Source organism: Sprattus sprattus, assembly GCF_963457725.1.
Source record: "Sprattus sprattus genome assembly, chromosome: 3".
Taxonomy (NCBI): Eukaryota; Metazoa; Chordata; class Actinopteri; order Clupeiformes; family Clupeidae; genus Sprattus; species Sprattus sprattus.
In genome coordinates, this window is record NC_137922.1 from 4,756,415 (window position 1) to 4,828,503 (window position 72,089).

Consider the following 72,089-nt stretch of genomic DNA (forward strand, 5'->3'; position numbering starts at 1 on the left):
TTACTAATTAATCACACATTTTAAAATTAATTAATCACGATTAGATGAACGTAGATTAACATGTTAACGTCGACAGCCCTAACATATATACATTAGAAAGTCAACATGCAGTCCTCTAATGACCAGATTAATGACTTCACATCCTGTAATATAACTCTCCAGATGGGCCAGCGTAATCAAGAGGAACTAGAAGACAAGGTCAGTTTATCAGCCCTAGAAAAAGATGCAGCCATTTACATTGCTGCCTGTTCCTTACTTTATTGTGCACTTTCACAAAGCAGTTTAATGTTTTTGAAATGTTTAAATGTTTTAAATGTTTCACTGTGTGCTTAACCCATTTATTCAATATCTTTAGATCTATCACCCAGTCAGTCTTGCAAATAATAAATATAACATTGCACTGTAAGCAATCTAAATGTACCTTAATCCTGCGGATGCTGACAAGAGACTCGGAGAGCTGCTCAACAGCCGCCGGAAAGAAGAGTGTGACCGTGAGGCGTACAGCACTGTAGAGGGACACCGTCACAAACACACGACTGGCGGAGATAGTGTTGCCCAGCAACACATGCACAGTGAAGGTGATAAACAAAATGACCTTGCTGGCAGCAAAGAAAGAGGCCATGTTGAGGCCCCGCAGGTAAGAGCTGGACATTATCTTGGAGATTTCTTTCCTGAAAATATAGATAATCTTGTCACACAAAGACCGTCAGTCACTCTTAAAGTTTGGTAAGATAAAAAAAAAAAAAAAAAAAAAAACACAACAACAGTTGTACATGTTTGTTAGACAAGGACTGTTAGTCAATTAAAGTGTTGCTAGGGAATTTTCTGATTACATAAACAAAAATCTGCATAAATGTAACCTTAAATGTGATTTCCTGTAAGTCTAAGTATTATAAAATTGTGAGGTGGAGCAGCGTTTTAATTCAATTGGTAACCAAATCCAACAGGTGCTCAACTGGATTCAATCTGGGGAATTAAGATGGCGGGACAACAACCTGAACTCTTAAACATGTTCTTTAAACCATTCCCAAGCAATGTCTGCTAAGGTGAATCATTCTTGTCACAGCGGTTGTAGTTCGAAGTTTCAGGCCCAAAATCAGACAAGGACTCAGAAGGCGATCTCTAATCCTTTAAAAAGGATCAAAAAGGTAGGGAGATCTCGTATAGAAACTAAAACTATAATACTACGAAAACTGTATTAATTGAAGACAGAGGCACAACTACAGGAGCAGAGTCCAGGAGATGTAATGGACTGTGTTGGGACATGTTCCTTGTAATCAATACAACCCCATTGTCAGTTTGGGCCAGAGGAGATCCCTTTACCCTTACGCAATGATGAGCCTTGGGTACCCAACGCCCCAAATTGCCAGTTTCAGAAGTAACTTTTCCTTTGAAACTCAACCTCTGAGGCAGGCATTTTGAATTAATCTATTTACTGTTGAAGATGACACTGGGACACTAGGATCTAGAGTAGAAGATTTTGATCTTTTGTGTTCTCTTAAGATGGTATCAGACCCTTTGAATGATAGACAGTTTCTTGGCAGTCTGATGCATGGAATACCCTTCATTTTGCAAACCATCAATAAACTGACAATTTAGTCCTTGTTTGTAATGGGATGGTAAAAGTTAATAGAAGACCGTTGAAAGACAGAATGCCAGTACATTGCAATACAAGGAAGATTAATGACATTGAAAAGGATAATGAGTTTGAGGTATGCTAATAAAAAGGTCCCTCTACTCTCCACTTAACTGCTTACTGTATACATCTCCAGAATGTCCAAAAGTGATAGCCGTTGCAGCCATTCGCAACATCAGCTACAGTATATTGTATTGGAAAAGCTTCCTTGGTATACAAGAGACTCAAACCCATGTCTGCCAAAACCAACTGTCTGGGTGATTTCAACTTCTGAACACTAGTGTAACGTTGTACTGTCCCTAAATAAACTTGTTTCCATTTGAAGTAACTGTTTAATGCAGTATAACATTACATAAAACAATGCTACTAAATAAGAGACACAATATGAGCTCATTTTGAATCTCAAATTGGCTAAAAAAACGATTCATTTCAGAGTAGAAGATGGCACAACCCCAGTTATGTAACACTGAGAGAGTCATGTGCAGTCTTATAAAATGAGATCCTTATTGTCATAAGCGTTTGTGAGTTATTATCCATTGCTTCTCATCCATCACAGACACAGACAAATGTGCACACGTGATCTTTGAAAGGACAGAGCTCATAAAAGTTAATAATAAACATAGGATGATTCAGCTGAAATGCATGCACAGCTGAGATGTAAACAAGTGTAAAAAATGTTGGGGTGATCTTGTGCTGGTCGACACTGTAAGATAAGTCTGTTATTATGCATACTCGTTAGGAAAAAAAAAAACATTATTCTGCTGTAAAGCACCCTGAGTGCAAAAATAGATGTTCCTCCAACCAGAGGCTTGGTATTAATAGTCTGGGTATGTGGACCAGGACTGGTGGATGCCTGGAGTGGGACTGACAGGGGTTTTCAAAGGATTTCAGCAGTGGGTGAAGTATGGAATATTCCATTACCTTCTGACTTCGTCGACTAGAGCTGAAAAAGGCTTTTCCCAGGCGTACATCTTAATGATTCGGATTCCAGAAACGACTTCATTCATTAGACGGATCCTGTGGTCGGTTAGTGTTGCTGTTTTACTCCTGAAGGGAGAAAGACCGAGAGGTGTATGAGGGTCAGAAACATTGGTTGGTTGTCTGGTTATGCAGGATATCTCACCAAATACAGTATTTTCACAACTATTAAACGCACCATATAACTGCAGTATTTTGTGCAATTTTATAAAACAAACTTGTGTATTGTATTATGTGTATTAGGCGCAGTTTATTCAATGCTACCTCATGCCATGTAGTTGTGATGTGAGCTCTACTAGCCATTTAAAAGTTGTATGAAGTAGGGAAGGCCATTTCAACAAAAGTACTACAGCTACACCCCCTCCCCACATGTCCACGCTCACTCACAAATACCCCTTTCCCACTCGCACTGAAAACCATTTCTTGAGCGTTTATTTGGTGTTATTGTGTTGTGTGGGAATGAACACTTAACATTTAAGTCCAATTGGAAATGTATCCCCTGGCCAGTAAACTTGTGTAAGGAAGAGGCGGGCCAAAACCTCATTGGGCATAATACATTCTGATTACATGAACAAGGCTGTGGAACCAGATCTCTATAAAAGAGATTACCACTTCTTCCTGGTTTGCAACTTGCTGAGATTGTATGAGATGCTCCATAAAACACTCCAAAAACCTGTTTTTGCTTTGTCATTGTGGAGTATTGCATGTAGATTAATGAGTAAAATTGAACTGAAGAGAAGTCTGAAGTGTAACACGATTTGGTCTGAAATGCACTGTAAGACCCGAACCAGTCAAGGCCTGCTCCGGAAAGTCAAACACAATTTTCTAAGACGCTCAGCAGTATTCTGTACAGTGTCATACTGAGATCTGGTCAAACCAGGACTGATATTTTACTTGAATCAGTACTCAGCCATATATATACTGTAATTAAAACACTTTAATAAGAACCGTTTCTCTACTGTGAGGTTGGAAGGGTGAGTTGATGCTTGATTGAAAACAACATTCTCAATGATTTTAGCTATAAAAGGGAAGATCACTTCACTCTTTAAATGGAATAAGACTTGTATTTCATGGAATTCTTTGTGGTTTCCTGAAGCCTTTTATCAGTGCCAACAGTTCTGTTGTTGGTGTTTGTAATGTCAGTGCATAACTATTCAGTAGAAGATCCTTACTTCTGCCTTAAAGAATAAGCTAAAGGATCAATACTTTTCTCTTTTTCTTGCTAGTTTTGCTGGGACTGTCAGAAATGTGTTTTTTCTGCACGAAAAGATGTATTTGGTTTATTGATTGATAATGGAATAAAGTGCAAATTTGTATTCCTCCACTTTTTTCCATACTAACCTCTTCACTTAACTTTCCACTATATTTTACATGAATAGAAATGTCTTATGCTTGCTTTGATGCATATATAAGAGACTTAGATATTATAAATAATGTCAAGATCGTGGCAATGATTAGACTTTATTCACACTAGTTCACCGTTTCAGCACATCTAACCTTTAAGATGCAGCTGTCAACAGTATAGCACACAGCATGCTCACAGTGAGTCCTACATCTAAGACACCTTTTAGATGCAGCAGCTGTCAACAGTATAGCACACAGCATGCTCACAGTGAGTCCTACATCTAAGAAACCTTTTAGATGCAGCTGTCAACAGTATAGCACACAGCATGCTCACAGTGAGTCCTACATCTAAAAAACCTTTAAGATGCAGCTGTCAACAGTATAGCACACAGCATGCTCACAGTGAGTCCTACATCTAAAAAAACCTTTAAGATGCAGCTGTCAACAGTATAGTACACAGCATGCTCACAGCGAGTCCTACATCTTATCAAAAAACGTCTTGTCTAAAAAGTACTGCTCAAGTGAAATGTATCAACAACAAAACCACATCACTAGGAGTGTTTGGGTATAGTGTAGTGGAAGAGTTAGAGAGAGAATGTTTTACCTGAAGGATGAAAACAGACGACCAAACACAGTCTGTAAAGGCATGAGGAAAACCAGGACTGCCATTCCTGCTAGACATGATGGCCCAATCTCTTGCCACAGCAGAGCAGTGACGACCGCAGCCTGAAGAGGGCCCACCCACAGATAATGGAGGAAAATAGTCACCTATGGCAAAGGCAATAGAGAGAGGAAGGATAACAGGTGAGTTATGGTGATGCGTAGCAGTACATTCTGGGCTTACCTCTAAAAGTACTGAAGGCCCTCTCAAATACACTGTATTGAGTTAATACTAAGGGTGTCAAAGTCAGGTGTCTGTTCATTGTGTTTCCTGGTGGTCGTTACACCTTATGCCCACCTTGTGCTGTTGTTTATTTTCATAGCCGTGTGCTCAGCTCCACATATTTGGTGCCACCTGTTCCTGCTAAGTGCAAGGTAGTTGCTTCTGGTCCCCTGCTCTATTAAAAAACATCCCTCTTATAAATGTTCTTATATACTTTTGTCTTGCATGTCGTAACTGAATGAATGTCTTCACTGCATAAATGGTGTCAATAAAAAATTGATCACAAGAAAAAAAAAACATCCCTCTTCAAACTTGTCATCTGTCCACCTGTCTAAAACTTGGCCTCCTAAAGTTCCTGATCTGACTACGTCTCCCTTACTAGACATCTCTGGACCAAACAGAGCACATGTATAAATATAACCTTTTTTTTTTTGGTTAATTTTTTTTATTTTTGCAACATTTCTGCAAGGATTATATTTTGCACAATGGAACGATACATCAAACCCAGGAGTTAAAGTTTCCTTAACATATTTCCACACATGAAGGCTGGATAATTCACCAATCATCATCACTGTAAAGCGTAGGACTGTTAACCTTTATTCATCACACTACCTTAACTAACATGTGTCCTTTTTATGTTTTGCTTGTTTTATATGCAACTGAAGGCAAATTCAATAATTTTTCATGATTTCCCTGAATTTTACCCTCTTCTGACCTCTGTAGCACACAAAGTGCAAAAGAGAGTGCATTCCTTTTGTAGTTATACATGGGAGATGATGTTAAATTCCATCTGCTTTTAGTTGGGGACTTCCCACAGTGACTAATCCTCTGACTGTCACATGCAAGTACTTATATACTTATACCCTCCAACCTCACCTAACTAATAGAACAACTGCCCAACCATAGATCCTCAGCAGCAGGATACAACAGCAAAGCAAAACTGGCTGTTGACAGCCGCAACAGAAGGGACCGGTCATTTGAGATTTATAGTTAATAAGGATATGCCATAGTCAATAAGTCAATATTTCTTATACCTAGTTATAAATGTTACTTTTATTTGTATTTTACTAGCATGCAAACAATCCTGGGTGAAGTAACTTTGGGTTGACCTGAGGACAGAGGTGAGAAAGACTCACCTTCCCTCCCCCCCAAGTCAAGACAGAGTCTGTATCCATGGCCTATTTGAAAAGACGGTAACACCCCTAAATTCAGTGTACTGAACAGACTGTCCTTGGATGAGGAATTAAGATTACCTTGAGGTGAAGCTCTGGGCGATTGGACTTCAAGCTCTTTCTCACAATGGTGGCCACCATTGTACAAAGATTAAAACCTGGATCATGATTGACTAAATCCAAGACTGGTCTCCAATATATGGTAAAAACGAATTACTATTACAACACACGCCACATGTTGTACCCATAACAACACTAAATTAAAATCTATTTCATATAATAATCTTTCTTCTCTCTTCATTATTTAACTGTGTGTGTAGAGCCTGGTGGGGCATTTTGACAGGGGAGAACTTAAGAAAGTGCAGGAGAAATGCTTCCATAGGCTTAGACCTTACCTGATCAAACTTGTTGACATCATTTGAAAGCAAGTTGACAATTTGCCCTGTGGTGGTCTGGCCCATGGCACTACTGCTGAGGCAAAGAGCCTGGGGACACACATTTGACATTGGACTCAGATATAAAAACACTTACATTGACTGGACAGCTGCCAGTGCTAATGCCATTATTTACTAGTGAAGCTCTTTTTGCTAGGCATATTTTCACAGATTGTTGGAGGAAGTATAAGCAATGTGTATACCTTTTTATAGATAATGTGACACATAGCAACTCGAATCTTCATGCCTGCTCGCTGGACATGGTAGAAGTAGAGGTGGTGCATGACAGCGAGGCCAAAGGTGCACAAGGACAGACCTGCTGCGTACCCATACGCCTCATGCAGCGCCGCCGTGTCCTGGGGCTCCACCTGCTCAAAGTACCGGATGAGTTTGCCTAGGAACACTGGCTGGATGACCTTAATGGCTTCCTGGTGATGGATACATCAAAAAAAAAAAAACACACAGAACCACTGTTTAAAATGACTTGCACCAGAATATGTGGGGGGGGGGGGGGTGTTTTGGGTGACTTGAGGTGATTCTCTAAGGTCCTGGCTATGATAAACAGTACAACATGTTTTAGCCTCTGCATTCCAATGGACAGTTACATGACTATCTAAAAGGTATCGCAGTGAGAAGAGTGTGATGTGAAGAGGAGGGCTATATTTCTTCAGGTCCTCCCTCCCCTAAGACAAAGCCTATTCGAGACTGAATATCAGAGTGTCGATGAAGAATATAGGGGGGGGAAATGTACTCCACATTTTTTGTAACAAACTCCACATAAGTTGCAATTTACACTGACTACATAAACACTTCCAAAAATTTGAATTTTGAAATCTATGCAAGACTGGCTATATGTGTACCTCCACGACAGTAAATATTCCCAGGACTGCATATGGTTTCCAGTAGCATTTGATGATGGCTTTGGACAGTTTGGGCTCCTTCAGCTCCTTGGCAGCCTTCCGCACCTCATGATCCCAATGACTACAGTGAAAGAGATCTCAGTAGTTAAAGAGCAATGTATATTTATATATTTTATATATATACAGTACTGTGCAAAAGTTTTAGGCAGGTGTGAAAAAATGCTATGAACTAAGAATGCTTTGAAAAATGTAAACAATAAATGTTTTTTTTGTATCCATTTACATGGTAAGACTGAGCACAGCAACAAGACACAACGTAGTTATACTGCATCAGCAGGGTCTCTCCCAGACAAAGATTTCAAAGCAGACAGGGGTTTCAAAATGTGCAGTTCAAGCTCTTTTGAAGAAGACGTTGAGGATCGTAGACGCAGTGGTCAGCCAAGGAAACTTAATGCAGATGATGAAAAACACATCAAGCTTATTTACCTTCGAAAACGGAAGATTTCAAGCAGTGGCATCAGCTCAGAACTGGCAGAAACCAGTGGTACCCAGGTACAGACATTTACTGTCCAGGGAAGTCTGGCCAGAAGTGGTCTTCATGGAAGAGTTGCAGCCAAAAAGCTCTACCCCGACAAGGAAACAAGGCCAAGTGACTGAACTAAGCACGAAAACATAGAAACTGGGGTGCAGAAACATGGCAGAAGGTGCTCTGGACTGATGAGTCAAAATTAGAAATATTTGGCTGTAGAAGAAGGCAGTTTGTTCGCCGAAGGGCTGGAGAGAGGTACAATAATGAGAGTCTGCAGGCAACAGTGAAGCATGGTAGAGGTTCCTTTCCAGTTTGGGGCTGCATTTCTGCAAGTGGAGTTAGAAATTTGGTCAGGATGAATGGTGTCCTCAATGCTGAGAAATACAGGCAGATACTAATCCATCATGAAATACCATCAGGGAGGCGTATGATTGGCACCAAATGTATTCTGCAGCAGGAACATAACCCCAAACATACAGCCAATGTCATTAACAACTATCTTCAGCTTAAAGAAGAACAGAAAGTCCTGCAAGTGATGGTATGACCCCCACAGAGCCCTAATCTCTACATCATCGAGTCTGTCTGGGTTTACATGAAGAGACAGAAGAATTTTAGGAAGCCTACATCCAAAGAAGATCTGTGGTTAGTTCTCCAAGATGTTTGGAACAATTTACCAGCCGAGTTCCTTCAAAAACTGCGCAAGTGTATCTGGAAGAATTGATGCTATTTTGAAGGCAAAGGGTGGTCACACCATATATTGATTTAATTTAGAATTTTCTTCTGTTCCTTCACTGCATTTTGTTAATTTATGAAGAATTGATGAAAATAAACTGTTAACACTTCCATTTTTGAAAGCATTCTTAGTTTACAGCATTTTTTCACACCTGCCTAAAACTTTTGCACAGTACTGTATATATATATATCATATATTAGCACAATCTGTACGGACTTGAATTAGGCCATAAGGCCAGTAATAAGTGACAAGACAAAAAGTTAATTAAAAAAAACTACAAATTAACTTCTCATTCATTTTCAAAGATAAAGGTCAGGTATTTAGCAGACACGTTTAACCAAAGTCTGCCACTTATTAAGCAGTGACATTAACCACTGCTCCACCTCACCCTCATTATCCTTAAACAACACCATTCATATGAAGACCACTTATAATAGATCCAGTTCAATTGTAGAAGTAGGCGCCATCTTTTTTGGGAAGTGATACAGAACTCAGTCACAGGAGAGAAAAAAACCCACTTAATACAGACTATACTGAACAGAAATATAAACACATCATAAAACAATCTCAAAGATTTGACTGAGCTACAGTTCATATAAGGACATGAGTCAATGCATTACACAGTGCACTATCTTTTCCAAATGACCCTGACAGATATGGATTTTACAGATACAAACATGAATTGGTCTTTTATTACGGTTCATGAAACGGGACCAAAATGTGACATTTTGCAATAATATTTTTGTTCAGTGTAATAACTTGCCAATATTCTGAACTATACGAGATGGATCTCCTTGATATTTACTGATTTAAGAGACAGAGTACACGGTGTTTATTATATTCAAACCTTCCAAGTCAACTTGACCCCTTTGACTTCAGACAGAATGAATGATTAAAGGTTCAGTGAAGTGCAACGGTTTCTGTGCCAGCTAACATCCTAACTTCTCATGGCTATGTGACTGACAGCATTAAATCAGTTTCTGGGCCAGCTAACATCCTAACTTCTCATGGCTATGTGACTGAAAGCATTGAATCAGATTCAACAACGGACCATATATAGTGGTGCTAGATAGTATGTGAACCCTTTTTTTCCCTGTATGTCTGCATACAGTTTATCTAAAATGAGATCACATCTTCATCCACTAAAATTTGATAAAGGGGACCCAGTTAAACAAAAAAACTTTTACACATTTTTTTATAATTTATTTCTATCAATTCATTTGAAGGGTAATCGGAGTCAGGAGTTTCAATCAATGGGATGACAATCAGGTGTGAATAAAGTGGTCCCTGCCTCTTGAAAAATCATAAATCTGAGTCTTCACTATCAAAGTCTGGTCTTCACCACACAGCATTGTGGAGGTGTGCCAGGTGTGCGATCAAAAGAGGTTCCCAGGGAGCTCAGAAAACAAGTTGTCGTTAATCACATGGCTGGAAAAGGTTACAAAACCTTCTTTAAACAGTTTGGGCTCCACCAATCCACTGCCAGGCCAAAAGTCTACAATTGGAGGAAATTCAGCACCATTGTTACACTCCCCAGGAGTGGTCGTCCAGCAAAAAAAAAACATCTAAGGATCTACAGGCCTCTCTTGTCTTGGCTTATGTCAGTGTTTAAGAGCCCACCATCAGGCAGACACTGAACAAGCATGGTGTGCATGGCAGGTTAGCAAGGAAGAAACAGAGGGGAGTTTACAGAATGGCTCACTTCAATGCCACTACCTAGCTTTTAAAACCTCAGGGGTACTTAACCAGGCATGAGGGCAGATCTGCAACAAAAAGGAAATCCACGCACAAAAATATTTTCCCTTTTCCATAAATGAGTGTCTTCACACACTAAATGCCTTGAACCTGAGAGTGATCATAATACTGCCCTGTCATAGTGAGTTTGTTGGACTGTTCAATGGTCAATGAGTCACCTGTTAACCCAGGAGTCTTCACTAGAATGCTTTTAGAATGGAAATGATGCAATAACGAAGTCTTCATTTGACTCTCTATTCACATATCACACATGATTCTGTAGGAATAAAAGACTGACTGACTCCATCTGTGTGTGTGTGTGTGTGTGTGTGTGTGTCTATCCCTCAAATATTCTGGTGTCTCCTGGAGAGATTCTACCATGTAAATAACCCAAGCCATTTCATGATAGTCATACAAATGAAATACACTACCCTTTTCTGTGTTAGAATGGCCAGGTGAACCATCCTAAGCAGAAATGATGCAATAATGAAGTCTTCATTTGACTCACCTCTGCAGTTCCTCTCCTAGTCTGCTAGATCCGTCCTCAGGGAGAACATTGTACATGTCATCCTCCTCAAGTCTCCGCTTATAGCCAATTGAAAAGAGGGGATTGAGCCACCTGGTGAGAGAAATTAAAAACATAGTAGTCAGTGGACAGTTCACACGCCTATATTACACTATTATTTAGAAAAAGCGTTCTTTCCTATTCTTGCAGTTGAAGGTATGATTTCCATCATCATGCTACAAAGTAAGAGGAAAAGGATTGTGCCAGAGAATCAGGACAGTTACTAATAATCACAGGACTATTACACAGTTATGCACGCTATTTGAATACATCAAACAACGTTGTTGTTTTTGTATTATGTAGTAGTTTCTTGGTCTGAAATATAACACTTAAATACGACACTTCTCTAAAGTTCATAAGACACTGAAGTAAAAGCCAATTAACTAACTTCCTATTTAGTAAGTAACTTTTTTTCTTTTGACCATGAAAGCCTCCTACTGATTACTACATCACAAGCCTACGGCATGACCTTCAATAAATGTTTTAAAACAGCGTTTGTCTGAGGAAGGCTTAAAGCTATAGAAACCTCCAGACTGACGAGACAACATGACGTATCCTATTCCATATCTTAAAAAAGGTAATCGATGTTCCTGTGGTCGTCTAATCATTTCAAAGACAAAGAAAGACCAAATATTCTCTAATTTTGTAGGCTATGTTAGCGTTTTACTTGTCCAAGCGGATCGTTTTAATTACCTATTACCGTCGACTACGAAGGTGATTCTGTTTAGATTAAAATGTAACAGTGATTCATTTCCAGCGTAGAAGCGTAACGGTAAGCCATATGACAATAGCAATACTGGTGATGACAGGTTAACGCCAGGCGACAAAGATTGAGGAAGTGACTGTTTCGTATAAACCAGCAGCCAAACTAGATACTGGAACAAAGTACCAGCCTACAAATCCAAAACACCACTCTAAAGTTTTTTCTACTGTACAATAGGCTACTGTACGTAGGCTAAAACAGGTAACTCACCAGAAGAATATCTGAGATAACATATTAGCTTTTGCACATGGATTGTTCTTCACATCTTTACTTAGTGGCTCCATGGTGTCTGAGGACTTTTTAAGGATCTCCGCTAATATCAAACAGGCTGTCTCTCCTTTACCGGTACTTCCTACAGCTCAGGCGGATATCTTGTGGATAGTTGTGTAACTTCGGAGCACGCACATGTTGCCCAGGCAAAGGGCTCTCCAGCTGAAGTAGTTGGTCATTAGACAAGAGTTTCTGGATGTTGCTTGGCACCGCCCATAGACATACGGCACCGCCTATCAACCTTCCGATTGGATTTTAACAGAATTCCCGTCGATTCAATTGGTCGACACCCCTGGTTTTTACGAACAGGAAATTGTAGCCTTGGGTCTTTTTAGTAATTCTTTACTGTATTCACAAAACGCGTAATACATTTAAAAAGACGTATAAGTGGAGGGTAACGTGGAGGCCACATGGCAAACAAGTGAATGAAACAGGTGATGTTAGGAAATGTACGTCACTCTTTGTGGAAAACAATATATTTATAAATAGTGTGTCCAAAACTACGCTTGTGCCTGTGCGCACGAATTTCCGGAATAAAATAAAGGGCAGCTACTTAACTTCCACCTGTTGTTTATTAACACTCACCGGCAGAGATACCAAGCCTACCGCAACAAAAGGTAGCCAACCTATTATCAGGGTCCGGCATTCAGTCGAGTACAAATGTTGGATAATAAGCTCCCACGCGACATAAGGCTGCCTTTTTCTAATAGCATTTTCGACTTAGTGAAATGATCAGAATTGTGTAAATTTACTCCTACTAGAAAATTGACTCCGGGTTATCTTTAACGTTGAACCTACCACTGGTTCAGTTGCTCTGTGACAATGTAATATTGAATTATACAGGTGCTTTGTCATAGCAAGAAAACAGACATAACTGGCTTCAGAGTCTAGTACTGTTGAGGGGACCCTGGAACATGTTACCGAGATGAACCAGTTTTTCAACATGTTTGACCTACCAACATCCCGGCATGCATGGATTCAAATATCCATTCACTGTACATACTCAGGGCTCTCAAGTTTCGAAGCCAGTCAAGAGTGACATATGCCCGACCCGCCCCCATTCCACTCGCCCCGCCCTCGCCGTATGCCCACAGACCAGCGACCCCCCCCCCCCCCAGTAACAATAAAAGTACAGTACTGAGCAGTATTTTGTCCATGTCATGAATGGCCCCTTACTGCCTATGTGCCTTGTCACATCCCGCACACCTTGATGGGCACAGGTGTTCTCTTGGCTGCAGATAGAGCACCAGTATAGCCTACTAATTTGTTTTTTACCTGACATCATTGAAAGACAGATGGAATGATTAATGCTTCCATAGCCATGATATTTATAACAAGCAACCACATTTACAAAAAAGAATAGGCCTATTGCCAGGCCTATTGCCAGGATGCTTTATTTTCATTGGTTGCTGGATTAAATCTTACCCAGATACAACAGATACAAAAGATACTTTTTTTCTGATTGGCTATTGTGTAGCCCATTTGATTTTTTGGATTGGCTGGTAAGTGGCAACTCACGTCAGAACTCCAGGGGACATGGTGAGGGCAGCGTGGACAGGTCATCTGTGCGCGCTGCGGCACATTAAATAGCCTAGAGGTTTTTTTCAGCGTGAGAAATACGATGTGTGGCGGGAGTGCGTGATTAAAGACCGAAATGAATGACTGTCACGCTCAATGCGTGACACTTGAGAGCCCTGCATACTTGTGAGGGGCGGGGTGGTTACTGGACTTGGTGGGGAAGTTGGGAAAAACACAGGGCAAGAGATGGTAGCTTCTTATAAAAATATAGATCAGGGGGACTCTATGTCAACCCCACACAATTGCCAACAAAACAAACATTATAATACAGACAGTACCCACAGTAACCCAAATAACCTGCATCCTGGGCACCTGCTTGGCCGATTTAGGCCCAGACACCGGCACCTTTCTCCACTCTATGTACAGAAACTAGGCACAAAAGCAGGTACAACACAAAAGCCCAAAACAAAACACATACATCTGGCAAAAAGACAAGGCATATAGACAAAGAACAAAACAAAGCTAATCGTGTCCACACACTTCCTCAGACCCGGTAAGCGAGGTAAGTGGTACACCTACCTGTTGTTCCAAAGTTCTTTGCCAGTGCTCTCTGATGCCTCTTATATAAAGTCTCCATGCTTGCCTAAGGCACCCTTTACATAGGGCAGCCACTTGGGCCAAATTGAAAACCACCATTGACGTGGGGGAGGTCAAAGTGTTATAAAAACACCATCCCGTCTTATCACGGTGATGTGGGGGAGATTTCACCTCCTCACGATACTCATATATGTACATTTACTGTATATATTACCAGACTGAGACTATTTATTTAGTGTTAGACTGTTCGTATCTACATAGTTATATTTATGTGCAGATGGGCTGATCACCCCACCCAATCACTCAGAGACCCAGCGCAGATTTCTAGGGTCAGCTGCTCAGTGTTTTATTGTTCATTAGTGTGACACAAAGGGGGGACTGGTCGTTTTGGTGTACAGTGTTCTGTAGCGTCTACCAGAGGATTATGTCCAGGGTGTGAGGGGTCTGCATCGATTTTTCCTGACCTTTTTTGACTCTGGAGGTGTACAGGTTCTGGATAATGGGCAGGTCGGCACCGATAATCATTTCTGCAGACCTGAATGTCCGTTGTAGTCTGCTCCTGTCCAGTTTGGTGGCCAAACCAGACAGTGATGGATGTGCAGAGAACTGACTTGATGTCTGCAGTGTAAAACTGGATCAGCAGCTCCTGAGGCAGGTTGTGCTTCCTGAGCTGGCGCAGGAAGTACATCCTCTGCTGGGCCTTTTTGATGACTGTGTTGATGTTGGGCTCCCACTTCAGGTTCAGGGAGATTGTGGATCCCAGAAACCTGAAGGATTCCACAGCAGACACAGTACTGTTGAGTATGGTGAGTGGGGGCAGTGATGGGGGGCTCCTCCTGAAGTTCACTATCATCTCCACAGTTTTGAGCGAGTTCAACCCAAGGCTGTTGTGACTGCACCTCAGGGCCAGCTGCTTAACTTCCTTCCTGTATGCAAACTAATGCTGACTAATGCTGATGACCGTTGTGTCGTCTGCAGAAAATCAGGAGTTGAAAAGACGGGTCTCATGAGGTGCAGTCATTGATGTGGAGAGGGAGAAGAGCAGTGGGGAGAGTAAACATCCCTGGAGGGGCACCAGTGCTGACTGTCAGGGTGCTGGATGTAATTTGTCCCAGCCTCACCTGCTGCTTCCTGTCTATCAGGAAGTTTGTAATCTACTGACAGGTAGATGCTGGCACAGTGAGCTGGGTGAGTTTGGTGAGGTGGACTTCTGGGATGATGGTGTTGAATGTAATCCACTCACAGGTAGATGCTGGCACAGTGAGCTGGGTGAGTTTGGTGAGGTGGACTTCTGGGATGATGGTGTTGAATGTAATCCACTCACAGGTAGATGCTGGCACAGTGAGCTGGGTGAGTTTGGTGAGGTGGACTTCTGGGATGATGGTGTTGAATGTAATCCACTCACAGGTAGATGCTGGCACAGTGAGCTGGTCGAGTTTGGTGAGGTGGACTTCTGGGATGATGGTGTTGAATGTAATCCACTCACAGGTAGATGCTGGCACAGTGAGCTGGGTGAGTTTGGTGAGGAGGACTTCTGGGATGATGGTGTTGAATGTAATCCACTCACAGGTAGATGCTGGCACAGTGAGCTGGTCGAGTTTGGTGAGGTGGACTTCTGGGATGATGGTGTTGAATGCTGAGCAGACAACAAACAAAAAGCATCCTTGCATACGTCCCGGGGAGTCGAGGTGTTGAAGGATGGAGTGCAGTCCCATGTTGACTGCATCATCCACTGACCTATTAGCCCGGTAGGCAAACTGCAGAAGGTCCAGCAACACCAGTCTCTCTAAGGATTTCATGACCACAGACGTCAGGGCGACGGGCTTGTTGTCATTTAGTCCAGTGATGGAGGGTTTCTTGGGATCTGGGATGATGGTGGAGCGTTTGAAGCAGGAGGGGACATCACACAGCTCCAGAGAACTGTTGAAGATCCATGGGAAAATGGGACCCAGCTGGTCAGCGCATATTTTAGACAGGAGGGTGACACATCGTCTGGGCGTGGAACCTTCCTGATCTTCAGAGCTGACACATATCCTCTTCACAGACGGTCAGTGCCGGACTAGTTAAGGGGAGAGGGGGGAGGTGATAGCAGGGGTTGCAGTTTGGTGGGTGAAGTATGAGTTGGAGCGGGTGTGGATGTGGGGTGATCAAACCTGCTGTAAAACACATTTAGATGGTCAGCTAGTTGATGGTTCACAGTGTGGGGAGAGGGTTTCCTGTAGTTGGTGATGTCCTGCTGCAGGCCTCTCCAAACTGACGCAGGATCGTTGGATAGATCCTTATCTTGTATTGTTGTGGTGGATAAGCTTATCTATTTAGCAATTTATCTTATCTAATGCAGCTCACACAAAACCTAATTTAAAAGTGAGAACGAAGGAGAAATACAACTTGATAGAACAAAATACAGGATCCTCTACATGTGCTGCAATGGAATCATGTAATTGCCTTGATAGTGGAAAGATACACTCCAATGCAACGGACATGAACTACTCAACACAGTATTATTGCAGAATATGTGGTGCCATAGAAGTGTGATATGTGTTGATGACACATTCATTTGTATGCACTAGACTACACTTATATTATTTTATTTTATTTACACTGATTAAGCGTATCTGTGACATGTCGTAGTGGAATGATTCGAGTATTTAAAGTGAAAGGTTTCTATGTTTTAGGTATACAGCGGTTATGTACATGTAGCCTACAAGTCCATTAAAACAAATAGTCAATATACTGCAGGTATACAAGAAGGGCAACACACTGCAGATGACGTGCAAACAGGACAGCCGAAAAGGCCACATGAAGTCCGACATCAGAGCCAACTATTTACTTTGTCTTATTATTTAAACATGCTGTGAAATCTTTATTGATAAGGTTTTGTTTACAGTCTGATTGAGTTGCCCGTTGGCCTGATGTTTGCGTGATCGGCCCCTCTCCGTGGTCCTGAAACGTAATTAGGCATCTCCCACATGACATCGCAGGTGTGGCCGTTGCAGAAAACTAAATATTTCATGTATTTAATATATTTAAGTTTGCATTCAATGTTCAACTGTTCAAAATGTAACCTTATAGGGCCTACCATTTACTTGTTATTGTAACTGAAAAATACATCTGTGGGGACTGCGAGGTGCCTGAGCCAGCTATCTAATGTTAGCATGCTACTACCAACAGTTTGGGTACTATACAGTGATGGGTTGGACCAATCAAAGCCCTTCAGTCTCCAAGGTCAACAAAATGTGGGAGGTGCGCGTCAGGCGACAGAGAGAGCTCTGCATGCTTGTGTAAAAAAAAAAAAACGACCATAAATCAGGCTTAAGCCTCTGCAATTGGACAGTTAAACCACAGTAATGTGGAGTTCTGGTAAGTAATTAAGCAAAGAGTAGAATCGTGAAACAAATAAATGTTCTGAAACAAATAATTATACATCATGACCAGGGCGGAGTTTGGTTACTCCTCTGCCCAAACGTTGCCTGCCGGCTTGATTTAAAGTGTTTCAGTGAATTAGATGCATGCATTTAGTTCCCTGTATGTGTGCTGTGTCTCACAAAGTGGCCGAAGGAGAAAAGCTTCTTTCCTCTGATTCATTATAATTTCCCAAATCAAATGGATCTGTAACCGCCTATTTCCACCCCCATAATTTCCTGCCATTTTAATTCCCTGAAAAAGGGCGCGAAAACAAACATCCGAATGTTACAAAATGTCTGAAAGTTTAGTATACAGTACTGTATTATTTCTGTGTATTTGTGTCTGTTCTGTATATTTAGCCTATTGGCAGACCTAATAAAATGATAACAGCTAAATGTGACGACTTTCTGTTTGATCTAAATACAATTTGTTAAAATGTTAGCATAAGTACAGCACAGAAAATTTCAAAATGAGATTAGATTAGATTAGATTCAACTTTATTGTCATTGCACAGAGTACAAGTACTGAGACAACGAAATGCAGTTTAGCATCTAACCAGTAAGTGCAAAATAGCAATAAAAGTGCAAAGTATGTGCAAATGTAGGGTGGACTAAGTGAATAAATATGATATGTACATTAAGAGTTAGAATATGACACAGAATTCTAATATAAACAGAATTGAATAGCAGCAATTGAGGTAAGAGTGAGGTATATAAAGTGTAGGTGAAAGTAAACTGGTGGTAACAAGTGGAGAAGTGAGTATAGTGCAAATGTTCAGTTGCTGGAGGGGGGGGGGGGGGGGGGAATGTACAAAAAGGTTCTTAAGATATTTCACTAAGCACCCCCTATGGCAAAATTTGACATGCTTTCAAGGAATGTGAACATTGGCCTTAATATTTCATCGGCTTATAACTTTTTGGACGGTTAACAGTTTCATGAATCTGTTGTCAGTTTCATATTCTTTTTTTTTGGCTTTGTTTTTTTCCGTCTTGCATGCACGCACACTATTATCACGTCAGCAGGAGCTCGTCTAAGTATAGAAGCTCTCTCCCTCCTAAGATTCCTCTCTTAAGTGGAATTTTAGTATTACCATTTTTAAAAGTCAAGGCAAGACGGAATATTTTTGAATCATGAATAGCCTGCAGACCGTCTCACTTCTTGTATTATTGTTGACTATGAACAAACATAACAGAAGAGGCCTGGAGATATGACCATCTTTACAAACCCTCTTTAAACACTTATAAGGATGCTCAAATGGCTGCAAATTCATCGAGAGAATAGGAGAAATCACCTGAACAGCAATTGGAGCATGTTTGTCAAACACGATAAAAGATACTGCTCTGATATATTCCCATTGCATACTGAATATTCTGTTTAGATCAAAGGTTTGTTTTGACATACCGTGATTTTTCAGCTGATAGTTATGTGGTATACCACTGTGTTGACATTTAAAAACCGTTGACTGCGATTGTTTGAAGAGGACGCGCTAATTCACCGAACAAATACTTTCATATTCATTTTCCACCACTTGTTAGTCAGGTCATCCATTCATATTGATGTGAATCAATCAATTGCACCCGTGAGGCAAGCGTGAGTTTGATAGTATGGAGCCCCTGCTCATGTACAAAAGCTAACATTAACATGATGTGGAGTTCATTTGTGGCCAACACCATTGTATTACAAGCACTGACAACATACACTCATGATGAGAAGGTACACCTGGCGATTCTCTCACCTTCTATCTTTCACCTTTGAATAGTGTAACTTATAAACACGTCGTTTGAAAGCGCTGCGGCCGTCATTAAAAGATGTATCAATAAACAAAGTTCTGCATCATGTGATCTGTCTTTTTCGAATGGTACTGAATTGCCAACCTTTGTATTTTGTGTAACACATGTATTCATAACATCAAGCCTTTCGCCCACTGAACTTTCATTCTCGGGTTATTTTTTTTCCTTTGTCCCGCTGCAATAAATACGCTTCACTCAAAATAAAACCTACAGTTCTAGCGTTGAAAAGCTTTGTGACATGCACAACCCTTGGGGAACCTTAGGGAACCGTAAACCAAAACGAGTCCCTTGTGTATCTTACGTGCTTACGGTTCTGCGTTAAAAACCGAGTATAAAATGGACTTTAGTCAGTGGCATCCATAAAGAGTTCTACAGGTAAGGATGCTGTTGTACTCATTAGGATAGATCCTCCCTTTCATACCTCAGCTCCACCTCCACCACACCCAAAACCCCCACAATCCATTGTGTGTCCTGTACTCGACCTTTTACCCACGAGTCACAGTAAAGGTCAAACACATGTCTGTCAGTGTAAATGTTGTTTCGTCGTGTTGTGATTTTTATCCATCACAGGCAAATATGATGAATACATTAAAACTAATTCATTTATTTGTTTAACATTTTAGCATTTATTCATTCATTCATCGTGAATCAATTTGTTCAGCTTCAGACATAGACATGTCTGTCTCAATTTGATACCAGTTCCTGGTTGTGTTCCCTAAATGACTTTCTTGTCCAGCCTGTCATCACTGTGGTGGACTGTGTTCCTGTATTTCTACATGGATGATGCAAGTGGTTGCATTCATAACTACCATATGACAGACTCCCATATGTGTGAGAGGTTAAAGAGAGTCAGTTTCTGGGTGACACCCCAGTTCACCAGTAATCTGCTGGCAGGTCTGTGTAAGAATTGGGGTGTCACCCAGAAACTGACCACTAGCTACCACCCTCAGACAAATTAAACAGAGCGGGTCAATAGAACCCTTAAACAATGATTGCCTGGTATGTTGGCAGTAATCACAGGGAGTGGGACCACTGGTTGCCAGAGTTTAGGTTTGAAGTAAACACTGCCGTACATGACACCACCGGGACAACACCAGCTCAACAGGCGATTGGAAGGAGCCTGAAAGGACCACTGGAAAGGCTCATTGCCAAATCCCCTATGCCATCTCCAGAACAGCCAGCATACTCTGTGATGGACAGCAGAAGCTAGCAGAAGAGTCAGTAGGAGAGTGAAAAGTCAGATGGGAAGACCAATGTAAGAGGGAAGACACAGTAAATGTTGTGAATCTCAAGCCATATTTCAGCTCCCGCTAGGCATAGACTGGTGGGGCTATGTGATGTTAACATAAACTAGGTGTCTTGATATAGTTACTGAGAAGTCAGTTAAAGGCTCTAAAGTACGGTATGCTGGACATAAATCCAGTCTAGCCATATAATATGAGTAAATTACCCATCTAAATAGAATTATAATGGTATGAGTAGCAATTAAGGATTACAGGAATACTGAAGATTCCTTCCAGCTCGGGAAGCAGTGAGAAGGGCGATTGTTCTTTTTGTTCCTGTGTTACACATGGCAATTCATTGCTATTTTTGAGTTTGAAGAGGATTGTGTTTTTTGGGGGGATTAAAGTTTGGATTCCGGTGGCACAGGGAATGTTCCTGAATCTTTAAGGATTATTATCGCAGAGGCAGGCTGACACTTGCGGCCTGTGGGAACACGATCACATTTTCTTTGTAAGGTTAATAACCACGCATGTATTGTTTTTGTATACGTGTTTCTGTTTGTTTTCTCTGCCTAAAGGCACTAATACAGATCTCCTGATTTTATGAAACAGCAAAATATGACGACCTTCTGTTTGATGCAAATAGAATTTGTTATAACATGCCCTGAATTATCAGTTGGCTTATTGAACAAAAATGGCTGCCAATGTCCAAGACACTTATAATATTATATAAATATATTAAATTACACTTATGTGTTATAATCACAAAAATCATTTTTTTTATTAGATTGTACATCACTGCATAATTAGTAAAAATGCATTTTTCAACGGTAACTTGTTGTAGGACATATGACTGATTTGCAGAGAAGTTTGTAAGCTAAATCTACCGACCTTGATGCAAGACCTTGATGCTTGATGAGTTTTGATTCATGGCCAGTCAGGACACAGCGTATAATTCAACAATGGAAGATAGAGAGCATGCTTGGCAGCCGACTTCAAATTGATTTCACAACAGGACATTGATAAACCTTGGAAAGAATCATCAACTTGAAGCTGGCCAGAATCTTTGTTTTCATTTAGAGAAAGGTTGTTCTGACACGCTTATGGCTAATATCAGCTAACCCTCATGAGATTAAACCTGGATGACGCAGTTCAATTATGCATCAACCCGTATAAATTACAACGAGCTGAGCACCCAACCCTTTGGAGTGCGACAGCTCACTGTGCTTAAAGTGAACTTTAGCACTCTAACAGGTATGTGAAGAACCATGTACTCTACAATATTTAAATTGTGTGGTCTTTTTGACTCTATTTTAACATTTCCTACAATTCTACCTCTTATTTCTCCTGTTGAAGCTGTTGAACCACTTCTAATTCCACCATTGGTGACGACTTCTGCGATTCTGTTTGGGCCCCGATGATCGCCGCTTGTGGCTATATTTATATATCTATTGCAAGATGCATCTATTAAGATGCATTCTGAATCAGATAGTTTTGTATTGATTTACAATCCTGTACGAGTGGCTATTCAGCAACAAGTTACAATCTGGCAAGTATTAAAATCAGCAGTCTGATATGCATACGATTATTCGCTGATTGCAGCTGACCTTGGAGCCAAGTGTGAATTATTTGCGATTTTCAGTCATTGTACATTGTCTTTGCTTATGAAAACAAAAGTAGGTTATTTGTTGCTGACAAATACAGTATACTGTATTTTGATGGATATTGAATATTCTTGTCAACTTTGTGCCTCTCCTAGTATTAAGCCAGGTGTTTTTTTTCCCCTCAAAATTGTAAACAACATCTCCTGAAGGACACTGTTGTTATGACAGCATGGGGCCAGCCAATGAGTATGCAGAGGGCTCATTATAATATCTGCAGTCTCCTAGCAATCATTTTTATGAAGAACCTCATGGGCCTGGTTTGTATCCAACCCTGTTGGATGCTTACTGACATGCACAGTCATATTATAGTGATAGTGTCATTAATGTCTTTTAGCCACCTATTTATTAAGAGGGAATCATTTTCCTTTTATATTTATGGTCATTTTTAAGCAAGGAATATAAATAAACCACAGTGAAATTATGCATGATCCATTCCAACCGCTATGTTGTTTTAATGTTAACTAACTGAGTTGACAAAGGCAGGTGAGTATGAACCTGACCTATTGACTTGATGGAGTTTTAAACTAAATAAGTAGAAAACCCAGCCACTCAAACCCAAGTCAACCCCAGACTTTTTATACGTATTATCATGAAGTGCAGAGCTGACGTCTGATCCTAATATTCAGATACCTACTACCGATGTAATGTCAAAAGAGTTTTAATTTGGTAGGACTAGCTAAGGTCAGACAGAATTCAAGCAGGAAGCCCTCCCCTTGGCAACCATGTTGTTTGTATCTTCACTCGGATGTAACGCGAATGGCTTCTCTCTGAGAGGAAACAACGGTTTCATCATCCTCTGAAAACTTGCCGGACCACATGGTACAAAGAACAAGTCGGCTCTCAGTGCTTGGTTGGTTGGTGTATCACACTGGTTCATATTTGGCACTGTGCCAGCCAGAATACCACTACAGGCAGGCTGGATTCTGAACAGGAGTTTACTTTGAACTGCTGCAGTAAACTGCCTGTGGTGTTTGATCATAAATCACTGCTTTATTGCACACTGTAAGAGTGATATAACTCCAACATGTACAATACCAGCACACCACCAGCCCCCACTGCCATTCTTGTCTGTTCATTCTTTGGTGTGAAACAGACTTTTTAAAAAACAAATGTTCTTTTGATTCTTGTGATTTGAGTAAAGAGAAATGTTAGGAAAACACTCAGATAAAACTCATTTTACCACAGAAAAGGAAACACAGAAGAAGGTTCTAAATTATAACACCATTATAGTGGATTATTACACGGCTCTTCTTAATGCTGTAGAATGCTCCATTCACTTGAATGGGGCTTCCCAACGTTCTGCGGTCAACTATTTTCCGATAACTGACCGTTGCTATGCAGTTAATGACCGCTGTCAAGGAAAGTGGCCTTTTTGCCTCTGATTCACATCTTTCGTAGCACTCCGCAAGTAGTAGGCCTACGCTAACTTATCAAGGGAGTTTCAGCGGACGGTTGAGCAGCTGTGTTCTAAAGAATGTTCAACTGTCTTTGAAGTTCAACGTCTTTGGCGAACTATTTCTCTGCTTTTTAACCTCACTACGTATAGTAACAAAAGCAAATACATTGTAAAAAGACACACTGTGTTAAGTAATTTTTTTTAGTTTTAGCCGTATAATAAGCGGGATAATGTATAGAACGCCGGTCATTGTCGGGAAAATAAGCCCCTTCACGGTGAATCAACACCCCTTCGCTTCGCGTCGGGGTGCTGTTCGCCCTGTCGGGGCTTATTTTCCCGACAATGACCTGCGTTCTATACATTATCCCTTACTTATCTGTTATTCTGTTTCTTACCTGTCTCTGTTCTCTCCCATATAGAAGGACCCTCACCTGCACAAGCTGATGGCTGCAATCAATGACATTGTTCCTCATCACCATGACCTATAATTACATTTTTTTTTTTTTACAATTCACATTATTTTTTTTTGACACACAATGCAACATAACAATGACAGAAAATTGTTACATTGTTACAAAGCACAAACACAAAACAAAAAGAAAACAGACAATCACCCAGACACAACACAGCAGCACAGCACTACAGATCTATAATTACATTTAAACATATAAGCCAACTCTGTCCACTCACTTAGTCTAGAATGGGAGGGGAAGAAAACCTCCCTTGTGGGATGCTGCTTCCGTCTTTCCACCTGAGCAACCTGAAGAAAACCACAAAACATAGTGCATGTATTTACCTGTAGTGTAATCTATTTCTATCATTGACAGTTCCTGCTTCATTGCTCTGCTTATCATTGACCTAATGAGGACACTGTATACCCACTAAGCTGTTCTATATGTATGTTTCATGTTCTATCCTCTGATATGTGTGTGAATCATCAGCTAGCTCCTGATTCTCTCTCCTCCTCCATCTCTATCTCTCTATTCTGCATCTGATATGTGTGTGAATCATCAGCTAGCTCCTGATTCTCTCTCCTCCTCCATCTCCATCTCTCTATTCTGCATCTGATATGTGTGTGAATCATCAGCTAGCTCCTGATTCTCTCTCCTCCTCCATCTCTATCTCTCTATTCTGCATCTGATATGTGTGTGAATCATCAGCTAGCTCCTGATTCTCTCTCCTCCTCCATCTCTATCTCTCTATTCTGCATCTGATATGTGTGTGAATCATCAGCTAGCTCCTGATTCTCTCTCCTCCTCCATCTCTCTATTCTGCATCTGATATGTGTGTGAATCATCAGCTAGCTCCTGATTCTCTCTCTTCTCCTCCATCTCTCTATTCTGCATCTGATATGTGTGTGAATCATCAGCTAGCTCCTGATTCTCTCTCTCCTCCATCTCTATCTCTCTATTCTGCATCTGATATGTGTGTGAATCATCAGCTAGCTCCTGATTCTCTCTCCTCCTCCATCTCTCTATTCTGCATCTGATATGTGTGTGAATCATCAGCTAGCTCCTGATTCTCTCTCCTCCTCCATCTCTCTATTCTGCATCTGATATGTGTGTGAATCATCAGCTAGCTCCTGATTCTCTCTCTTTCCTCCATCTCTATCTCTCTATTCTGCATCTGATATGTGTGTGAATCATCAGCTAGCTCCTGATTCTCTCTCCTCCATCTCTATCTCTCTATTCTGCATCTAATATGTGTGTGAATCATCAGCTAGCTCCTGATTCTCTCTCCTCCTCCATCTCTCTATTCTGCATCTGATATGTGTGTGAATCATCAGCTAGCTCCTGATTCTCTCTCCATCTCCATCTCTCTATTCTGCATCTGATATGTGTGTGAATCATCAGCTAGCTCCTGATTCTCTCTTCTCCTCCATCTGTATCTCTCTATTCTGCATCTGATATGTGTGTGAATCATCAGCTAGCTCCTGATTCTCTCTCCTCCATCTCTATCTCTCTATTCTGCATCTGATATGTGTGTGAATCATCAGCTAGCTCCTGATTCTCTCTTCTCCTCCATCTGTATCTCTCTATTCTGCATCTGATATGTGTGTGAATCATCAGCTAGCTCCTGATTCTCTCTCTCCTCCTCCATCTCCATCTCCATCTCTCTATTCTGCATCTGATATGTGTGTGAATCATCAGCTAGCTCCTGATTCTCTCTCTTCTCCTCCATCTGTATCTATCTATTCTGCATCTGATATGTGTGTGAATCATCAGCTAGCTCCTGATTCTCTCTCCTCCATCTCTATCTCTCTATTCTGCATCTGATATGTGTGTGAATCATCAGCTAGCTCCTGATTCTCTCTTCTCCTCCATCTGTATCTCTCTATTCTGCATCTGATATGTGTGTGAATCATCAGCTAGCTCCTGATTCTCTCTTCTCCTCCATCTGTATCTCTCTATTCTGCATCTGATATGTGTGTGAATCATCAGCTAGCTCCTGATTCTCTCTTCTCCTCCATCTGTATCTCTCTATTCTGCATCTGATATGTGTGTGAATCATCAGCTAGCTCCTGATTCTCTCTCCTCCATCTCTATCTCTCTATTCTGCATCTGATATGTGTGTGAATCATCAGCTAGCTCCTGATTCTCTCTCCTCCTCCATCTCTCTATTCTGCATCTGATATGTGTGTGAATCATCAGCTAACTCCTGATTCTCTCTCCTCCTCCATCTCTCTATTCTGCATCTGATATGTGTGTGAATCATCAGCTAGCTCCTGATTCTCTCTCCTCCTCCATCTCTCTATTCTGCATCTGATATGTGTGTGAATCATCAGCTAGCTCCTGATTCTCTCTCTTCTCCTCCATCTGTATCTCTCTATTCTGCATCTGATATGTGTGTGAATCATCAGCTAGCTCCTGATTCTCTCTCTCCTCCTCCATCTCTCTATTCTGCATCTGATATGTGTGTGAATCATCAGCTAGCTCCTGATTCTCTCTCTTCTCCTCCATCTGTATCTCTCTATTCCGCATCTGATATGTGTGTGAATCATCAGCTAGCTCCTGATTCTCTCTCCTCCTCCATCTCTATCTCTCTATTCTGCATCTGATATGTGTGTGAATCATCAGCTAGCTCCTGATTCTCTCTCCTCCTCCATCTGTATCTCTCTATTCTGCATCTGATATGTGTGTGAATCATCAGCTAGCTCCTGATTCTCTCTCCTCCTCCATCTGTATCTCTCTATTCTGCATCTGATATGTGTGTGACTCATCAGCTAGCTCCTGATTCTCTCTCCTCCTCCATCTCTCTATTCTGCATCTGATATGTGTGTGAATCATCAGCTAGCTCCTGATTCTCTCTCCTCCTCCATCTCTCTATTCTGCATCTGATATGTGTGTGAATCATCAGCTAGCTCCTGATTCTCTCTCCTCCATCTCCATCTCTCCATTCTGCATCTGATATGTGTGTGAATCATCAGCTAGCTCCTGATTCTCTCTCCTCCTCCATCTCAATCTCTCTATTCTGCATCTGATATGTGTGTGAATCATCAGCTAGCTCCTGATTCTCTCTCTCCTCCATCTCCATCTCTCTATTCTGCATCTGATATGTGTGTGAATCATCAGCTAGCTCCTGATTCTCTCTCCTCCTCCATCTCCATCTCTCTATTCTGCATCTGATATGTGTGTGAATCATCAGCTAGCTCCTGATTCTCTCTCCTCCTTCATCTCCATCTCTCTATTCTGCATCTGATATGTGTGTGAATCATCAGCTAGCTCCTGATTCTCTCTCCTCCTCCATCTCTCTATTCTGCATCTGATATGTGTGTGAATCACCAGCTAGCTCCTGATTCTCTCTCTTCTCCTCCATCTCTATCTCTCTATTCTGCATCTGATATGTGTGTGAATCATCAGCTAGCTCCTGATTCTCTCTCCTCCTCCATCTCTCTATTCTGCATCTGATATGTGTGTGAATCATCAGCTAGCTCCTGATTCTCTCTCCTCCATCTCCATCTCTCCATTCTGCATCTGATATGTGTGTGAATCATCAGCTAGCTCCTGATTCTCTCTCCTCCATCTCTATCTCTCTATTCTGCATCTGATATGTGTGAATCATTTGACACACAATGCAACATAACAATGACAGAAAATTGTTACATTGTTACAAAGCACAAACACAAAACAAAAAGAAAACAGACAATCACCCAGACACAACACAGCAGCACAGCACTACAGATCTATAATTACATTTAAACATACAAGCCAACTCTGTCCACTCACTTAGTCTAGAATGGGAGGGGAAGAAAACCTCCATTGTGGGATGCTGCTTCCGTCTTTCCACCTGAACAACCTGAAGAAAAGCACAAAACATAGTGCATGTATTTACCTGTAGTGTAATCTATTTCTATCATTGACAGTTCCTGCTTCATTGCTCTGCTTATCATTGACCTAATGAGGACACTGTATACCCACTAAGCTGTTCTATATGTATGTGTCATGTTCCATCCTCTGATATGTGTGTGAATCATCAGCTAGCTCCTGATTCTCTCTCCTCCTCCATCTCTATCTCTCTATTCTGCATCTGATATGTGTGTGAATCATCAGCTAGCTCCTGATTCTCTCTCCTCCTCCATCTCTATCTCTCTATTCTGCATCTGATATGTGTGTGAATCATCAGCTAGCTCCTGATTCTCTCTCCTCCTCCATCTCTCTATTCTGCATCTGATATGTGTGTGAATCATCAGCTAGCTCCTGATTCTCTCTCCTCCATCTCTATCTCTCTATTCTGCATCTGATATGTGTGTGAATCATCAGCTAGCTCCTGATTCTCTCTCCTCCATCTCTATCTCTCTATTCTGCATCTGATATGTGTGTGAATCATCAGCTAGCTCCTGATTCTCTCTCTTCTCCTCCATCTGTATCTCTCTATTCTGCATCTGATATGTGTGTGAATCATCAGCTAGCTCCTGATTCTCTCTCCTCCTCCATCTGTATCTCTCTATTCTGCATCTGATATGTGTGTGAATCATCAGCTAGCTCCTGATTCTCTCTCCTCCTCCATCTGTATCTCTCTATTCTGCATCTGATATGTGTGTGAATCATCAGCTAGCTCCTGATTCTCTCTCCTCCTCCATCTCTCTATTCTGCATCTGATATGTGTGTGAATCATCAGCTAGCTCCTGATTCTCTCTCCTCCATCTCCATCTCTCTATTCTGCATCTGATATGTGTGTGAATCATCAGCTAGCTCCTGATTCTCTCTCCTCCATCTCTATCTCTCTATTCTGCATCTGATATGTGTGTGAATCATCAGCTAGCTCCTGATTCTCTCTCCTCCTCCATCTCTCTATTCTGCATCTGATATGTGTGTGAATCATCAGCTAGCTCCTGATTCTCTCTCCTCCATCTCCATCTCTCCATTCTGCATCTGATATGTGTGTGAATCATCAGCTAGCTCCTGATTCTCTCTCCTCCTCCATCTCTCTATTCTGCATCTGATATGTGTGTGAATCATCAGCTAGCTCCTGATTCTCTCTCCTCCTCCATCTCTCTATTCTGCATCTGATATGTGTGTGAATCATCAGCTAGCTCCTGATTCTCTCTCTTCTCCTCTATCTCTCTATTCTGCATCTGATATGTGTGTGAATCATCAGCTAGCTCCTGATTCTCTCTCCTCCATCTCTATCTCTCTATTCTGCATCTGATATGTGTGTGAATCATCAGCTAGCTCCTGATTCTCTCTCCTCCTCCATCTCTCTATTCTGCATCTGATATGTGTGTGAATCATCAGCTAGCTCCTGATTCTCTCTCCTCCATCTCTATCTCTCTATTCTGCATCTGATATGTGTGAATCATCAGCTAGCTCCTGATTCTCTCTCCTCCTCCATCTCTCTATTCTGCATCTGATATGTGTGTGAATCATCAGCTAGCTCCTGATTCTCTCTCCTCCATCTCTATCTCTCTATTCTGCATCTGATATGTGTGTGAATCATCAGCTAGCTCCTGATTCTCTCTCCTCCTCCATCTCTCTATTCTGCATCTGATATGTGTGTGAATCATCAGCTAGCTCCTGATTCTCTCTCCTCCATCTCTATCTCTCTATTCTGCATCTGATATGTGTGAATCATCAGCTAGCTCCTGATTCTCTCTCCTCCTCCATCTCTATCTCTCTATTCTGCATCTGATATGTGTGTGAATCATCAGCTAGCTCCTGATTCTCTCTCCTCCATCTCTATCTCTCTATTCTGCATCTGATATGTGTGTGAATCATCAGCTAGCTCCTGATTCTCTCTCCTCCTCCATCTCTCTATTCTGCATCTGATATGTGTGTGAATCATCAGCTAGCTCCTGATTCTCTCTCCTCCATCTCTATCTCTCTATTCTGCATCTGATATGTGTGAATCATCAGCTAGCTCCTGATTCTCTCTCCTCCTCCATCTCTATCTCTCTATTCGGCCGGCCCCAAACAGATGGGTTCCCACTCATAGCTGAGGTTCTGCTCAAAGTTTCTGTTAGACTATTTCAATTGTTTTTGGTATTATATTTCCACCTGAACAACCTGAAGAAAAGCACAAAACATAGTGCATGTATTTACCTGTAGTGTAATCTATTTCTATCATTGACAGTTCCTGCTTCATTGCTCTGCTTATCATTGACCTAATGAGGACACTGTATACCCACTAAGCTGTTCTATATGTATGTTTCATGTTCCATCCTCTGATATGTGTGTGAATCATCAGCTAGCTCCTGATTCTCTCTCCTCCTCCATCTCTATCTCTCTATTCTGCATCTGATATGTGTGTGAATCATCAGCTAGCTCCTGATTCTCTCTCCTCCTCCATCTCTCTATTCTGCATCTGATATGTGTGTGAATCATCAGCTAGCTCCTGATTCTCTCTCCTCCTCCATCTCTCTATTCTGCATCTGATATGTGTGTGAATCATCAGCTAGCTCCTGATTCTCTCTCCTCCATCTCTATCTCTCTATTCTGCATCTAATATGTGTGTGAATCATCAGCTAGCTCCTGATTCTCTCTCCTCCTCCATCTCTCTATTCTGCATCTGATATGTGTGTGAATCATCAGCTAGCTCCTGATTCTCTCTCCTCCATCTCTATCTCTCTATTCTGCATCTGATATGTGTGTGAATCACCAGCTAGCTCCTGATTCTCTCTCCTCCTCCATCTCTCTATTCTGCATCTGATACGTGTGTGAATCATCAGCTAGCTCCTGATTCTCTCTCCTCCTCCATCTCTCTATTCTGCATCTGATATGTGTGTGAATCATCAGCTAGCTCCTGATTCTCTCTCCTCCATCTCCATCTCTCTATTCTGCATCTGATATGTGTGTGAATCATCAGCTAGCTCCTGATTCTCTCTCCTCCATCTCTATCTCTCTATTCTGCATCTGATATGTGTGTGACTCATCAGCTAGCTCCTGATTCTCTCTCCTCCTCCATCTCTCTATTCTGCATCTGATATGTGTGTGAATCACCAGCTAGCTCCTGATTCTCTCTCCTCCATCTCTATCTCTCTATTCTGCATCTGATATGTGTGTGAATCATCAGCTAGCTCCCGATTCTCTCTCCTCCTCCATCTCTATCTCTCTATTCTGCATCTGATATGTGTGTGAATCATCAGCTAGCTCCCGATTCTCTCTCCTCCTCCATCTCTATCTCTCTATTCTGCATCTGATATGTGTGTGAATCATCAGCTAGCTCCCGATTCTCTCTCCTCCTCCATCTCTATCTCTCTATTCTGCATCTGATATGTGTGTGAATCATCAGCTAGCTCCCGATTCTCTCTCCTCCTCCATCTCTATCTCTCTATTCTGCATCTGATATGTGTGTGAATCATCAGCTAGCTCCTGATTCTCTCTCCTCCTCCATCTCCATCTCTCTATTCTGCATCTGATATGTGTGTGAATCACCAGCTAGCTCCTGATTCTCTCTCCTCCTCCATCTCTCTATTCTGCATCTGATATGTGTGTGAATCATCAGCTAGCTCCTGATTCTCTCTCCTCCTCCATCTCTCTATTCTGCATCTGATATGTGTGTGAATCACCAGCTAGCTCCTGATTCTCTCTCCTCCATCTCTATCTCTCTATTCTGCATCTGATATGTGTGTGAATCATCAGCTAGCTCCTGATTCTCTCTCCTCCATCTCTATCTCTCTATTCTGCATCTGATATGTGTGTGAATCATCAGCTAGCTCCTGATTCTCTCTCCTCCATCTCTATCTCTCTATTCTGCATCTGATATGTGTGTGAATCATCAGCTAGCTCCTGATTCTCTCTCCTCCATCTCTATCTCTCTATTCTGCATCTGATATGTGTGTGAATCATCAGCTAGCTCCTGATTCTCTCTCCTCCTCCATCTCCATCTCTCTATTCTGCATCTGATATGTGTGTGAATCATCAGCTAGCTCCTGATTCTCTCTCCTCCATCTCCATCTCTCTATTCTGCATCTGATATGTGTGTGAATCATCAGCTAGCTCCTGATTCTCTCTCCTCCTCCATCTCCATCTCTCTATTCTGCATCTGATATGTGTGTGAATCATCAGCTAGCTCCTGATTCTCTCTCCTCCTCCATCTCCATCTCTCTATTCTGCATCTGATATGTGTGTGAATCATCAGCTAGCTCCTGATTCTCTCTCCTCCTCCATCTGTATCTCTCTATTCTGCATCTGATATGTGTGTGAATCATCAGCTAGCTCCTGATTCTCTCTCCTCCTCCATCTCTCTATTCTGCATCTGATATGTGTGTGAATCATCAGCTAGCTCCTGATTCTCTCTCCTCCTCTATCTCTATCTCTCTATTCTGCATCTGATATGTGTGTGAATCATCAGCTAGCTCCTGATTCTCTCTCCTCCTCCATCCCTCTATTCTGCATCTGATATGTGTGTGAATCATCAGCTAGCTCCTGATTCTCTCTCTCCTCCTCCATCTCTATCTCTCTATTCGGCCGGCCCCCACGCATAGCTGAGGTTCTGCTCAAAGTTTCTGTTAGACTATTTCAATTGTTATTGGTATTATATAAATAAAACTGAATTGAGTTGAATGTCAGTAAGCGCACAGAAGGCAGTGCAAACCTACATCACCAATGATGAGGCATACTGCCACAATACTATCAATACATAATTACAAACGATATACATAGGTAGGTATTAGAAGTGTGTATGTAAATCAATTCTGGAGTAAGAATGCAGTTTACACAGTAACTTGCAGGAATCATATGTAAACACCATACAGACAATAGGTTTGGGCAGGGCCGTCAAGTGCAGATTAAAACCTCAAGTTTAGCCAGAAGATATGTGACAGATGCATTGCTGGTCTGAAAAAAAGGAAATAAATCTGACTATGTAAATATTTGTATAAATTACCAAACTGCCTTATATGTAAAAATATAACCATATAAAACAACACAATCCAGATTCTAATCCAACGCTCCATTCTTAGTGACAATGCTGCCATCTACAGGTTATATTTCTCTATAGAGGAAAAATGAACTGCCCTACCATTCTAGTAGAGTAGAAGGCACACGCTGCGAATCTAATCCAGCACACGTTTCGTCTAATTCAGTGAATTGCCCCTCATGTGTGCCATAAGCAATTTCAGAGAAGTTCCACCACGATTTAGGAACTCGGGGTACATGACGTGAGTAAGGTCAGGCTGACTCATCAGGAGACCATTGGGCGTCATTGTATCAGTGTCTCGCTTATATCTGATGACACATAGAGAGAAGCTCAGCAGGAGCTCCTCTATGGACAATACATCATCAGAGAGTCCGCCTCAACTTATCTCGGAAGATCCAGTTAGGGCTCAGATACACATACGCGTTTTTGTGAAAACGGGACGCGAGCAAATGCATTGATTCCTATGGTACGGCGCGTTTAAAGCGTGCGCCCCTTCTCCACCACGCGTTGCGTCTTTGAAGCGTTTTTTAGGTGCGCTTACAGTTGAACTATTCTCAACTTTCCAGCGCAAGGCAGGGAAGCGCACCGCTTCTGTTTTGGCCGCCGCACTTTGCCAAGGCGTTCCTGAAGCGTTTCTGCCTGAAAAAAGACGCGTATGTGTATCTGAGCCCTTACACTGTCGAGTGGTAAGGCAGCCCCTTATTTTTTCTTTGTGCCACCCAACTGAAACTTTGGACCGAAACTTTGGGCTCAGGGCAGCCCATGGAGCTCATCCCCAGGGCTGAAGGAGGACAAGGTGGTCTGCAGGAGGTCTTGAGACTCTGGGTTCGTTTCACAGGAGTTGCACCAGATCTTGGCCTAAGATGCGTAGAGCAAGGTCAACCCCAAGGTGTCATTCTGGCTTGCCAGGTTGTTGTAAATGTTCTGCAGAGCAGGTGTACTGTATTACACCATGCAATGCCTCTACCCCAAGAGTATCCCAGGGTTAATCCCCTCACAGGTTAATCCCGTGGACAGGTTAGAGGCTCCCTAGGCAGTCATCTCTGTAGGCTCATGTGCTGTATAGCTTCAGCTGAGAGGAGTTTTAAAACTGTTGAAGACGTGCCTGCGGTCAACCATGGCTCAAGAACGCCTCAGTGGTCTGGCTGTGTCCAGTATGAACCATAACGTTGGTGGTCAGATTTCATACAATGATGTCATTGAGGACTTTGCAGCGAGGAAGGCCAGAAGGGCTGCACTCTAACCCTTGAATTGTGGACAGGAATGTAAATAGTTCTTGAGAAAACGTTAATTTGTATTATTTATTTATTTGTTTTATTTTGCATATTATGAAGGTTCAACTGCCCAGGACCATTGAGATCCTGCTGCCCGGCCACCTGGACCACATCTTGCGTCTTTCTGTGTTTGGTCACAAGGTGGTTCCTGTTTCTGAGTAGTTCCTTTTCCCATTGTTTCTGTTACCGGCATGGTTCCAGTTCCCCTGTTTACCCATGTTACCGAGATTGTTCCTAAGATGGTGGTTTCATTCTGCAAGAACACAAAGCCCTTTCCAATGATGGCCACCATTTCATATTACCAGTAACCTGAAGCCATTCATAAAATTGCCATTTTAGCACAGTATAAAAATGACGGTAAAAAGTTTGATGGATTTACAGCTATGTCTGGGTTTGGAATATCTTTGGAAAATGCTAAAAAAGTGGGCAAGGGGCTCAACGGGAAGAATGTAAGTTTCATGATGTAGATAAGTCCCAACGGTTGACTCTAAGGCACTGTCACCATTGGCCTTGCAGGGTAATTATGATTTTGAACAGTAGATGCCATGTTGAGCCATTTTCATCTCATGAAATTACGATTTGTATTAATTTGGTTAATAACAGTACAGTCATATTATTTATTTTACAGCTCAAAAAAACTGTCTAAGTGTGTAGTACCTTTTTAATGACTAAAATGTTGACATTCATTACTATAGTCTATAGTAGACATGTAGGCAACCACCCCTGTGGATTATGTCCACTAGGTGGAGCTCTCATCTCAGTTTAATGCCATAAATCTAACCTCTCTTCTCCGGACACCCTAGTATCCCTCCAGCTAGACTGCCATGACTTCCTGCTCTCTGACATACCAGATCTGCATGATAAGACTCATCTGTCATTTATAATTCCTGTGGAGTGACGAGCTCAGTCTTTGTGTCTGTGTGTGCATATGTGGGACAGAGCAATGAGTTGATGTCTATTCAATGTAGGCATAAAAGATCATTGGTCAGCTAGAGGAGTGCTTTCAGGACCTCTCCCCCCTCCTCTCAGGTGGATATAAGGCCAGTGATCAAAGATTACACACGGCAGCTCCATACAGCAGGGCAACAGTGCAATTCTACTGCCCCAACAGTGCAGTAGTGCAACAGTGCAGCAGTGCAATTCTACTGCCATTACTATCTAGCCCATCTCCGTGAACTCAAGTCAGGTGCAGTTAGCCAACTGACAACGTACCAAAGGTTGTGTCTGAACAAAATGAGTAACATGATGACAGAAATGATTGCCTTTCTTTTGACCATATCTGGATGGATCCTCACGGCCTCCACCGTGGCTACAGACTACTGGAAAGTGTCCTCTGTGGATGGGACCGTCATCACAACAGCAACCTTCTGGTCAAATCTCTGGAAGACGTGTGTGACCGACTCCACCGGTGTCTCCAACTGCAAAGACTTCCCTTCCATGCTAGCATTAGACGGTCTGTTATTTATTTTTATTCATTTGTGCCATTGAATGTCTATATAAGATGTGAATTGTAGATTATGACATTTTCGTTAACATACAAAATATGCCAGTTCACTCTTTATGGGCTAATGGTGATGAATCAAAACGTATCAAATAGAGACTATTATGCTTTAACTGAATATTCAAAGAACACATTTAAGAAGAATAAAACTGAACACATCAAAATATTATTTGATTTTAACTTGATTTAACTATTTATATTTTAACTTTTCACAGTGATCATTTACCAACATAAGAATACCCTTTGTGTAAGATACATGCTAGAGTTCAGAGAATGACATTTTTACTAAGTAGGATTAAACTGGCTAACATGAACATATAAGTATACTTGTATATTTATAGTATTAGGCATATAGGTCACTTTATCTGAAACTTTATGTCGTATATTTAATTTATTCGCGCACATTCGCACACACACTGTTTTTATACAAATATTGTACAACAGTTAATATTGTTGAGACACAAAAATTACATTGGTAAAATCTGCCTAGACCTGCCTATTTTCCTAATTTTTTTACCATTTTGATTTTAAGTAAACTTCTTGGAAGAATATACAAATTAAAATGTAAGAATGTTTTGTATTTATTACCATCTAAACTGAAATAATTGTTGTTGTTAGTTTGTTTAAACCTTTTAGTGTGTGTACACTTCATGGAGAGTGTGGAATACTCCTTTGCCACATTTGACTGCTATAGAAGAAAACTATTATTTAATCTCCCCATTCACCCACTGGTCATTTTAGAATAATGCGATATACGAATTGTAATGTATCCTGAAGCTACACACCCTTGAACTTAATTACCTGACAGTACTTTACCTTTGGGACCTTAAAAGTGAACTTTGTTGTCTATTATCTCTCTTTCCCCCTCTGATTACCAACAGGGTACATCCAAGTGTGCCGTGGTTTAATGATAGCTGCCGTGTGTTTGGGTTTCTTTGGGGCCATTCTGGCCTTGGTGGGTATGAAATGTACCAAGATTGGAGGATCGGAAACAACAAAGGCCCGGGTTGCCTGTTTGGCAGGCTTCCATTTCATCCTAAACGGTAGTTTTTGTTTTTTTAAATCACTCAAGATATTATTTTGCCTTAGAACCCTTCACTTTACCCATCCTAGAAAAATGTTGCGAAGGGATGTTAAACATGAACATCAGGATCTCATATCTTTTGACCTTCTTCTGTGCAGGTCTCTGCTCTTTGACTGCATGTTCTCTCTACGCACATAGGATAACATCGGAATTCTTTGATCCCATGTTTGTTGCGCAAAAGTGAGTATTTTCATGTATTCATGTTAACCCAATAATCTGCATTATTGAGTGTTTTGAGCTATGATACAGTGTAAAAAGGTGAATGTACCTTACACTGTTTGTTTTGTATGCGTGTGTGTTAACGTTTGTGTCTCAATCCAACCAGATTTGAGCTGGGTGCTGCCTTGTTCATTGGATGGGGAGGGTCTGTTCTATGCATATTAGGAGGCTTCATCTTCTGTCTCTCTTTAACAGAGGGCTTCAGTATGAGGTACGTCTCTGAGTCTGACACTGATTGCTGCAGTTTAAAGCATGGTCCAACTCTATGCCAATATGAATCATAGCTCTTGTGAAATATAGCTCTTGTACAGGGTTCACCCTAAAATGACTACATTTCTCAATGTATTACTATAATGATTATTATCATTCAAATGATTCACTCTCTACTGCTTTAAATATCGTTCATTTCCCATATTCGTTAATAATGCTGCATCATTGCATTTGATAATTACTATGACCATAGTTAGTAATGATGAATAAATTAATAATCAATTCTAAACGAATAATTACAAAATCGAAGTAGACAGTTCCTACCTGAAAATCTATCGCTATTACATGCAGAAGTATAGATGGGCGATACACACAGCTGTGTAAAGCAGCTTGCACACTGCCCCAACAAACTCCAACAAACTCCATAATACATCATACATATCCATCAATAAGACATCTGCTATGACACTGGAGTTAAAAATGATATGTTCATGTCAAATATCCCCTGTATTTCTGTTAGTTAATAACACTGATGCACATCCCTCCCCCCCCCCAGACACACGGACTGCTCCTATAACAGACCTGCCTCCTTCATCTCCGTACACAAGAGGCCCAACCCCTCCACCACCCTCCAGAAAGACCCCCAGGAGCAGGGGCCCACGTCCAGACAGTTTGGGAGAAACGCTTATGTTTGATGACTGCATGCATGTACACAGCAACAACGCTAGCAGGCAGAGAGCTACACCTGCAATGTCTGCTTTGGAGATGTCCTGAGAACTATTCAGGAAGAAAAACACTCCATCTTACATTTGATTTAGGTGCTGCATAGCAGATATGCTGGACACCAGCTCAGCTTTTGTAACAAAGGATTCAGTCGGCAGCAAGCATTGACAAGCATCACCATGCTTTCCGTGCCGGCTACTTCATGATCAAAACTTTGGGATGTATTTGAAGGTGAAATTGGGCATCGAAATGCTTGTCAGTCCCCGCGGTTGTCAGTCAATGTATTATGAACACCAAAGATATCCGATAAGGTGGTTTTCATAAAAGGTCATGACAGTTTGGCAGCAAACAGTGCAAACTCAATCTTGGGTCACCTTCACTACATTTGCAAACAGAAAAAAAGGTTCTGGTCAAAAGCCTGCTAATAGCATGCCTAATAAACATGTTGCCAATCAGATCCCAGTTATGTGTGGACATCAATCTGTCCACAATCTGAATAATGCAAAGAGCATCATTCTCATCATGTCCTATTGATATCTTTTTTTTTTCGCAGGCTATTTTAGGTCCTATGTGTCATGTTATTATTAAATATACCTTTAACAGTATTCCATTTCCATTTCAACTGTAGCCACAATGAAGTCCGTTCTTCGGCTAAGGAAACAGAACAGAGATCCTTTTCCCTTAAAACGATAGTGGTCCTTGCATACTCATGAAAGCTACAAATAGTTCCTTTCAGTATTATATAAAATATACAATCTAATGTGAAAATACAGATTCTGTAAGCCTTACATTAATGACAGACACAGAACAAAATTGGTTTTGTGTTTTTCATAAATATTTGTTCAAGTCGGTAAACTGGCCTATGTTTTATTTATGCCACTTACAACTCCAAACAGCTCTTCAAGTATTGTTGCTAGTCCATTTGAACAAGTTCAATGTAAATTAATAAGTCTGTCTGGTCTTGTAAACGCCGACTAATGGGCCATGAATAATTACTCATTTTGGATGTGCCTAACAACATTCTACAGTGTCCTTTACTGCTGGATATTCTATCAAATATTAGTCAATAAGGCCAAGAAGACACCTATGCTCTTCCTCCTCGTACTGCCACAGTACTGATGATGGGGGTCACATCACAGTCACATCACACACAGGATACATTTAGTAAAGGGTGTTTAATGCAGACAGTGCACATTCAGGTGTCCAAGTGAAACCTATATGCCTTTGAGTTGTTGCAATTATTGACAAGACACCAGGGTTTTACAAAGCGTGTCTGCTGTCAAATCTGGATTATTGTGATCTCTGGTGGTGCTATGGCCGTAGCTGGAGGTCCCTGGGAACAATGACGCTAATCGCTGCTATTGCTGAATAAAACTACAAATACTTTCAGACTTTCAGTCAATTTTTCTATCCTGATGTTGATAATGCAAACAGTGTTGGTGTCTTACCAACCATAGGCCTATCTACATGCTGGGAATATTTTTGCATAAGCTACCTTGAGTCCAGTCCACAGCCTTTTGCTTACTTATTCCTGTGATTGCAGTGGATTCCCACCCAGAGCTCATCCAAAACCAACATTCCCTGTGGTTATTGCTTTTGCATAGGGCTAGGAGACATAGAACCATAATTCAGACGTGATATTTACTACTGCTGCAGCCAGTGAAGTATAACTAAGAGGCTGAACATTTTGAGAAAATAGGTCTCTTGCTCCTCCACTTTTTTTTCCATTTCATTTTCACAAGTAAAGCCATGGAGGAGTAATACAAGCTCACCTCAGACCACCGTTTCCGTTCAAGTGTCGACATGTGTGGACACATCGGCTCAGCTGTGACCGTTTGGAAGCTTCAACCAATGAAGTGGCTATAAACAACAGGGCAAGGCCACGCTCCCCGTGAGGGAGATGGAAGAAAGGTCTAGTTAGGCTATCAACCCAGGCAAACTGATGACAGAAGTGTAGCAATATCAGCCCCAATGCACTACTTAAAGTATCGTGCTGTAACCAATCCATTGCCTATTCGAAAACAGAATCGGAAATTACTGAAGTCTTAAGAACAGCCGTCCATCTCCACCTGATGATAAGTGGAAACCCGATCCGCATTTCCGTTTCACTCCCTCCGGCTGATAGACCTACGCTCTGAAACATTCCCTCACAACGCTTCCGTAAACAAGTGTTATGTGTCCCGCTGTTGCTGTTCAAGGAGAATTAGATAACAATCTAACTTCTTCCCAATAATAAAGCCCGTTTTCGCTTTATTAGCCTACCCACTAAGTAGGCGACACTGACCGCCAGATGGCAGTATTGTTGTAAACATATAAATGAAATCACAAAATACATTGGTTTTGTTGCAATGAACTGGTCCCAGGTTAAGGCAAAAATAAAAATAAACCAACAACAACAATTAAACAGCAGCCTACAGAGCGTTTTGTAAAATTAGATTAGGGAGAACATTGTTTTGGTTGAAATTAACCTTGACAGTGTAGGGTTTTTGCTGTTCATAAAATGTTAGTTCACTAAAAAATGTGTTTCTTCTGTAAAAGTGAACACTATTATCAGGCCTAGCCTACTATTATTGGTTACGCCTTTATACTCACTTACCTTATTAGCCTACTGAGTTATTAGCTGATGTGCCGCCAACGGACACACTGAGGCTCTTCTTTGTTGGTACCGTGATGGGCCTATTCCCCCTTTCTTTAATTAGTGAAAGTTGTGATACAGATGACACAGAGTCCCCCTCTTTCTGCACTCCCTAACTAGAGGTCAGGTCAGATCAAGCAGGGTAGTCTTTCATCACATTAGTCCCTCATTTGTTTTCATTAATAACACAGACATGGATTTATTTCGAATAATATTAGAGGGAAACTAAGTCTTAAAGATAAAAGAGAGAGACTCCATCTTTATGAAATTATTAATAAGCTTGGGAAGCCTGAGGCATGGAAAAATAAGGCCTCTTTGTAATGTCTTAAAGATCAGTTTGACCTTGGCTCTGCATTTGACCCACATATTTTGCCTCAGTGGAGAATGAGAGGTCGTTGGTTGAGTAACGTCAGGGATTGCAGGTTCACCATGAACAGATCGCCGTGTGTCTGATGGCTCAAGATACAGTTCAAACATGGACGCATGAACTCAACCTATACCCTTAGAACATATTACGCCTGTTGCCATAAAGGTCCACAATGAACTCAGAACACTCCCGTTGTTCCTTACACCTGGTCACAGATTCACGTTCAGATGACCTGGTGTTGATATATCGGTGAAGTGTAGCGAAGTGTTGAGCTACGCATCTCCATAGGCCATCAGTGGCACAAGACTCTGGTAAACGGACTGGTTTCAGATTCACACAGACTAGCACTTTTTGTCTTTGTTTTCCTCCCTCCCTACCTTCCTCCCTCTCTTTATGTCACACACACACATAAACACACACATAAACAATACAGGTGGGAAAGAGAGTTTGGGTGTGAAGCCCAACTCCTCCTCTCCTTAGTGGAACTTGCCATCGAGCGAAACCCTGTCAGTTACATGATCAGCAGGCGAGGCATGGGACTTTAGAGAAGAGAGAGGTGAAATCAGACTTTTACGGGGATATCTTTTGTTTGGAGTGTATGTGTATCACAAACAGTTTCAAGAGAGAATGAAGATCCGCGTGGTGCAAATCTGGGGCTTCCTATTGACAGTGCTGGGCTGGATCTTTATAGCCTGCTCCATGGCCATGGAGGGCTGGAAGGTGACCTCCATCGGTGGGCAGGGGGGCAGCTCAATCATCACCGTGGCCTGGTACTGGTCCAGCCTCTGGAGGGCCTGCTTCACAGACTCCACAGCTGTCACTAATTGCTATGACTTTCCTGTACTCTGGTCGGTAGAAGGTGGGTTGGACAAAGCTTCAGGCCTATGCTTCTACTGCCTAGTGTCACTTAAAGTTCAGTGTTGAGGCTCATTCTTTGACTGACAGACAGTTGAGGCTCATTCTTTGACTGACAGACAGTTGAGGCTCATTCTTTGACTGACAGACAGTTGAGGCTCATTCTTTGACTGACAGACAGTTATTGTCATGAACATGTGCTATGTAAGCATGAATGATGACGTGCAGTGTTTGTACCTAAAATGGCGTGCTAATATGCGAAGTTACTCTCTCATATCCAGATCACATCCAGATCGTCCGGGCCCTTCTCATGGGAGGCCTCTCGCTGGGGATGCTGGGGTTCATTCTGAGCCTGCTGGGGATGGAGTGCACCTACCTCGGGGGCAAAGACAAGGAGAAGAACAGAACTCTCCTCGCTGGTGGAGTCTGCCATGTTACCAGTGGCAAGTATTCCATTAAGGTGGTTTTAGAACAAGCAAGCCTAGAATGTGTTCTGTGAGAGTGTCTGAAAGTTCCACAATGACAGCAAGTCTGTCTACTGATCTCTCTTCTCCGCAGGAATGCTGGCAGCCTCTGGTTATGCTGTGTATGCACAGTATGTCTCCGCTGAATACTTCAATCCTAATTTTGACGGATTAAGGTAAGATTGAGACATTTACACTGTCCTGTCTAAATAAATATGGACAGATACCAGCACCCAACGTGTCTATAAGCATTAGAAATAGAGTTTTGTTTCCCTGACAGGTTTGACCTAGGCACGCCGCTCTTCCTCGGGTGGGCTGGCTCTGCCTTTCACATAGCTGGGGGTATATTTCACCTGGTCTCTGTTTTTAAGATGTGGTCTCTGACATACAGGTGAGCACACACTCATACACATATGTATTCTGAGTACTGTGTTGTGCTTAATTTAATATGTAAAAACATCATAAAAAGTACATTTTAAGAGATCCTGTGACAGCGTTATTTTTTTTGCATATTACAAAATATTTCTTATTCTTGTTTTTTCAGTATTAGTTATGTTGGGCGATATCTGGGACACACATTTACAAAGCTTTCTATTATATAAATGTGTTCTTTGTAGTGCTCCGGGCATTCCCCTTCCGGCTGCAGTAGAAGAGCGTCCCATCTCCGCTGAGTTCTCCACAATGTCTGAGCTCTCCTCAGGGTCTCAAGCATCCTCCGTATCGGAGCTATCGTCAAGAACCGTACTTTCAACTGTTTCTGGAATCACAGAAAAGACCGGACGCTCCTCAAAGTCCGGATCCTCGTCAAAGTCGAAGCGATCTGTACGATCAAAGAGGTCGGAGAGATCAGACAAGTCCCAGAGATCAGAAGGGTCATCTCGGTCCGCCCGCTCCTCAGGGAAGGAGTCAGGGAGGAGCTCGAGGGACAGCAGGTCAACTGGCTTAAGCAGTAGAGCTTGGTCAGATGGTTCCAGAAGTGAGAAGGCCTTATTTATTAAAAACTCCTACATTTAGAACACTTCAGAAACTCTAAACAAGTACATATTTATGTTCCAACGTTAAGGATTGTGGGGCTGGAAATGTCTGAGAATGAAGACAGACACAATTTAAACAACGACTCTTGTAAAACACATTGTTAAGCACATTTAAACGTTTCTTCTCAGTCTGAATTCAATTAAGGATGATACTTTGAGGGAGAGTACCACTGGTGGATGTTGTGAAATTAAAACAGTGGGATACATATGATTAGGATTTTAAATATGATTACTCGTCATTTGTATGTAGATGTTGCATCTTGGGGATAATGTTACATCTTCTGTCTGTATTGGACGTTATTTTCTGAATAAATTATTTGCGAAAAGTATGTTTGGATTCCAGCCTTTTCTGAATTCTGAATTCATGGATCATTTTTAATCAAATATGGACAACCAAGTCACTTCATGTGATATCCACCTGTAGCTATGCATTTGAGGGGGACATTTCTGTTTTTTATGTAGGTCCTCAAATGAGGCAAAGGTTGTTTTAAAAAAGAAAGTTCAAATAAAGTCTGTTTACCCAGAAGGTGGGGGGATACCAAGATACTAGTCAGTCCACCTGACTGTATGGAATCTGGAAAAACAGACAGTTGATGAGATAAATATCTTTGTTTAGAAAAAATATTCAGAGATAGCATTCAGTGTCTACCATCAGCACATAATGAACCAGGGCATCGTTTAAGGACCTCACTTAAAAACTAAAATAGTAGTAATATTGTAATTAATAGTACTATAATTCTTGTAACTGGGTGGATAACTGTAATGAAAGTAATATAATAGTAATAGTTATCAGATAAAAAAAGGTATGTTTGTATGTATATATATATACATATACACACACACAAATAACTCAATTAATCAATTCATTCTAATAACAGAATGACCTCCAAATGTCTTTCAGTCTCATCTTGTCATAATAAAAGATGTCCTGTGTTAGTAGCTCTTCTAAGCCAGTGTAAAGATAGTGGTGATCTCATCAGAAAGCGTGAGACGATAGGGGTGTGGGGGTGGTGAGAGCCAGATATGATCTTGGGAACACAAAGATGCTGATGCTGCAAATGGATCTCAAAGAGGCTGAAACAAGTCCTGTTCACATAACTGAGTTTCCCCCACCGGCTGTGCAGTCCTTCACTCGCCACAGTTCCAACAGACTGCTTCATGTCAACCTTATCTTCCCCTTAGAGTGTCCCCCCCCACACTGGGCACCATGAAGTACAGGACTCTGGTGATGTTCATGGAGCTCGGCTCCTTCGTCTCGTGCCTCGTTGGGTGGATTCTGGTGTGTTCCACTCTGGCTATTGAGTACTGGACCTGGTCTGAGGTGGGTAGCGTTGTCCTCACCACCAGTAACTTTTACTCCAACCTATGGATGGACTGTGTCTCTGACACCACCGGTGTGTCGGACTGCAAGTACTACCCTTCTTTGCTGGCTCTTCCAGGTGAGACACCTTACGCATTTGCCACTGAATTAGTTGACCAAGGGAGGATAGATCTTCTCTGAACGATGTTACTCCTGCCTTAGCAGTGTTCCTGCATGTTTGTTTCATTTAGAGGATAGATTGACTCTGAGTGATGTTAACCCTGCCTTGGCAGTGTTCCTGCATGTGTGTCGGGCTCTGTCCATCGTATCAGTGATCCTGGGCTTCTGGGGAGCTGTCCTCGCCTTCATTGGGATGAAATGCACCAAGATAGGTGGTTCAGAGCTGGCCAATGCCAGGGTCACATTTGCTGCTAGCGTCACCTACCTTGCCTCTGGTAAGCTATGTCGTTTCAAAATGCAAAATATATATATGGTTCATTGCTTTATAATCACTACATATGTATTATTACATACTTATTATTTAGATACTAAACATAATAACAATACAAATAGCAGATTTCATGAATGTCTGTCTATTAGATTAAAGTAAACACTATGGACAATTTCAGGCTTTATCTCAGATAGATTTTTTCCGTATGTCTTCCAGGGTTTTCTGGACTGATAGTATATTCCTGGTGGGGGAATAAGGTGCGTGTCGAAGCTATAGATCCAAATTTCAGAGCCCAGAAGTGAGTACCTTCAAAATGCACTTTGAGACCTTTTTCATATATCATGAGCTGAAGCGTCTGCTAACGTCTGTTCAATGTGACATCTCTGTCAGATTTGAGATCGGTGCAGCAGTGTTCATTGGGTGGGGTGGATCATGTCTGATCATCGCTGCTGCTTCTGTCATGTGTTATTTCTCGGGACGAGAGGCCATCTACAAAAAGTAATTCTTAAGAAATTTTCGCTCTATTATTACATGCACACACAAACAATTTTGAATAATTAGTCATTGATTTTTTTTGTGTACAGTGTCATGTTAAAAATACACTGTAACATCTAACTCCCCCAAACCTATCCTTTCATTAGTGGGAAGAAACGTCAACCTAGGTCCTACGTCACCGCACGGACACGGACGCGGACATACATGCTTCCAGGGTCGTCCAGGCAAGCAGTCACTCTCGCAGCATCTTCCAGACGGGCACCTAAACCCCCACCTATGCCTCCTCTGTGGTCTGGCAACGTCAGCCTCGCAAGCAAGAAAACACGCAGCATTCGGACCACCCAACCACTCAGCATGGACTCATTTGTATGAGTCTGAGTGAGTTGGGTCCACATCAACAACCTGCGTCTGTACAGAATGACACAGCACTTTCATTACCAAGGGGACCCTGTCAGCAAGAATACTACCTGGATTTAGTTGGGAAAACTAGTATTGTATTTGAAAGCAAATGTTCTGTCTGTCAGTATAAAGTGCTTTAACTTAAGTAAGAAAAACTCATGTAAAAAAACTACTTTTTAGCCATAATGTACCATATTCAGGGGTGAAACTTGACAAGATGAATACAAACAACAGTAGATCTAGAGAATCTCCACATCAGAAGTAACAAATGACCTGTAAATGACAAATGCAAATATAAAGTATTTATTTCTGTGTGTGTGTGTGTGTGTGTGTGTAGGGGTTGGGGGTGGTTGTGGAGTATAACCCACACAACAATGGCAAATGTTTTATAAGAAATATGCATCCTCTATGCATCCTCCGAACTACTCCAGTCACTGAAAGACACTAGGCTACTCTTCAGAGTGCTGCCCGTGCCAGCCTCCGTGAGTCCTGAAAGAGAAAATAAAAGCGCATAAGAGTTTTTGGCATCACATTCTTGTTAACCTTCAGTATCAAGTGTTTCCTTTTCAAGACCACCACAAAACAGCCTGTGGTGTACTGCTGTGTCCAAAAACCCTACCAGGTTTTGGGGTGTTGCCGGTGGAGGGACCCCAGACGCTTGTGCTAGTCGAGTCCAGAGTCTTCTGAACCGTGTTCAGGCTTGAAGTAGGCTTGGAAACATCATCCAGTGACGAGATATCCCAGTCGTCATCATCATCATCATCATCTTTAGCGTCCTTGTACTGAAACATAAAACGTATTTATTTACTGTTCCTTCACGTGCAAATGTGCTAGCTGTAGAATGTGAAGAAAGGATGAGGGTTTGTGAAGTCATGGGAATGCCAAAGCACCAGCATATGTGGGTGCGACTCTGGAGCACTTCCTGTTTATCTACACTGGGATCACAGGGCAGGGGGGATATTCGTCGTACATGGTTTAGTTAACTCAGAGTAAGTGGTAAACCTCCTAATAAAAGAACCCCCATTGGTTCATTCTCCTAGCAAAACAACGTCACAGGGCTCTTCTATTAGGAGGTTTACCACTAACTTATCCAGGTTTGTCACTAAACCACGTACGACGAATACCCCCCCAGGTCAAACGGGCCAAAACAGAACAATGCACAGATTCTCCTAGACAGAGTGGAGTTTTAAACATTTCTCCTCACTGGTGAAGGTTACACTGGTGTTTTAAAACTACCTCAAAGGCTCGTTTTCACAGGTGATGACATTCTCCTCTACGACTGACTAGACAGTTATCCTATAACACACAGCAGCTACAAAGCAGCTATAAGGGAATGTGTACCTTAAGTTCTTCTACAACATCCTTTCTTTTGGATGAGTTATTGTTGGTATTTGCAGAATGTATGGTGTTCACGCTCCCTGCTAGTCTTGGTGGTCCTCGGTCAGCCAGTTGATTCTCAAGGCTCCTCGTTAAGTCTTTCACATGATGACCTAGAATGACATCAAATGGAGTGATATAGAGCACAGTTGATGGTTTTTAAAATCCCACTATAGGCATTCACAGTTGACATACAGTACTGTTCAAAAGTTTTAGGCAGGTGTAAAAAAAATGCTGTAAACTAAGAATGCTTTCAAAAATGGAAGTGTTAACAGTTTATTTTCATCAATTCTTCATAAATTAACAAAATGCAGTGAAGGAACAGAAGAAAATTCTAAATTAAATCAATATTTGGTGTGACCACCCTTTGCCTTCAAAATAGCATCAATTCTTCCAGATACACTTGCGAACAGTTTTTGAAGGAACTTGCGCTGGTAAATTGTTCCAAACATCTTGGAGAACTAACCACAGATCTTCTGTGGATGTAGGCTTCCTAAAATTCTTCTGTCTCTTCATGTAAACCCAGACAGACTCGATGATGTAGAGATCAGTGGGGGTCATACCATCACTTGCAGGACTTTCTGTTCTTCTTTAAGCTGAAGATAGTTGTTAATGACATTGGCTGTATGTTTGGGGTTATGTTCCTGCTGCAGAATACATTTGGTGTCAATCATACGCCTCCCTGATGGTATTGCATGATGGATTAGTATCTGCCTGTATTTCTCAGCATTGAAGTTACCATTCATCCTGACCAAATCTCCAACTCCACATGCAGAAATGCAGCCCCAAACTGGAAAGGAACCTCTACCATGCTTCACTGTTGCCTGCAGACTCTCATTATTGTACCTCTCTCCAGCCCTTCGGCAAACAAACTGCCTTCTTCTACAGCCAAATATTTCTAATTTTGACTCATCAGTCCAGAGCACATTCTGCCATGTTTCTGCACCCCAGTTTCTATGTTTTCGTTCTTAGTTCAGTCACTTGGCCTTGTTTCCTTGTCGGGGTAGAGCTTTTTGGCTGCAACTCTTCCATGAAGACCACTTCTGGCCAGACTTCCCCGGACAGTAAATGTCTGTACCTGGGTACCACTGGTTTCTGCCAGTTCTGAGCTGATGCCACTGCTTGAAATCTTCCGATTTCGAAGGTAAATAAGCTTGATGTGTTTTTCATCAGCTGCATTAAGTTTCCTTGGCTGACCACTGCGTCTACGATCCTCAACGTCTTCTTCAAAAGAGCTTGAACTGCACATTTTGAAACCCCTGTCTGCTTTGAAATCTTTGTCTGGGAGAGACCCTGCTGATGCAGTATAACTATGTTGTGTCTTGTTGCTGTGCTCAGTCTTACCATGTAAATGGATACAAAATAAACATTTATTGTTTACATTTTTCAAAGCATTCTAAGTTCATAGCATTTTTTCACACCTGCCTAAAACTTTTGCACAGTACTGTATGTCTCTGTATCTTTTCAGTAGGGGATGGATTGCAAATAGGGTGTAATGCGAATCAAGGACCAAAAACACATCCAAATAATTGATCATGTAAACGTGGTAACAATTGTGTTTGTACATTTGAGAGGGAGTGAGAGAGAAAGAGAAAAAGTGTGTCTGTGAAGAAACACATTCTGACCATGAGGTTTCTTTCCAGATGCATTCTGGGTGAGCGGACTGGAATGCTGTTGCTGCTTAAGGTCAATCTCTTCCAGCTCGCTGCCCTCCGTCCATTCCCCCTCATCCTCCTCCCAAGGAGCAGCAGCGCCGCGTGCTTGACAGAGCACCACCTGGGGGGTGTTCCCCCGGGGGAGCGGTGTGGGCTGAGTCCTAATCAAGGAGCTGCTCAGAGTCGGAGGCACCAACCCCTCCTCAGAATCATCATCTGAACTCAACTCATGAGTCCTAGGGAATGAAATGAGAGCACAGAGAATATCATGTGACAAGATTCAACAAAACAACTGATTTTTTTCAATACTTCAATACTTTTCAATGAGTAATGCAGTTTGTCCTACATTATATGATTTTAAAAACTATCCCCCAAATCCAGTTGAGCTCTTTGAGCATCCAATCAGACACAGGCATACTTAGGGGTGGAGGTGTGGGGCAGGGCTTTCTTTGAGCATCCAATCAGACACAAGCATACTTAAGGGTGGATTGTGTGGGGCCAATCAGGCACAAGCATACTTAGGGGTGGAGGTGCTGGGCTGGGCTTTGGTGCTGCTGCGGTGGGATGCTTGAGGAGTCTTCAACTGTTTGGCTGGAACATCTGCAATCAGTCGGCTTCCTTTCGAGGGCAGACTGCCGTACATGGTCCTGGACGAGGCCACTGGATACAGATACACATGTCCATGGAGGTCATTTAGGTTACACACTGAACAGCACACTAATTCAATGCTGTAAAGACTTATGGGCAGAGCAGGACTGCAACATGAGGTTTTAGGTGAGAAGGTGAGATAGACGTTACTATCAAGAAATTGCTTTTGCTTTAAATTGGTAGCAGACGGAAAATGAAAATAAACCGCATTACAGTATTTTATGTCATTGTATCAAACAAACCTTTGTACTGACCGCAACTGGGTATTAACCACGTGAAACTAAATGCTATGTAGTTGTGGTGCGAGCGCTACTAGCCATTTAAAAGTTTAAGTTCAAGCTAAAATGCTACACCCTCTTCTCCCATGTTCACACACACATAGGCTACGTCATTCCCACTTACAGTGAAAGCTATGCATTCATTAAAAGTTTATAGGGGAATCACAACCACAGAATTACAGAATTAATTATTGTTCTAGAAAGGTGAGAGGAAGGGGGGATGGACCCTCTCCATTCACTACATTGATATCAGGGTAAGCTCTTGCTCCATTGATGTCACATTATATCTCTCAGGATCGTATCGTGTCTATGTGAAGCCATGTCATCCGCAAGTGGTTGTGAACCCAAGACTGCCTTTTATTGGTGAGCTGATTTTGAGAAATTAAACTTTGTTTAAGGCTTTGCAACAAACAGTGTTAGGTTGATACGGTTGCCTAGTTGCTGTACTGGCTAACTAGCAAAGGAAAGTTTTAAATAACCTTGAATGTTTTTTATCGTTATGGAAGACTGAGGGCCTGATTTACTAACAGGATTGCGCCCAGTTCAGGCGTAAAAAAGCCGGTGTAAACATAAAACGTTATTTACAAAGGAGGCGCATTTGAGTAGAAGCGCAGATTACCGCTGCTGGGAGGGTATAAGGAAAAGTGGGTGTGTGCTGCAAAGAGATGGGAGGAGAGACGTTAAGTGTGCCTAATAATGTATTCCGTGGTATTTACTAAAACTGTCTGGCGAGAGTGCGTCTCTAATTTGCGGGATAATTATCCACCTCATAAAAGCACGTCTTAACCAGGAAGCGCATTTTGATTGAGTCTGAAAACTTCGATATGGCAGCAGTTATTAGAGCAAGGCGAAGACACACACAGAAAGAATTTGTTCAACTCGTATAACACATTTCCAGTTAAGCAAACCACAAATCATTAGATGGTACAGGTTAACTAGCCACACAATACTTAAATTACTGAACCAGATCAGAGACGACATCAAACCCTCCACTCAGTGATCACATTCCATTCCATCAGTTGTTAAACTCCTGGCAACATTGCAAATATTGGCATCCGGATCATTTCAAACAGTCATAGCACCAGCAGTTGGTATATCTCAGCCTTCACTCAGCCAAATATTCACCCAGTTACTCGACACATTGCTACGGCGCACTGGTCAATATATACATTTCCTCACTACCACAGCTGAAATTAAAGACATTAAACAGGACTTCAAAAACCGAAAGTAATTGGAGCCATTGATTGCACCCACATCCAAACAGTCCCACCTTCAATCCACGAACACATTTACCGAAACAGAAAGCACATATAGTCAATGAATGTCCAGGTCATATGTGATGCCAACATGACCATTACTAACGTGGTAGCCAAATACCCTGGATCTGTCCATGACAGTTTTATCTTCTGGAATAGTGCCATCTATCCAAGATTGAGCAAAGGGGATTTTAGAGAGGCCTGGCTACTTGGTAAATGTATTTGTTTCAGTGGGGATATATTGTAGTGAACCCATGTCCCTTGTAGAAATTATTAATCTCGCCATGTACACATCTATATTGTTATATTAGACAGTTTATGCATTAATACCACCCAATAGCATATTCTTTATAATCGTGTTCTTTTAAACATCTCGCTGTAGGTGATGGCGGGTATCCCCAACAGCCATGGATAATGACACCTATACCCAACCCAGCATCGGCAGCAGAACAACACTATAACCACGCGCACATTGAATCAAGGGCAGTGATTGAGCGAACATTTGGTGTCCTGAAAAGCCGGATGCGGCAGTGTATTCCTTCCTTGTAAAAGGTTAATGTTCGCTGTTACTTCGCAAACCAATATATCTATCTCCTCTTCGCTGAACCTTCGTTTTCTCTTCCTCGAAACACCCATGGTGGCAGCAACATGCAGGCGATTTCTCCCGTCTTTTAGCGGCGCGCTAATTAACACTAAAGGGCGGAGTAAGGCGCCGATTGCCCAACGCGGATCTGGTTTGATAAATACCACGGAAAATGCGGAAAAACACTGTGCTCTATCCCATGCTGTTTTTACCTGACACATTAAAGGGGTTTGTATGTAAAAGAGGGAGGGAGACCCATTTTACCTGCCAGAGTTACTAACATTACTAACTTCCAGGCGGGAAAAAAAGCATTCCCATGAATCGACCGCACCGGAGTATAAAGGGCAGCAGAAATTTGAACTATAAACCGCGGTTAGTGTTTGGGAAATGACAGTATGTCCTTTTTTTGAACACAAGAGATACAAGGGTGCCTGTTGTGATCCTCTGTGAAATCTGTGTACCTGTAGTACCTGGAGTGTCCTTGGTTGTGTGTGGCCTCTCTGGCCAAGAGCTGCAGCCTGCTAGTCTGTCCTTAACCCTCTGGTCCAGGCTGTTTGAGATCTCCACTCGCAGACGCTGACACTGAGGCGTATCCTTCACCAGCTCAGCCCTCTTCCGATGGACCGCCATCATTGATCGCTTATACTCTTCTATACAAAGGCCTCGAGTTTCCTGAAGAACAGACCTTCCATTTACTGGTGCCATAATGATATAATAAACATGTTTTATGAGTACATGAGCTAGCTTATACTGTGTACAAATACACAACACACATAAATGAGTCCGCTACATTCTGCTTTGCCTTCTAAATAACTAATAGCTCAACTCAAATGTTCAAAAGTCAAATGAAACGGTCAGCACTTACTGGTCTAATGCCCAGAGAGTGAAGCTCATCCCAAAGAGTCTGCTCCACGATCTCTCGCATCTCTCGCTTAGCTCCGGGGTTTTTCAGGAGCTCCTTCACCCTCTCCTGAACTTCTCGTACACTAGTTGTCCTGTCCGATTTACTTGAAGAGTCTGTAAAAGAAATACACAGTTGTGACCACAAACTCTTCACTCCAACCAATCGTCAGATGATGAGCAATAGCAAGTACCACATTCTAAGGCAGGTTAAATGTCACAGCATATAAACATTTAATATATATTCATAGATGTTCTCTTTAAAGCACGTCTGATAAGGGCAGGAGGGGAACATAGAGAGTTCATAACCGTTCTTACACAGGGTACATGTAGATGTCTTAATGCCAAGCAACATGCACAATGGACATGAAAGCATTCAGCACCATTACAGACAACCACAGCCAATCACAGAGCGGCTCATCCAATAACAGCTCATGATATTCTCAGAGGCTACTAATGAGACGATGCATTCGGTGTACAGCATGCCACAGTGCACAGGCTGGTTACCTCGATCCTCCTCTGAGAGCTCCACTATGGGGTCCAGCTTATGGAGCACCAGAGGGTGCTCTGATGGACAGCACAGGGAGGCGGAATCATAGCAAGGAGGTTTAGGTGAGGGTAGTGCATAGTCAGTGGAACACACTGTTTTGCTGTTCTAACAGGGTTCTACAGATGATAACGTTTTATCTAATACTGCAAACATGGACGTTAATTCCTGTTTCTGCGCCACGTTTGAGCAAGCCTCTCTTAGTTTGCGTACTCATACAGACAACAACTTTCTGTTGTACAGCATCTCTCATTTTTTTTCAAGGGACCAATCAGTCCAAAATGGTCACAAAAGGAAAAACATTATTAAAATGAGTCTTTGTGTTGTTCGTGAACTGCGTTTGGGCCACTTACCATGCATGAGTGGCTTGGCTTTGGGCTCTGGGCCAGCGACTGAATGGACTGAATGGAGAGAGAAGAGCACAGTGAGCTTTATGTGTGGAGATGATTTAGAACAAAGGCAATAGATGCCAAAGAGCAGAAGTATTTTTCACAGAAAAAAACAAACCTTTGTAACCCAAGGCGTACATACCTTCATGTTTCACGACAATAGTGGGAGGGCTTGCAGACACCTGCTTCACCTGTGAGGACATAAAAGAAAACATTTCTTTAAGAAAATATTTCTTCTTTTAAACTGTTTCATTAACCTTTCAATCGTACACACTATTTGGTTACCATGGCTTTGTTCCTGGCATAAACGTGGTATGCCCCACTTTAAGTCCATATGCCAAGCTGAAACATACATGTATACATTTCTACATAGCTAGCACATCGCAGCTTATAGACGAACGACAAAGAAATGGAATATTATACGCTTCTCCTCTGTGTCTAAATAGATGTTTGCTGATGATGTTACAAGCTCCCCTGACAGGCAGAACACAGTGTGACAGATGCCTTTCTTTGGAAAAATATATTCCTTGTATATTTAACTACAGTAGAGTAGACCATCATGCACTGCTGCATGGGCCATTCAAATTATTTGTTTTTTACATTTTTAAGGAATATGCTGATGCACCCGTTTCCCATGTTCAATGCCATGGGTAAACTTGCAGGGCCCTCTAGCAGGAGACACAGAGTGCATTTTAGAAAACAGCATTAGCTGTGTAGGAGACGGATCTGAGCATCATCCGGTGGTCAACGCTCAATGGCCTTTTTGATATTTGAGCTCAGGACCAATGGCCCCACTGGCCTGCAGTTGGTGAGACTAATGCAGGATATCCTGAACAAGCGCTCTACTTCCTGTGAACAGCTCTTGTCTGACCTGCTGGGCCTGATAGCGAGGGTCCTTCAGCAGCTGAGGGCCTGGTTGCTCCGTCTGTCTGCTGCTCTGCTCACTCACACGTCTCTGCAGGTGTTGCAAGTCCTCACTGAGCTGACAAGACATACAGTACATGGCACAAGGATTATGCTTCCGCAACCAGAGTTTCAAAAGACAATCATTCGTGCACATATGCTATAAAAAACACTTCATACCTGATTCTTCACCGTCTCATGTTCCTTCTGGATTTTCAGCAGTCTGGCTGACCACTTCTCTTCCTGTATTATATTTAACCATGTTAAGATGCACAAATTCAATAGACGTATATCAAATCAAATGTCTGGCATAACCCATAACCCATATCTTTTAAATCCCACCTCAAAACCCATCTTTTTATATCTGCCTTCTCCTAAAGTCCTGGTTTCTTGTTTTTTTTAATTTCTTTTCTGTATTGTTTTTGAATGCACTGTTTTAAATTGCTATTGTGACCCTGTTAAGCACCTTGAGACATCTTTGTATTTGAAAGTGTGCTATACAAATAAAATGTATTGTTATTATTATAACCAGCTTTACAACTACACCGCTGCGTGTTGTAACACTGACCTGTGTCTGCACCTGGTGCTCAAGCTTGAGGATCTCCTGCTGGTGTTTGACTACCTCACCAAGCATGTATGTGCCCCCATCAAGCGTGTCTGGACGCGTGCTGCTCCTCTTCTTAGTCTCTTTGTGTGGAGTCCTCTTCTTCTCCTCGTCAACTCTGACCCCCAGCACATGGTTGCTCTCCTGGACCTTTGCCAATTGCTGGGAAAAGAGTGTGATTCTTATTCTGGGGAATACCTGTGACTGCACATCGCAAATTAACTATAATCCACATAAACTGCTGCATGAGGTTTCGAAGTTCTGCACCCAAATCACAGAAAGGCCTTCGCCGCTGCTGCCCCTCGACTGTGGAACAGCCTCCCGGACCACTTAAGGGCAACACAGACACTAGACTGTTTTAAGACTGGCCTAAAAACCTTTTTATTCATAAAGACATTTCCTACTTTTTAAAAAATGTAAATATTTTCTTAAACTGTCCTTTTGTCCTTTAGCACTCTGAGATTCTGCTTGAATGAAGAGTGCTCAACAAATAAAATTAATTATTATTATTATTATTATTATTAAAGGTTGTCCATGTTCCATGTTCTCCTAATAACACTGTTACTATTTGTTCTATTAACATTATCTTATGGTAGGGCTAAAACCACAGCATGATATCACACATTTCATGGAAGCCTTCGTTGAAAACTTGCTAACACGTGTTTCTATGCACTGTTTGCCAACTCTTGCTTGCGGGGCTACTGCAACATGTAGACTACACCCACCCTCTCCAGCACAGCGTTCTTCTGGTAAAGTGCATTGACATCTCGCTGACAGCTCTCCCTGATTTCTTCTATTTGTCTGTTCATGCTCCTCTTCTCATTCGCCTTCCAATTCTCTAGATCCTGCTTGAGCTCCTCCTGTTTCTCACTCCAGTCTTTTTCCTATAGGAAACAGAGTCATTTATTGTAGGGAGAGTTATATTTGGAACAACTTCACTGTTAATTGGACAACGACATAGGTTTAATAAGATATTACAGTATCTCATCTTGCATGTCTAAAGTTATTTAGTCTTTAGGAGTAAATCAGTTGAAAAATGAAAAGAGAACAAATGCCAGCTGTGAAGAAGGTCTGTGTAAGATACAGAGGTAAAGATTGAGATAGAGACAGACATTGTGTGTAACAGGGAGAGTGATCATCTGAGAAGCCTTGGCCACACAGGCCTGTGTAAGAGACAGAGGCAGACACAGAGACAGACACAGAGACAGAGACTGTGTGTAACAGGGAGAGTGATCACCTGAGAAGCCTTGGTCACACAGGCCTGTGTAAGAGACAGAGACAGACACAGAGACAGACACAGAGACAGAGACTGTGTGTAACAGGGAGAATGATCACCTGAGTAGCCTTGGCCACACAGGCCTGTGTAAGACACAGACACAGAGACAGAGACTGTGTGTAACAGGGAGAGTGATCACCTGAGTAGCCTTGGCCACATAGGCCTGTGTAAGAGACAGACACAGACACAGAGACAGAGTTGGAGACTGTGTGTAACAGGGAGAGTGATCACCTGAGTAGCCTTGGCCACATAGGCCTGTGTAAGAGACAGACACAGACACAGAGACAGAGTTGGAGACTGTGTGTAACAGGGAGAGTGATCACCTGAGTAGCCTTGGCCACATAGGCCTGCTGCTGTGTCTCGAGCTGAGATCGAGTCAGAGATAGCTGCTCCTGCAGCTTGTTGATCTCCTCCTGGAAACGCACAGACTGCACTTTCTTCTGGGTGTCTGTCAGAAGTTCTGAGTGGAAACACGTTCATATCATACCATATCATATCTGTTTTTCCTGAGAATTGTATTGTTCTTAACAGTTGAGTATGATAAGAGTTGTCAAAGAGACTCACTGAAGTCAAACTCGTCTGGGTGTCTGCGCTGCATGTGACTGTGGAGGAATGTGGCATTCATGAAGGCTTTGTCACAGTGTGGGCACTGGAAGACAGAATAAATCATGCATCAAAAAAAAAGAAATAATAAATTAATAATAATTTAAAAAAACACTCCTACGACCAGGCCTTTTGCTTGGCAGTGCCACGCTTATGGAACAGCCTCCCTGACCACCTAAGGGCAACGCAGACGCTGGACTATTTTAAAACTGGCCAAAAAAACTTTTTTATTTAGGAAGGCGATTTTGACTTTGTGATAAATCACTGTCACTAAGTTTTCTATTATGCTAATATTTTCAAGTTTTATTTTATTATTATAGTTTGTTTCTACTCTGTTTTTACTATGTACTGGCTCTGTGGCCCCTTGAGATTCTTTTGAATGAAGAGTGCGCTACAAATAAAAAGCATTTTTACTATTATTGTTATTACATCTTTATTCTATGATTCCTGAATTTGTTCCACTGTTCGATTCATTCTGTATTGTTTGGTTGTTTTCTGTATGTGCTTTGAGATAAAGGTCAAATTCATTACAATGCTAAATGAATGTTCTTTATGATGACTAGGAATGCTTATTCCCATTGCTTACTACTATATTACTATGCCCTTTGCGATAAAGGTCAAATTCATTACAATGCTAAATAAAAGTTCTTTATGATGACTAGGAATGCTTATTCCCATTGCTTACTACTATATTACTATGCCCTTTCTATTACATGAATGACACAGCACTTGCCATTCGTCAAGGCACTGATCTAGAGTCAGTCTGGAATAAGAGATCTCTCTTGCCTATTGAGAACATGAGTTCTCCTCTCTGTCACGCCATAATGTGTTTGTACAGAGAAGAAAGACAAGAGCATTGTGAAGTCACCTACACATATTACACACCACACTGAGTATCACTGAGAGAGCTGCTGCCTTAACTAAATGTCTGATATCTGTGAATGAGTGAGTGACTTTGTTGAGTGTGGCTGGCTGCCAGATATTGCCATCAGAAAGCCCTCTTTGTGTGCCAAATTGGAGTAAGTGAGATAACCTAATTGCCCAAATCTTCTGTGAAATTGCATTAAAGCTGTGCAGACTGGAAGCAAACAGGAAGTCCATCAAGACCTAAACGTGTGAAAGTTGGCCGATGATGCTTGACCAAACCAACGGATTCAAGATGCACAACTCCACATTCAAATATACAACTTTGCCTCTTATGAGACAAATCAGTACTATTATCATTGTTTAACGGTTTGTCTGTTCCTAACAAACTATGCAACTGAGTAGCAAAAAGCTACAAAGTAGACCCATTTCATTACTTTAATGGGCCGCTCATGAGCATAAAGACAAATGCAGGAAAGCCATAAAGATCCACTAGAGAGGAGACAGCTCCTGCATCTAAGTGATTTAAAACCAGCAAACCAGCAGTGTGGGGGAGGGGCTTCTGTTTAGGAGAGGAACCTTTAAGTACAAAGGGATTGGGGAGTTATTGTCACCAGTCAACACCATCTGCTCAGCTCCCAATTCAAGATGTTGAATTTGAATTAAGCCTCTCATGATTAGCTGTGTATCTAATTAGGTACTGACAGGGGACACGGACTGGGTTCCACCTCCAGGACAGAAGAATAAAAATCAGCAACGGGGTCTGCCTCGTTCATTGACAACACGACCTGACTGATTTGAATGGTGGAGATATGAAAGCAGGATTCCAATGGCATCTCTGTTGTTAAATAAGGTTCTTAAGTGGCAACCAAGACCAGCCTTAGAGAGGTCCAACACACAACCCCTCTGACACTCAACCACACATGCACACATACAAACCTTGTTATAGCCTGCAATGCCGGTGCTGATCATGGCTTGCTGTGATGTGATGATCTTTTTCCTCTGCTTCAGTTCATCTTTAAGGGTCTTCAGTTCATCAGCGTGCTTCTGAACCATGAGGTGCAGCTGCTCCTTGTCCCGCTGCTCTGCCTGCACCCTCTCCTCTGCAGCCTGCAGGCTCAGGCTCAGATAGTCTTGTGAGTGCAGCAGGTACTCCACGGTCAGTTGGGACAGGCGGAAGAGCTTGAGTACCGCTGAATCCACTGGGGCCTGACATCGTTGGCACCTCTCTGCTTCTATGCTGCAGAACGTTACACCTGCTATGTGCTCCTGGAGGGTCTGGAAGTCCAGCTCACTGGCCACACGGTCCACATCCAGAGCACTGATGCGCCGCCAGTCCACACTCTCACGCTGCAAACGGAACCTGAAGGGTGGGAGCGGCACCGCAGCTGAGGCTTGTATGGAGGACGACATGGTAGCCACGGAGGCGGTTTGCTGGCTGTTGCTGGATTGCTGGCTCTGTGGAGAGCTCAGCAGCGAGGGTATCCCTACAGATGTTTGAGCACCCTGGCTGTCTGCCTGATAAGGGTAGTAGATGTTGTTGAAGAAGGGCTGGAAGAGGACAGAATTGAGAGGCTATCAACAGTACAGCCAAAAGACAGTAGGGAACTTATATTACGCTAAATGGTATCGACGACAATGATGAGACGCGATATTTCTCTAAAGGTAAACGATATATCATTTCCTGAACAAGCGAAGCTTCCGCTGCAAAAACCTGGCTAAAAACTACAACTCAATCGATGAAAGGATGCAGAAAACAACACTGACAGCAATCCTGTTTCTTTTTAAAGACAATGCCACATAGAACACCTTGTTCAGCCTCGGTGTGGTCGTCTCGTCTTACCATCTTGGTCTCTCCTCTCCGCGTTGAGACAATCGCGCGAGCAGGCGTATGGCTGCGCCTCCCTCTTCAGCAGTGCGTCCTAGTGGTCACCATGGAAACAAACATATGTATGATCTCTGCTTGAGAGCAACAGACAAGGTAGCCCGCAAACAATCCAAATATTTAACTAAACCATACTAGCAAAGTATGGCTGGAAATGTTCTGATTCATGATGCAAGAGAAACAGGCAATATAAAGGCGCAATAATACCAAGAGGCACCAAAGAAAGTTAAATATCTTCAACATTAACGTAAGGACGTAAAAACATACGTTAATGTTAACGGCTAATATCATTTTAATGTCTTCCGCAACGTGACTTGAATTACAACAATGTTTCACATCATCAAATCAACGTTTTTCCCCACCGATTATATTCAGAAAACGCAGTGTGAGTGAATTCATAGTAGAAGATGGCAAAAATGCTTACTTCTTTAAGGACCCTTTCTTAACACCAGAGCTCATTTACTTAGCTCCATTTATTTATTTTTTATATTTGACCATCGCTGTCGAGATAGTTAGTTGTCAGTGACCTTAGAAAACGTAAAGCATAAATGTCTGCACACATGTTAGCTAACTTCAAGTTAGCTTACTTTTATTAATTAGCTTGCTATCTTAGCTGATGTTATGTCTTGGAATGAAAATTGAGAGCACATCAAGTTAGCAAGTTGTCAAACTGTTGACACACGACCTTTACTTTGTAGAGTGCGCATATAGTTATTTCCCCCCGCATAACCATCTACAAAACAGTGACTAACATTCCCGTTGCCATGGGCTACACTTAACGTTAGTTAGATTGTTGTAACAACAACTATGGCTTACCTTTCTAGCTGGCTAACAAGTCATTACGTTTGCAAGCCATCTTAATAAACCATTTAGAACGAAGAATTATGTGATTGTTTGTCGACCATTTACTTCCACAACAACATACATCACAGCATGTGTGATATTTTTTTTTTAGTTATAATGCCATATCAATTCGGAGCAAGAATCATGAACAAGAAGGGGGCATGCAGCATGCTCCAACACTCCGAACTTCCGAAAACGAGGATTTAACGTAAGGCAATTATTTTTGAGTCTTAAAGTAACAGTCTTAAAAAAGTAGATACAGCGCAACAATTTGCCACATTTTCAGTAAGATTCAGTAAGACTACTTTTGGTATTATTCAAATTAATTGTGATATTTGTGGTACATTTGAAGAGCACATTATCACACATGTTGTTCCCACTATCGTCCAGGCTATGCCCTATGTAGTTTTTTTTGTTCGTCTGAACACGCCGTGAAAATGTAAGCAGAGCTTAACAGCACCTCGCCAACACTATCCCCAAAAGACTTCAGTTAGCATGTTAGCAAGCTTTTAAAAGTGCCATCTGGGCTGTTGGTGTTTGCAAGGTTTTTGTATACTTTTAGGTATAGATAGACCTACTAGATTTAGTCTAAACACACAATTCTCCTTTAACTTTCTAAATTAGAGTGAAATTGCAGTTTAGTTTAAGGAGTCAATAAATATGTCTACGCCCAACGTTACGTTGTAATATTAATGTAATTCCTTTGGCAATTCAGAGGTAACAGTGAAACTATCGTGACCCCTCAAGTTTTCAGTGCATATGGTTTCTTTACTTCAAGTGTGTGTTTCCCCTCGGGGCTGAAAAAGGGGAGATCATTTTAAACGCCTGGCGATGCATGAGACAAAAGACGTAAAGAATGCATGTTGGTAGAGCAACATCTTTTCATGTTATTAGAACCACATGAGATATACTATACTTTACTTTTATTTTTTAATTAAAAAAACACGGACAAGCGTTAATCTAACGAGGAATAAGGGAATAACGTTATGGCTAATTTGTCAGATGGCCAGCTATCTGAGTTTCGTAATAGTTGTTTTTTTGTATTAAAACAACAAAAACGCTGTTTACTAAGAAGAGATGTTTCTGAACTCACCTGTTGATCTTTGCAGCGTATTCCAAACAAATAACCTGATAAATAAAGGTACGTTGTTTGTAGCTACTGCTGATTTGAAGCATTCCAATAGCTGAACATCACTTCAAGTAGTCGAGAAGTTGCTGCGGCCCGCGAAGGTGGGGGATGGGAGCACATTATGGGGTACTACAGAGATTTAAATGAATTTAACTGTACGTGTTAGTGCGGGCGTATGGTGCTAATCTCCCAATATTGCAATCTTCACCCTCGTTTTAATGTATTTTCACACCCATAGGTAGATCCCACTCAGCTTCAAACATAGATCGCTTTAAAGCGAAAATGGGCAAACTATTTCTGGTGGAATGCTTCGCTAGGTATTCCGTTCTTTTTTTCAATTTAGCATTGCCTTGGTTGTGCCATATTTGAGACCAGTATTTTCATTGGCGCAATATAAATTAAGTTAAGTTCTTGAAATAAGTAATTATCGGGTTAGCAAACATCGGTTGAGGATTAAATAAGACTGCTGAAGTTGATGTTAGGAAATCTTTTCACATTTGTACGTCGATCTAACTGGCGAAATTTTGACTCCGTTAGCCTTTGCCGCCCCCATGTGGTCAAAGTCTGGTAGCCAAATTCTGTATATTTTCATCACTGTTAATTTAAGAAAAAGGTTATAGGCAAACATTCCCATTCGTGGTATAGCCTATGACAAGCAACTACACAGCAACAAACATCAGAGCACACAGCAAGTCCTGTGGTGCTAAAGCTGCTGTTAGACATATCCTGACTACCAGCCATTGAAATTTGTCCTCTCTAGAGGACCTTTCTGAATCTGAATATCTTCCACCCCCTGCATGCTACTGAACTAACTCCTTTTGGTATATAGAGAGGCCATTTATGGCTTTTATTTGATACCTCATTTGTAGGGGTGGGATTTTGGGAACTTCCTGTTCCTGTTGGAGGAAAATGGCATCTTTTTCCACAGGGGCATTTTATGGCAAGAGGAAAGGTAAGTGCATAATAATTGATTTTGAGCTAATTTTTACTTGACATGTTGTTGTTATATTGTACATGAATCTCTTAGGAACACATTAAACCAATTTATACATGAATGTTACAAAAGTTTACCACAGTATTTAAGTGTTTAATAAATGTCCTCTGTAGTGGACATTTGTAGTTACTTCTTCCATTTTGTTCTGTATTTACATTAAAATATGGTCAATTTGACATGTACGGAGTTAAGATGTCCACTGTAATGGACACATTTTATCTATGAAATAAAAAGTTTTTTTTACAAAAAAATGTTTGCAGTATTCTCATAACCTCTCAAACAATTAAAAAAGTAAAAAAAAAAAAAGTGATTGTAAAACATTTTTTTTCCTGGTAGTCAGGAGATATCAACACTATTCCTAAGGCCTAGATGGAAAAACGTCCACTAAGTGATTTTACAGTGTTTTGAAAACTGATTTTTACTTTAATATATTTTTTCCACATCGGACAAGAATCCATCAGCAATTCAACCAGCTCTGGAAATTAACTCCTCCTCAACTAACCTCCTCCTCCAATTTACTGACATGGCTTATAACCAACACTTGCTTTTAGAACAAATGTGTGTCATTCTTTCATACTGACCAAAATCAATCTGTTGATGACAATCTATTTCATGGTAAGATATAAGCATGAAAGGCCATTGCATCACCCAACACTTCTGGTAAAGTTGGTAAAGCATTAAGTAGATAATCATGTTTATAAAACAATTGGGTTCTATCGCATTATTTAGCTGTTTCTGATTGGACGAGGGACGTTCCATGTTCGGTGGCTACGCCGAACACTACCCGTGAGATTATCCCTTACCCACCCCTCTCCCACTCGTGCTTTATTGCTTAAATCTTCTAACATCGTCTCTAATATACCATGCAATTCACCAATACCCCAGCTGGTGTCTCAGTTACCTCTGGGGAAGGGTTATACATACACCCATGGGTAGCACTGCTTTGAAATTTCCCTGAACTTTCATGCTGTCTCCTGATAGAGGTGTTTTTCAGGATTGTGCCCCTTGTAATGTACACTTCACCTACCAAAGCTTTCTTTCCTAGTCAGGGTCATGGCTTCGATGTGACTTCTGTTGTGAGAGGCTCTGTCTTTGCAGTTGATTTGAAGTGGGTGTGATTGAGAGGTTATATCTGTGTTCTTCCTGTCCTCTGACTCTTTCCCTGGATGTAGGAGACAGAGGTAGGTATACGTCCTGCAGACACACGCTAGCAAGTTAGCTAGCCTACATGTGACGATATGGTGGAGCTTGTTTTGTGGATATTGTGTTAAGTGGCTTGCCTGATTTGTGTTGACAGGAGCTAAGCGACTTGCTAGCTTCTGTCCGACTGATTTTATCTTCCTCATTTGCATGTATCAGCAATAAACGTGCAAATACCAGGTCGGCGGCTGTGTCATCCTTAAACTACACAACACAGAGTGAAACAGCAAGAGAAAGATTACCTTGGTTACACTAGCATACATACAACATACAATCTAAATCAATTTACTGCACTTTTAGAGCCAATTGAAAAGGTGGTTGACTGATTGTTCTGGTGTTCTAAGTTTTATCGTAGATAAAAATAGATGAGCAACACCAAAGGCATTTTTGCCAAACACAGTACATGAAATGATCAAAAGACATAAGGTTTGCATATGTTTAGTGGTTTGAGTTAATCTATTCTCGTTTTGTCTTACCCAAGCCTTTATCCCTCTTCACACATCCTAATCTAAAGATGCGTTTTCTCCAACCTAGATTGCCATATCAGACCAGTCCTATTGGGAAGGCAAAATCAGATAATGCAATTGGATCAGATAGGCCTACTGGATCTATAGTTTATTCGTATTCTTCATGTGCTTGCCGTGGCCTGTTACAGAGTAAGATCTTGAACCAAGTACATCTTACTAAAGTCAAACTTGCAAAGATATTCAAAATTGGAAATGTCCTCAATTTACACAGCTGAAGTGGTAACATGCATCTCTACACACCACTACATAGAATCTGGCCGTAGCCCATGTGCTCCTCCCCAGAGATGTAGAACTGGGGGCAACAGGGCACTGCTGGGCGCGTCTCCATAAAGCTCCATGGCACTGTGTTGACGTCACCATCGGTGCCCACAATGAAACAATTCATCAACCATGTTTAGTGTATCTGTCCCCTGTGTCTGACTTATTTTTATTTTGTTATTATGGTTATTGTTGTTTGATGTTGCTTCGTGACTGACTGATGTGCTGAGCACTTGTCTGTATATTTTGTACACTGTTTTGCCATAAAATAATGACCTTTAGTCATCGTAGGCTGTATGATTAACTTTGTGACATAAAACATCGATTACGTTTACTGACTGTAATCAATTGATTAAAATTGGACGCGAAGTGTCTATACAAAGGCCATCTGCTTTGACCGGGATTAGAACCTCAGTCAATTAACTTGGAGAGTACTGCTGCAGCATCAATTAACTATTGACACATTAATAACATTAATTGTATCATTCGCCACAGAATTCCGTACCTATAAGTAGTCACTTTGGTTTTCAAAATAATGTGGATGTTAATAGTTAGGCCTCAGAGCTGGGGGGTGAATTTACACTTTAACATTAGCCGTCATCATTTTTGTCTTGACTTTTATTTTAAATTAGCCATACACTTCTATCATATCCCGTGACATCGTTCAAGGAACTAAGGCTATGCATAATTGAAGCGGTAGTTTCTGTTATTTCGTAATTATTTACGATATGTTACTTTGCTCGATAGATTTCTATTACGAATGACTCGAGTGACCAGAGAATTATATCAGTGGAAACACACTTTTGCGATGAGTTACGGAAGTGCTTGTCAGATGACAGGTCATGTGATCTGATGGTGACAAAGTCAGTACATGCACTGGCAAAATATCAGAAAGACCCTAATCATTTCTGTGGAAGGATTAAAGCAAATTTTATAAAAAGTTTGCAGCCAATATGCAGAATGTTATCAATTCCGTGAAAGGCACAGCACTGGGGGTGGCTGAGTTCCTTACACCCGTGTTAAAGGTAAGTCAAATAACTGAGCTAGCCCAACTAGCTTGCTAAACTGCCACAATCTATGCTATCGTTGCTACAAGAATTGCACTTCTATGAGCCAAGGCATGAAATACCTTTAATTCTAGCTACTACTATAACATTCTGTGTTTTGAAAGTATGAAAACAAAGCCCTTTCTCCTGGCATGTGCGGTGTTACTGTGCCTTACGGTGTGTGCTGCCTACTGGAAAAACTAATGTTCCCTAGACCTAGATAGCTGTAGTGTGTGTCAACGTAACGTTGGCTTGCCAGCTAGTTATCCAGTGAATTTAAGTAACGTATTGGACACGTTTTCATATTTATTTATATTTACTACACATTTAGATTTTGTATCTTTAAGATGTACCATTAAGATTTTTTTTACCCAATTGTTTGACCAGCCACAATTGCTCAGAAGATATAAAAGCCCAATAACCGATTTCGCTTCCTCCTAAATATGTGCAGTACACGTATTTGTGTAAAATGTTCCTCTTTGCTTGCAGGAATCCAAATTTAAAGAAACTGGCGTCATTACTCCAGAGGAGGTGAGATTCAGAAATGGAGTTGTTCGCATATTTGCATATCGACAATTGATCACACCCCGATCGTTATTGTGATTCTTTTATGTAGTTTGTGGCTGCAGGCGATCACTTGGTCCACCACTGCCCTACATGGAAATGGTAAGCTTTTCTTTAAGAAGAGTCAAATTAATCTTAGCTGCACAAACGGGGAAAGGTGTATCCATGAGTTTGAAATATGTTTGAAAGCTGTATCTTAGGGTTTGAAATATGTTGCCCCAATGTATAAACTGTGTCCACTGACCTGCAATATATGCTCTCAGTTTCATAATTTGTACACTGTGGTATATGGAGGAAATAGAGCTCAATGGGACGACATTATCTGCTATGGGGTCCTCAGAAGAAGGATTATGCGTGGGGAACAGAAATCTTCTGTCTTTCTACTTTGGCAGATTTAGATTAAGAGCCTATTACCTTTTCACCCAAGTGTCAGATTCATTTGTTTTAAAGGTGGACCTTGAAATATCACACTTATGGAATATGCTCGGTCGAAGTATGTTACACTTCCTTCTAATTTGCTTCCTCTCCCTATTCAGGGCGTCAGGAGAGGAAACAAAAGTGAAGCCCTACTTGCCCAAGGACAAGCAGTTCTTATTAACTCGTAACGGTGAGACAGGCTGCTCTTTTTATGTAGGTAAACTAGAATGTTGTTCACTACAATTATTTCCATTCAAAAAATCTTGCTATGCCCCCGTGTTGTTCTGAACATTTCCAGTGCCATGCTATAAACGCTGTAAGCAAATGGAATACTCTGATGAGCTGGAGGCGATCATAGAGGAGGACGATGGCGACGGAGGATGGGTGGACACCTACCACAATGCAGGTGAGTGGATATCATGTCTCTTCCATGTGGAAGCGGTTGGTGAGGTTTAAAGAACTCCAGTTATTTCACACCTGCTTAGTGCTGGAGCGAATGGACTTCTAAATGGGGTGTTTCTTTGGCATTTGTAGGTGTGTTGGGAGTAACAGAAGCTGTTCGGGAAATCGGCCTTGATAATAAAGTAAGTTATGTATCAACTTGAGAAGCCTTCTCGATCTCTTGAGTGCTTCATTGATTCAGTTATTTTTGGGTTGTTGTTCTGGGCTTCCTCTGATGTATAGGACAGCATGAACATGAATGTGAAAGCTGGTGGAAAAGATGGTGGGGATGATGATGAAGATGATGAGGAGGAAGGGGAAGCTGCAGACATGGAAGGTATTTTCCCCAAATGATTCCTAATGCATAGTAATTGACTGATATATAAACCAAATACTAATGATGCTCTCCTTGTTCAGAATATGAAGAGAGTGGGCTTTTAGAGAATGACGAGGTAAGATTGATGGAGTCTTTCTACATTGATGGTGTAATACTGTAAAAGACGGCAGTGATGAGCTTTTGTGGATGGCCTCATAAGTTTTCTTTGCTTTTGTGAACAGGCTACTCTTGACACAAGGAAAATGGTAGAGGCCAACAAATTAAAAATGGAGGCAAGCGGAGAAGATTCCATTTTGCAAACCCGGACTTACGACCTCTACATCACATACGACAAATACTATCAAACCCCAAGATTGTGGCTGTTTGGATACGATGAGGTACTTAATCACTGAACTGATTTATCCATCTCTTTGTTTTCAAAGTGGAGATTAGGATCCTGTTAGAGTTGTGTTGTGTTGTTGTGTATCACTGTGGTTGCTTTGCTTGACAAGCTGACCTATCGCACTGTATAAAGAGGTGAGATGCTAAATAATGCAGGTAATGCAGTAATTCTTCACTGAGAACTGCTCAGTGCTGTGCTTGGGAAACCTTACTGGGAACTGTTTGGGAATATAACAAGGCAATCTGTGCCTAGGTGGATTTGAATGGTAATGGGATCAGACCTATTTTCCATACAGTGTACTTGAGTCTATAGTCTGTGCATTGTCTTAAGGAGTCTTCAGAGGTAATACGTTCTTGGTTGGGATACTTGATTGTCATTTGTTCCCCTTTTCACTAAAGTACAGCTTCTCTATCCTGTGTGATATCATGCGTTGCCCCCCAGGACCGACAGCCACTTACAGTGGACCAGATGTATGAGGATATCAGCCAGGACCATGTGAAGAAAACAGTCACCATTGAAAACCACCCTAATCTTCCACCTCCAGCCATGTGTTCGGTGCACCCGTGCAGGTAAGAAAGATTTCTACAATCACTTCTGAACTTTCAAAAATTCAAATAAAAAGAAGAAACCTAAAAAGAACCCTATTGCATTAAGGAAACATATATGTAATGTACAAAGTGTTTAGACATATTTTTGTTGATTTTTGTGTGTTGTGCTTTCGTGATGTGAGCGGTTGAAGCCCAAAGTATGGTGGCTGCGTCTGCGGAACATTCTTCTTCAAGTGCACAAGACTCGGATAACGTTATCAGCATGCACCTAAGTGTGTTGACTGTGCTTTTGACTTCCATGCAAGTTTTAAAGCACTGGCTTGGGGTTACAAAATACAAATACCATTTAGCTGATGTTTTTCACCAAAACCTATGTGTGCTTCCTGGTAATAAAACTACTGAAGGCCCAGTGATACATTGAAACTTTTGTTTATGTCACACTTTGGCTATCCTAGCTAAATTAGATTAGCAGCGAACAGAATTAAAGGTTGGTTATTAGTGCTACTTAGGTAGAGGACTAAATGGTCATCAAGTGGCAGATAAACTATAGTCCTGTATGTTTTCACATTGGGTTGCACTGGCTGGTTGGCATGTTTTGTTGTAACAGCTATGAGACCAGACATTGAGTTAACAACTCCCTTTGAAGATTTGATTGAGGAAGCATTTGAAAGGAGGAAGCTAAACTATGCTGAAATGCTAGCTGAAGCGAGGCAATGAGGTTGGTGAGCACAAGACCAGTGGAGATGGGTGTAAAAGAGGTGTTGTAACTAAATCAACCATTATGCTGCATTTTGTTATGCTTTTTGAGGATGGTCACTCAACTGACTCCTTTGAAAGCCCTTTATCTCGTAGATTCCTTGGAGTTTTGAATGAACCTGAACTAAAACAGAGATGTGTGAAATCTTGGTCTATCTTCAGGTGTATCTGTGTTGTCTCTGGTAGTGACATGTATTCTAACCCATCATGAGTATGAAGGGAGGGGGCTCTGGGACCGACTCCACTGTTGGGCCTAATTTAGCCAGACACTGAAGGTGCCTGTTCAAAAACCCAGAGCAGTGAAATGCTCACGAAGGCAGCGTTGTTGTTGTTGTTGATGTTGTTGTTTGTATCCTCCTGCTCGGGTTCTATGGTTGGACAGTCATGTTGTAGTGTTTAGCACTTGTGGACTACAGACAGCACATGTTGTACTGTGAAGGAGGGCCTTTAGGACCCTGGGTGGGTACAACAGGCAGCAGCATGTTGTGGCTGTCTCCAGCCAGTTGTTGGTGTTGTTATTGTTGTTGTTGTATCTATGGTTGGGCAGTTGTTCAATGGGTGAGGGTGCTGGCTATGAGTACTTGCCCATGACAGTGAGAGGACTGGCCGTTATGGGTGGTCCCCACCCAATAGCTGGTCTGATCTGGAGTGGGATTATTCCCCTCTCTGGTCTCTTTTCATATTACATTGTTTGGTTCCGAACCATGGTCCATTTATGCCAACACGTGAAGAATGTGCAGCTTTTATTTATTAATACCTCTTGGCAAAAATTCAAAGTAAGGGAGTTGTTAACGTTGACATTTTCTTGCCTTAATTGACACGAGCAACTCGGATAAGGAGCCTTTTGCGGAGACAGACAGCAATTGCGTGATTCATTTGCAGCTTTGCTTGCAGAACATACATGCATACCCCTCAAGCACGAATTGCCACGCAGCTGTCCTTTAATCACTGTTATAAAGAATGTTAGAAGTTTTTAAATTGCATGTTCATTTCACATTTAACTGTGATGGTAGGATAATTTGGACCCATCAGTGGTCCATTAATAGCATTTACTTCCTGATTGGATAGCTAGGGTCAGCAGCACTAGAGTTCAAGTGGACCGTACCATAGACCCTGGTTTTCTGGAGGACTCTGGTTTGGTCCATTGGAAAGCTGTGGTGTGAGTACATCGGGGGGGAAAGAACACCATCAGTGATTTGCTCTTTTGCATTGAGATGGGTGTAAAACTAGTATACTCTGATGACACCAAAGTATGCGTTTGGAACTATTCCTGGGCTTTTAAGTTGCACTCCTGTTCTGAGGCTTACAAGTAAACACGGCATTGAAAAGCTGTTTTGTCTGTCCAGCATCATTTAATAAATTGTGTGGGGAATATGATTTGTAAAACAAGGGCTTTGATTATTGCTGCCACTGCCACTTTCGGGTTGTGTTTGTTTCGTCCTTCCTGGATAGACGCGGTTATGTGCCACCCAAGCTTGTGTGTAAATTACAAACATTGACTCCGAGTAGGAAGATTAAACTTGTTTAGGAGGCTGTGGTTTGAGTATTGACAAGAGTATGCACAAAGAACTGTTTCTGTATCCTGTGCTCTGCCGTATATGGAGATATTGCTACCACGCTGTTTTGCTGTCTTGTACCAGAACTAGTTCTCTGCCGGAATGTCCATTCATAACGCGCTGCTTTATTCAGCTCCAACTCCAGAGTTCTTAAGTTAGCAAGGCTCTGAGGTGCTCTTCCATTTAAAACTGTCGTCAGTCCATATCCCTCGTCCGGGATATTTTTTTTTTTTTGTAGGGTATGTTTACATTTGATTTTAATTAAACCTTTTTTTTACGGCATTCCTTTTACTTACATGATATTATTGCTGAGGTCTTCTAGAATATATAATCAGATATTCCATTTGTTTTTAGTTAAGGGAAATGTACAAAAACATCAAGGCATGTCAGACAACTTCTACAAAAGTCTAAAAGGCATTGCACCTGCTACAGCTGTCCATGGTAGCGAAGTCACCATATCGCTTCTAAATGTTTCAGTAATAAGTGCAGCACTCAGTAACACTGACCCAGTTGAGTGTGATGGCCAAGCCATTGTGATCCTAACCCTAAGTGGTCCATGAAATGTGAGGAAAAAAGCAAGAACTGAAGACACTGCCTCTCAGAGTGGCCAAACACAAATTTCATGCTTTTTTATTTGTGTTTCCCAGACATGCTGAGGTGATGAAAAAGATCATTGAAACTGTGGCAGAAGGAGGCGGAGAGCTCGGGGTTCACATGTATCCTTTCACAGTCTACACTTGTTCACATTTGTCTGATTACATTCTTGTCCTTTGACTAGTTGTGTAGAATTATAGATGACCACATACTATCTTGCGAGAGGAGTTTTTTGTTTGGTAAAATGAAAAGGTGGTCTATGCTGATATGATTGTGTGTTTTCCTTAAATCTGAACTAATAACCAGGTATCTCTTGATCTTCCTGAAATTTGTCCAAGCCGTCATTCCCACCATAGAGTATGACTACACAAGACACTTCACCATGTAAATCCAAGTTGAACTGAATTGGCTCTGAATGATTTGGGTGTGTTCTTCTGGCGAGCTCTAACTATGGCTGGGGACTGCAGTGGAACGAACAGTACAATGAAAGATGTTCACGGGCATCTTTGCATGTGTGAATCTGAAGTGCTGATCGATGATTTGCTGCTCATCTACTAAAAACCATCTGTACCAACAGTTCAAGCACTATGTGGTGGTCCATCTGGCAGTCTACTCATCTTTAATAATATCTGTATGTATGCTCTGTGTTCGCAAATGCCTTGCTCCGCTCTTGTTACAAACACAGACACTGAAATGGTCATGTATCTGTCAAAATGCCATTCTCTGATATATATTTTTTATTTGAAGTAAGTTGAATAAATCTTGTTGGGCTTCAAAAATCTGTACGTAATGTACTGAAACCTGTCATCCATTATTTGTTTCTCAGTGTAGGGATTTAGTCAGATTCACTATCATGACCTATCTTGG

General features: G+C 41.6%; 6 protein-coding genes across 6 annotated transcripts in view; 4 read left to right on the forward strand and 2 right to left on the reverse strand.

Moving 5' to 3' along the window:
* Positions 1–11,915, reverse strand: part of abcc4 (ATP binding cassette subfamily C member 4 (PEL blood group)) — a gene marked incomplete at its 5' end in the record, with an annotated part of 44,646 nt that extends 32,731 nt beyond the window's left edge. Inside the window, 8 exons of the mRNA XM_080836007.1 lie at positions 422–671; positions 2,558–2,683; positions 4,563–4,726; positions 6,409–6,498; positions 6,651–6,875; positions 7,308–7,428; positions 10,812–10,922; positions 11,842–11,915. Of these exons, the coding sequence (XP_080692133.1) occupies positions 422–671; positions 2,558–2,683; positions 4,563–4,726; positions 6,409–6,498; positions 6,651–6,875; positions 7,308–7,428; positions 10,812–10,922; positions 11,842–11,915 (1,161 nt within the window). The remainder of the gene's footprint in view (positions 1–421; positions 672–2,557; positions 2,684–4,562; positions 4,727–6,408; positions 6,499–6,650; positions 6,876–7,307; positions 7,429–10,811; positions 10,923–11,841) is intronic.
* Positions 11,916–35,358: 23,443 nt separating this feature from the next.
* cldn10a (claudin 10a) lies at positions 35,359–36,894 on the forward strand (the record flags this gene model as incomplete). The annotated part of the gene is made up of 3 exons (XM_080834063.1): positions 35,359–35,578; positions 36,508–36,669; positions 36,809–36,894. The coding sequence occupies 3 exons, from the start codon at positions 35,359–35,361 to the stop codon at positions 36,892–36,894; spliced, it is 468 nt and encodes a 155-aa protein (XP_080690189.1).
* Positions 36,895–41,491: 4,597 nt separating this feature from the next.
* cldn10e (claudin 10e) lies at positions 41,492–43,136 on the forward strand (the record flags this gene model as incomplete). The annotated part of the gene is made up of 5 exons (XM_080834587.1): positions 41,492–41,723; positions 42,001–42,159; positions 42,278–42,359; positions 42,464–42,574; positions 42,884–43,136. The coding sequence occupies 5 exons, from the start codon at positions 41,492–41,494 to the stop codon at positions 43,134–43,136; spliced, it is 837 nt and encodes a 278-aa protein (XP_080690713.1).
* A 1,288-nt stretch (positions 43,137–44,424) lies between these two features.
* cldn10d (claudin 10d) lies at positions 44,425–45,835 on the forward strand (the record flags this gene model as incomplete). Its single annotated transcript, XM_080834588.1, has 5 exons — positions 44,425–44,656; positions 44,811–44,972; positions 45,185–45,266; positions 45,359–45,466; positions 45,610–45,835. 5 exons carry the CDS (start codon positions 44,425–44,427, stop codon positions 45,833–45,835), a joined length of 810 nt encoding a protein of 269 aa, XP_080690714.1.
* Positions 45,836–46,268: 433 nt separating this feature from the next.
* On the reverse strand, positions 46,269–59,693 carry dzip1 (DAZ interacting zinc finger protein 1; the record flags this gene model as incomplete). The annotated part of the gene is given in 19 exon segments (XM_080835298.1): positions 46,269–46,351; positions 46,482–46,644; positions 47,204–47,352; positions 48,865–49,130; positions 49,413–49,554; positions 52,130–52,331; positions 52,525–52,676; positions 53,067–53,126; positions 53,460–53,498; positions 53,638–53,686; positions 54,367–54,477; positions 54,579–54,641; positions 54,967–55,164; positions 55,728–55,886; positions 56,602–56,738; positions 56,843–56,927; positions 58,685–59,296; positions 59,589–59,654; positions 59,658–59,693. Coding segments are annotated over 19 exon segments (2,772 nt in total).
* Positions 59,694–65,440: 5,747 nt separating this feature from the next.
* Positions 65,441–72,089, forward strand: part of atg3 (autophagy related 3) — a 6,948-nt gene continuing 299 nt past the window's right edge. Inside the window, exons 1-12 of the mRNA XM_080834117.1 lie at positions 65,441–65,606; positions 66,117–66,158; positions 66,244–66,293; positions 66,728–66,798; positions 66,907–67,014; positions 67,143–67,192; positions 67,293–67,386; positions 67,467–67,501; positions 67,608–67,763; positions 68,210–68,337; positions 71,276–71,344; positions 71,529–72,089. The exon at positions 71,529–72,089 is cut by the window's right edge and continues 299 nt beyond it. Of these exons, the coding sequence (XP_080690243.1) occupies positions 65,535–65,606; positions 66,117–66,158; positions 66,244–66,293; positions 66,728–66,798; positions 66,907–67,014; positions 67,143–67,192; positions 67,293–67,386; positions 67,467–67,501; positions 67,608–67,763; positions 68,210–68,337; positions 71,276–71,344; positions 71,529–71,610 (957 nt within the window). The 5' untranslated portion in view covers positions 65,441–65,534 and the 3' untranslated portion in view covers positions 71,611–72,089. The remainder of the gene's footprint in view (positions 65,607–66,116; positions 66,159–66,243; positions 66,294–66,727; positions 66,799–66,906; positions 67,015–67,142; positions 67,193–67,292; positions 67,387–67,466; positions 67,502–67,607; positions 67,764–68,209; positions 68,338–71,275; positions 71,345–71,528) is intronic.